General features: G+C 37.2%; 3 protein-coding genes across 9 annotated transcripts in view; 1 reads left to right on the top strand and 2 right to left on the bottom strand.

The window, feature by feature from the left end:
• Positions 1-17,142: 17,142 nt before the first annotated feature.
• Positions 17,143-29,271, bottom strand: TRANS11 (translocase 11). 6 transcript variants are annotated; one of them, XM_086640714.1, is made up of 9 exons: positions 28,888-29,222; positions 28,742-28,816; positions 24,085-24,296; positions 20,694-20,932; positions 20,482-20,600; positions 20,317-20,381; positions 19,139-19,332; positions 18,843-19,013; positions 17,143-17,527 (listed from the first exon to the last, which is right to left on the bottom strand). In XM_086640714.1, exons 1-9 carry the CDS (start codon positions 29,011-29,013, stop codon positions 17,520-17,522), a joined length of 1,209 nt encoding a protein of 402 aa, XP_086496840.1. In that variant the 5' UTR covers positions 29,014-29,222; the 3' UTR covers positions 17,143-17,519. The 6 variants fall into 6 exon arrangements, 5 of the variants coding, with proteins under 5 accessions (XP_086496840.1, XP_086496837.1, XP_086496836.1 ...); XM_086640711.1 differs by having other exon boundaries at positions 17,227-17,527; positions 18,805-19,013; XR_015225296.1 differs by having other exon boundaries at positions 17,227-17,804; positions 17,920-19,013; positions 20,482-20,932; positions 28,888-29,232.
• A 20,102-nt stretch (positions 29,272-49,373) lies between these two features.
• On the bottom strand, positions 49,374-52,564 carry LOC147537926 (uncharacterized). The gene is made up of 11 exons (XM_086642884.1): positions 52,140-52,564; positions 51,869-52,018; positions 51,526-51,774; positions 51,369-51,434; positions 51,230-51,295; positions 51,050-51,157; positions 50,676-50,956; positions 50,495-50,585; positions 50,293-50,388; positions 49,613-49,995; positions 49,374-49,515 (listed from the first exon to the last, which is right to left on the bottom strand). The coding sequence occupies exons 1-11, from the start codon at positions 52,560-52,562 to the stop codon at positions 49,374-49,376; spliced, it is 2,055 nt and encodes a 684-aa protein (XP_086499010.1). The 5' UTR covers positions 52,563-52,564.
• An 11,990-nt stretch (positions 52,565-64,554) lies between these two features.
• LOC147537925 (uncharacterized) overlaps positions 64,555-72,089 on the top strand; it is a 13,118-nt gene continuing 5,583 nt past the window's right edge. Inside the window, exons 1-2 of one of the 2 annotated variants that reach the window (XM_086639565.1) lie at positions 64,555-64,606; positions 71,255-72,089. The exon at positions 71,255-72,089 is cut by the window's right edge and continues 5,583 nt beyond it. The gene's annotated coding sequence lies outside the window, so the exon portion shown is untranslated. Of the gene's footprint in view, positions 64,607-70,253 lie in introns of those variants that run through there. The other variant, XR_015224979.1, reaches the window with a different exon arrangement.

Genomic DNA, 72,089 nt, shown 5'->3' with positions numbered 1-72,089 from the left:
GGGAAAACATCCGTTTTTCATAAAGGATATTGTTTGGAAGCTCTTCCAAAAATTTAAAATATAATCTTTCCTAGAAATAAAATAACGTATTTAAAGAAAAAAAAAATAATCGTGTCCTTAGAAATAAAATAATTAATTTAAGAAAAAAGAAACAAAAAAATTACATAGGTTAAAAAAAGAAACTGAAATATTTCTTTCTCAATAAAATAATTAATTTAAGAAAAAGGAAGCAAAAGAAAATAAACAATAACTAGAATATAAAAAAAATTAGGGTACTCAAAATATAACAATAATAAATATAGAAAGCCGGGTGACATGTTTAAAGAGAGCGCGTAGAACAATATTATTGGGATCCTATAGAAACGCCTACCTTCATCATCAAGGAATAACGGTGTGGTGGTAGTACCTCAAGTTCTGTCGAGTTGGTCTCACATTCAAATCTCTCATGCCTCAACTTTTCTTTTCTAATTTTCCAATGAGTAAATTCGAATATGCCCCTTAATTTGTAATTAGCTATGCTTTTAGCCCTATATTTCTTCACTTGGACCCCCTATTTACAGACCAGTTCATGTTTTAGTCTTTTTTTCATTGTAAATTTAAGAGTTATTTCCTGTTTGGCCGCCTACTTTGTGACCAACTGTCTTCTTGGCCCCCTATATTTCATAAATTCAAATTTGTCCCCCTATTTTCAAGTGAATGCCATAACTACCCTTCTCATAAAGATATTTTCAAAATAAACTTAAATGGAATATATCTCTCTCCACATCATTTCCACCTCAGCTCTCTCTCTCTACCTCACGTCTCTCTCTCCACCTCACCTTTCTCTCTCCACCTCACTCTCTCTTCTCCGACAAAGGTCGCCGGCCGGAAAATTTTTCGGCCGGCGACCTTCAAGAATTAAAAATAAAAAAGAAAAAAAAACATTTTCTCTCTCTTCCTCACATTTTCTCTCAAACAGTTTCAACAAAGCAGAGAGAGATTCTGACTTAAATCTATCTCTTCGTGGTGATGGGTTTGATGCCATTATTAGGGCAAAACTGCTTAAACTCAAGTACCCAAATCCAATCAAACAAATACCCATTTCTCATCAGTAATGGAGATGAAACCCCAAATCCAATCAAACAAATACCCATTTCTGAAATGTACCAGCTTGTATGCTATACAAAAATCGGAAGATGGGTAGTCTTTCTTTCGAGAGAGAAAGTGGAGAGAAGAATTAAACCCCATGCGTCAGTTAATTTAGGCAAAGTGATTGGGAATTTGATTTGCTGGATTGATACAGCAGATTTAGCAAACAGATTAGCTTATGACTTACAGTAAGTGTTGGAGTTTAAAATCGATTTTGTTGGGTAATTCTGAAGCTTGAAAAACTCATAGACCTGATTAGAAGAACAATAATAAGATGGAAAAAACATTCGAACCCTCTCTCGATTGATGAAGATGATTTCCAAAATCAAATATTTGATGAACAAACTAAAGTTAATGATCAAGGATGCTTTTTGATGAAAACTAATTAACAGTTCTAAATGAAAATGTAGTTGTAGAGAGAGAGAGGGGGGATGTGATTAGGGCTTTCACTTACAAGAGAGATGGGAAGCTTGTTTGGATCGTTTGAGAGGAAGAAGAAAAAGAGAGAGAGAGAGAGAGAGAGAGAGAGAGAGAGAGAGTATTGATTCGATTGAGAGTATCAATTTGGATGATTGAAAAATTAATAAGGATAGAGATATAGGAGTAGTAGTTGTTGGAAAAAAATTTTGCTAGCAAGTTGAAATAGAAAACCAGAAAGATATAATGTTGTACACGAAACTTCAAAGCTCGATTATATCAATTCTTTTAGACAGAAATTCGCCCCCTTCTGGTAAAACCACGAGTACACAACGGGTATGGAATTTTTGCCTTCAGGATACGATGAAGTCTTTACAACTATCTTGGTTCAAAGTATGTACGCTTTGACCAAGATCAAGAACACTCTGAGAATAAACTGATAATGCCAAAGTAATTGACCCGAAAACTTGTCAAATTACTTGATGAAAATTCCAATATACTTGCACTGTTTTTATAACATAAAATGAGATCAGGAGAAAGAGAGAATAATTTATTGTTTTGTAGTCTGTATATCTTGTGGGGGCGGTGAGCAACTTATTTATAAGGCATCAAGAGATGCCCTTTTAATGGATATATATCCATTCACATGAGATGTGTCTATTTGATGGAAGCTTTTATCCATCAAGTGGGTATTATACCCATTCACCAAGTCTGGCCGTGCATGCCAAAACAAAGTGATGCATCCCTTCATTCCCAACATCAACTTCCCTCCATTTCCAGTTTTAAAAAAAATACCCAACATTCCCCCACCATTTTTTAAATATTGGAAGTATACAGTAATATAGTGAAACCGAGAAAAATTAAAAAACAAATTAAAATAAAAAAAATAATTTTGGCATTATCGTAAAAACTTGTACATACATGATAGGTATCTTATGGATTTGAACCTTCACTTAGTGCAAACAACTCAAAGCTTTATCAGAATGCTATGGTGAACGTATCTTGAACCAAGAATCCTTTAGTGATGAAACCGGAGCCGTCGCACATACTTGTTTCCGTGAATCAGAGTGTTCATACTCCGCACGTTAATGGCCATGTGCAATATCCCTTTCATGAATCTTCTTCGAAAACGGTCTTATTTTCTTAGGAGACGGCCTGATCTCCACACTCACTTAGGTAAGTCCACTTGAGGTGTTTCCGCGAGGCACCACTTAAAGATTAGGACTTATTAAGGATTTATCATCCATCCTTTGTCTTGCAGAAAACCAATACTAGCTCAGAAATGGGAGAATATAAATTGCTAGTATTCCATAATCGCGAAAGCTTTAACTTGTTGGTACCCGTTGAACTTTGCCTATCTATTTCAAGACATAAGTTGGGTTTCCGTTAAAGGCGATCAACCTTCATTCACAGACCTGAGTCCCATTTCCTTATTCTTAACCGAGACCATTACTTTAGGAAGTCCTTTAGTTAATGGGTCCGCTAAGTTTTTCTTTGTTTCTACATAGTCGACTGTAATTACTCCTCTCTTGAGTAATTGTCTCACAAATTGATGTATGAGACTCACATGTCTCGACTTGCTCTTGTAGGTCTTATTTGCAACGTTATAAAGTGTTGCTTGGTTGTCACAATTTATCATGACTGACGGAGATGGCTTCTTCCATATGGGAATTTCTTCTAGCAGATTTCTAAGCCATTCCGCTTCCTTGCTTGCATCTGCTAATGCAATTAATTCTGACAACATAGTTGAATCAGAAATTATGGTCTACTTCTTGGATCCCCAAGACACAGCAGCACCACCTAAAGTGAAAATCCATCCAGTGGTAGATTTTGACTTTGTCTCAATACTATTCCAGCTGGCATCACTATATCCTTCTAATACAGCGGGGTCTCCTTTAAAATGTAAACCATAATCCATGGTTCCCTTCAGGTAACTTAGCACTCTAGAAATAGCTTTCCAATGCTCTGGTCTTGGATTACTAGTAAATCGACACAATACACTGACAGCGTAGGCTATGTCAGGTCTAGTGCAGTGCATCGCATACATTAGACTACCTATAACACTATCATACTCAACTTGAGCTTGAGCACGACCAGTATTCTTCAGTAATTTAATACTGGGGTCAATTGGAGCTGGAGCTGGTTTATGTTCAAAGTGATCATACCTTTTCAGAATTTTCTCGATGTAATGTGTTTGACTTAAAGCCAATACATTATCCTTTCTTAGAATTTTAATTCCTAAGATAACATCAGCCACCCCAAGATCCTTCATATCAAACTTTGATGATAAGAATTTTTTCGTTTCTTCAACAGAAGATAGATCAGTTCCAAAAATGAGCATATCGTCAACGTACAAACAAATAAGTACACAACTAGACTTATTTACTTTACAGTAAATACACTTATCTGCATCATTAACGACAAATTCATTTGATCGGACAATATGATCAAACTTTTCATGCCACTGCTTAGGCGCTTGCTTCAGACCATAAAGAGATTTTACCAACTTGCAAACTTTCTTTTCTTGGCCTGGAGAAATAAATCCTTCAGGTTGTTCCATATAAACTTCCTCCTCTAAGTCACCATTTAGAAACGCCGTTTTCACATCCATTTGATGAATAACTAAATGGTGAACTGAGGCAAGGGCAATCAACACACGAATTGAGGAGATACGTGCCACTGGTGCATAAGTATCGAAATAATCAATACCATGCCTCTGTTTAAAGCCTTTAGCAACTAATCTTGCTTTAAACTTATTTATGGAACCATCAGGATTTAACTTCTTCTTAAATATCCATCTACATCCTATAGGTTTAGCCCCAGGAGGTAAATCAGACAATACCCAAGTTTGGTTTGATAAGATAGAATTCATTTCATCATTTATAGCTTCTTTCCAGAAACTAGAATCTCTAGAGTTCATAGCTTCCGAAAAGCTAATCGGATCATTATCAATATTCAAAACAAACTTTGTAACATCTGTTACTTCACTTCTATCACCTTCTATGAGATAAGTGATGAAGTCAGGACCAAATGAACGTTCAGTTCTAGCCCTCTTACCTCTCCTTGGTTCTAATTCAGGAGGTTCACGAGATTTTCGATCTCCATTTATATTATTCTCAACAATGGTAGACTCAGAATTAGACAAATTTATGGGATCTACTAAATTATGATCATTAGCACTAGATCTCGTCAAGTTCTCGAAAAATTCTACGTCTACAGATTCTATAATTTCAAAAGTGTCTAGATTTAAGAATCGATATGTCACACTATTATGCGAATAACCTATAAAAGCACACTTGTAGGCTCTAACACCTAATTTTGGTCTCTTAGGGTCTGGTTTCCTAACATATGCAAGGCAGCCCCAAACTTTTAGTCTACTAAAATTAGGTTTTCTTTTAAACCAGAGTTCAAATGGAGTCATATTTTTATTCTTCAAGGGAATCCTATTCAAAATATAACATGCTGATAATAATGCTTCACCCCATAAAGATAATGGTAAGTCAGAACTAATTAACATTGCATTGACCATCTCAATCATAGTCCTATTTTTCCTCTCTGCAATACCATTTTGCTGAGGAGTATAAGGTGCAGTGACTTGGTGAATAATTCCATGTGTTTGGCAGAATTTAATAAATTCATTTGGATAGTATTCACCACCTCTGTCAGATCTTAAAATTTCAATCTTAAGACCAAGTTGATTTTCAACTTCCGCTTTAAATATCATGAATTTTTCAAAGACCTCATCTTTACTTTTTATTAGATATACGTAAGTATATCTAGAACAATCGTCAATGAAAGTTACATAATATTTGTTGCCACCCTTAGTTATGTGATTTTTTCAATCACCCACATCACTATGAATAATGTCAAGCAAATTAGAATTCCTAACAATAGATTTATGGGATTTTCGAAATATTTTAGCTTGAACACAAACATGGCATTTACTAGTAGAATTAAAATCACAATTAGAAATTAAACCTAATTTTTTCATATTTCTAAGAGAACCATAATTAACATGACCTAATCTACCATGCCATAAATTAACAGAATCAACAATGTAAACCGAAGAATTATTATTTATTAGATTCAACTTAATCATTCCGTTACAAGAGTACCCCTGACCAACAAACGTGCCCCTTTTGGACAATACAAATTTATCAGACTCATACACCATCTTAAACCCCTTCTTATTAAGACGGTCTCCCGATACAAGATTTTTAGTCACATCGGGCACATGATGAACATTTTGAAGAGTTAGAGTCTTTCCAGAAGTAAAGAAGAGTTCCACAGTTCCTAATCCCATGACTTTAGAACGGATATTATTGGCTCCTTTAATATCGGTTCCGTCACCGCCAACTTCGTAAGTCTTGAAAAGATTACGGTCATTACAGACATGGATAGTAGCTCCTGTGTCGTACCACCAACCACTGTCGGCATCTATTGTATTGGCTTCAGAAACTGTGGCTATAAATTTTTCTTCGACCATGTTTGCTTGCCCTTTAAGATTTTTCTTTCTTGAGCGACAATCACGAGCATAATGGCCGGGTTTGTTACAATAGTAACAAATTACCTTCTTCTTGTCCTTTGGAGTTTGTTTCTTAAACTTTTTATCCTTCCTAGGCTTTAGAGAATCTTTCTCAGATTTTCCTTCTTCAACCACATTAGCCTTAGGTTGATAATCAGTTTGGGTCTCTTTTAATTCTCGAATACGAGAATCTTCTTCAATACGAAGGTGACGTTGTAAAGAATCCAATGAATAATTTTCTTCGTCATGCTTGAGTTTTTTCTTATAGTCGCTCCAAGATGGGGGTAGTCTAGAAATGATAACCCCCACCAGAAAAGCATCCATAAGAGAAATCCCAGCATTTTTAAGATTGCTAACAATAAGTAAAAATTCATTAACTTGAAGCATAACAGACTTATTGTTAACCATCTTAAAATCCATAAAATTACCAATTAGAAATTTTTGATTACTTGCCTCTTCAATGCGGTATTTGCTGTCCAGTGCTTCCCATAATGCTTTGGCAGAATCAATTGAACGATGAGCATTGTAGATAGAAGTAGACAAAGCGTTCAGTATATGACCACGGCAAAGAAAATCGTCTTCCTTTCGCTTCCTTCGTTTTTCCCTTAATTCAGTCGAGTCTTCAGGAGTCTCATCAGGAATTTTGTCGAGTACCCCTTCTTTTATATAGAATAATTTAATAGAAGTCAGAAAGAACAACAACTTTTCTTGCCACCTTGTAAAATTTTCTCCATTAAAACTTTCAAGACGTGTGTAGTCTTGATTCATAACACGTAAAGATTGAGTCAATGCCGTTGATGCTTCCATTTCAAACTAAGTGAGAATTTTCTGTCTAAAAATTGTTGGAAAAAAATTTTGCTAGCAAGTTGAAATGGAAAACCAGAAAGATATAATGTTGTACACGAAACTTCAAAGCTCGATTATATCGATTCTTTTAGACAGAAATTCGCCCCCTTCTGGTAAAACCACGAGTACACAACGGGTATGGAATTTTTGCCTTCAGGATACGATGAAGTCTTTACAACTATCTTGGTTCAAAGTATGTACGTTTTGACCAAGATCAAGAACACTCTGAGAATAAACTGATAATGCCAAAGTAATTGACCCGAAAACTTGTCAATATACTTGATGAAAATTCCAATATACTTGCACTGTTTTTATAACATAAAATGAGATCAGGAGAAAGAGAGAATAATTGATTGTTTTGTAGTCTGTATATCTTGTGGGGGTGGTGAGCAACTTATTTATAAGGCATCAAGAGATGCCCTTTTAATGGATATATATCCATTCACATGGGATGTGTCTATTTGATGGAAGCTTGCATCCATCAAGTGGGTATTATACCCATTCACCAAGTTTGGCCGTGCATGCCAAAACAAAGTGATGCATCCCTTCATTCCCAACATCAACTTCCCTCCATTTCCAGTTTTTAAAAAAATACCCAACAGTAGTTATGATTAAATTAGGCTTTTTGAGATTGGTTTCAAGATCTATATTAATGGAGATGAGTATGAAGAAAGAGTTCAACAAAAAAAAATAGTATGAATAGAGAGGAGTTGTGCCTGTGCCCGTGTGTTGTTTAATTTGATATTTAATTCCGAATTCTATTTTATCTACAAAAGAGAGAGAGAGAAATTAGTTAGAGAGAAGAACGTGAGAGAGAAGAGAGAGGAAGAAGAGGAGAGAGAAAAAAAGTTTTTTCTTTTTTATGTTTGAAGGTCGTCGGCCGGAGAAGAGAAATGAGAGAGAGAGAGGTGAGTTGGAGAAAGGAAGAGTTGAGTTGAATAGGGAGGTGAGGTGGAGAGAGATGTGAGGTGGAATTTCATGTGTTATAATTAATTTTATTTTGAAAAGTATATATATGAAGGGTACTTATGACATTTACACAACACTGTTAGAGATATTTTTTCTATATCATTCTTATGCCTTTTTTTAATTTCATTTTCTTATACATATATATATATATATATATGTTATTTTCTGACTAATTTTCTAAAATGAGTTTGTCCACTCTATTTTCTTAACTTCTTTATATATAATCCGAAGGTGTATAAGAATACTTGTATTGATTTCAATCAAAATAACTCATGAGACAATAGTGGTTGAATTGGATTCGAATGTAACGATTTTTTTTTGTTGAAACGAATGTAACGATAATGTACATAAATTACTTGCTTTCGCATCACATTAAGAATTTTGGACGATTTTCATTATAACTAAAAGTGGCCTCATAAAAAAAATTCTGGGTCCGCCATTGAATTTCGTCTTGGGTTTGAATTTGTGATTAACTCACTATTTTGGTCTCCTAATTGTTCGACAGTTTGTTTCGTTCCGAGAACCAAATGAATTTTATTTTTTTCCCAAAAATATTCATAGGGATCAAAACAAAATTACGTTAAAAAGAAAAAATATCTTGAAATAAGAGTATGTAATGTTTTAACAAAAGAAGATAAGAGTAAATACTCCCAAATCCAACCAAACGAAAATTCAAATCATGGGAAACTACTAACACACCCTTGTTACTTATTGGGTTGGTGGATGATTTTTTTTTGGTGGAGGACAGACCCAAATATTAAAATTATATAATGAAGTTCAACTTAATAAAAAGTAGGTAATTTGTCTATGTTTTTAAATTTGTGATTTTTCCTCTTGCAAATATACAAATGCAGAACGAATGTTATTACTGTTTAGTAAAGATTTAGGAATTTGTGTTTGTTACGCAACATAAACTAAATTGCATGAAATTAAACCGTAAAAAGCATTAGTTTATTTTTGTTTTGTTTAATCTAGTAATATAATATTGTCATGAAAAAATGATTTGTATGTTGGATCCCAAAATACAATGTCATGCAAGAGGCGAAAATCTCAAAATTTGTAAAATTTTGGACTTTTTGTGGGTTGTGTTGATATTGGATTTTTTTTTTTTTGGAAATCAAACTTCATTTAAAGGCCAAAAGGCTAATGAGAATTACATCATGAAGTTTAAAATAACAAAGACACAACTAAATTCGGACAAACAAGACAAGTTATGCCCACTTGAGGTGCCTCAAGAGCTGCCTGATCTAGCTGGTGGGTTTCATCTGGTACTAGCACCACTAACCATCTAAGGGTAGTTTTATAACCAATGCTTCTTTCACCTTCTTCTCTCTCGCCGTCAACCGTGGCGTGCAGATCTCCGGTTAGCGCCTCTGATTCCGATACATCGGTAGAGAGAGTTGTAAGTTGATGAAGAAACTCCCAATCGTGGTCTATGATCAAAACACTCGACCCTAAAAAGACGAAAATAACAAAAGGTCCTAAAGACCAACAAAACAGGTCCTAAAGACCAACATAACATGCCCTAATGACCAACAAAGAAACACAACCTTTATTATACTAAGTAAATAGACAACTAGGAACTCTTTCTTCTCCGCATCACTCACTGGATCGATCTTTGCTTCCTTAATACCACCATATGAATGAACCAGTTATTACCCTGTAACTAAAAACAACTTTCACCAAAAACACCACCGACGCCACCAATAGAATCCGACGATCGCCCAAAAATCAACGCCACCCACTGGAGATGATCATCCGCAAGTGATGAATAGTAAGGGCTATTGGTGGGAGTATTAAGCATTAATAATGGTGAAGAACACATCTGTAATGGTGAAGCACACATCAACCATGTAAAGAAATCTCCACAACTTTTCCCCTTATGAAAATATAGGTATATTTAAATCAATTGACTTGATCTTATTCTGCCCAAATAATGGTGAAGAACACATCAACACATCTATAATTTAGAGAATGAAAACAAAAGAGAGAAAAGAGATGGGAGAGACCGGCGAAGGGGGAGCCCTTCGCCGGAAGGACAAACACAGATCTGGTTGAAGAGAGAGAGACGGTTATGGAGAGAGAAAGAGAATTTGGAGGAGAGAGAGTTGATATTGGATTTGTGAAGCTTGTTTGGGGCAACAATTTTTTCCTTACGAATGGATAATGTTCAAATGGCTTTGCTTCTGGTGCTAAGTATTAGAGGAGATTTTACACAAAATGCGAGTGGCTTAAATAGTAGATGAAAATACATAAGAAGAAAGTATAAGAAGCAAAATTCAGAAGATCAAAAATAAGGAAAAGAAGTAGGAGACATCTTGATGATTTCCTCGAGAAGTTTTGTATTTTCAAACCTCATTCTGTCTCCTTACTTTAAACAGATAATTAACATTACCCCTTAATACTTTTGTCAGATGTTTTACCTCCATTTTAACTAAAAATTAGTGAAATTTCCCTTTGTGTACTTAAAAGTACGAAAATAATTTTGACCTTTTTATATTTTCTTTCTCTTCATCTCATGTCCCTCCTATTCGATTGAATTCCTCCCTAATTTTTAAGTTCAATTAATAATTTTATTCAATTTTTTCGATCTTTCATTAAGCTCATGATTTGAATTTGCAGTTGTATTATTTAAACGTTCACGAGTTATAATTTATAAAAAGAATAACATAATACATAAATCAAAACCTCCTTCTGTTATATGTGTATTCCCATTGACCATTTGACTTGGTTGTCCTTGGTATTACTTTGGGTGCCTATAGAATAATCTATAGAGGATAAGTTTGCTTTGGGTTGAAGTAATAGGAGATTACTGGCAAAGTGAGGTGGTTGTCTATTTTCAATTCTTATCCTTCTTACCTCAACACCTCACCATCTCATTTCCTTTATATATACCCTTTTATCCCTATTAATTTGTAGAGACACCTTCTTGTATGGTGATCTCTTTAGTAATAAAGAAAAATTACCTTTACTTTGACAGTGACTTTGGTTGCTTACTAAGATCAAATCTTTAATCTATCCTCTCAATCTCTAGTATGATATTACAACAATCACATTACGTTATCAGCACAACAGTCTCTAGTTGTGCTATAGAGGAGATTTCATCCAACTTAAGGAGATAACTAAAATCTACATGTATTTTGTAATCTTTCAAGTTTAATATGTCGAATCTAACAATGAACCGCGAGGGAAATAATGAACCGCTTTACGATGCTCAGCGACCCTCATTGTAATCCGCCATCATTTATGTGAAGAACTCAAATCAGAATGTTTGTATCAGAAAGACCCACTTGTATTATGGAAATGTTTAGAGAACCGATACGGTCATTTAAAAAAGTTATTTAACCGAAAGCCCAGAATGATTGGATAAACCTGAGGCTGCAGGATTTCAAAACAGTTTCTAGATATAATTCTGTCTTAGTTAAAATAACTACAAAATTAGGTCATTGTGGTTATCCAGTTTCTGAGGAACAAATGCTAGAAAAAACGTTTTCCACGTTTCACATATCCAATATGAATCTGCAAGAGCAGTATAGAAATATGAATTTTAAATGTCATTCGGAGTTAATTTCATGTCTTCTTGTAGCAGAACAAAATAAGGAAGTAATCATGAAAAATTAAGAAACCCGTCCAACGGGATATACTAACTTTTCAGAAACTTATTCTACATCCGTCTCTACTGAAAGACGGGAACAGAACCATAAGGGTCGTGTTCGTGGCAACTACCACAATAAAAATTTGGAGGAACATGGTCGTGGTGACGATCAAAATAAAGATACCAGAAGTGGTGGTTACCGTTCTGGGGGGCGTGGTCGTGGCAACGGCCGAGGCCGATGGGTAAATAACCCGGGTAACAGATAAAAGCCGTATAATCGGCAAAATAAAGGGAAGAAGGTGGTAAATGAACCTTCTGAAATGAAGAATCAACCCTGTTTTAAATGTGGTATGACATGACACTGGCAAAGAACGTGTAGCACTGCTAAACATCTAGTAGATCTTTATCAAGCATCCTTGAAGAAACGTACTGCCAACGTAGAAACAAATCATATGGAAATCGATGATTCTTCATATAACACAAGATTGAATGTATCTGACTATTTAACTGACGATGTTGAAATATATATTACTGAAGTCAGGACCGAGTCAAAAGTCACAGATTTTGGGATTAATCTAAATAGCACCACATCGTTGTTTCAATATCCCATCAAAGAAAAGGATATCTATGATAGTGGATATGAAAATCTTACTAATAACGAGTTCGATCAATTTCTCGATGATGAGTTTGATGAAATGATTGATCGAATTCGTAACTCTCCTTAGTAATATTTTTATAATATTTTCAGTTGTTGTAAATTTTGTATTATATTAATGTTTTACTTTTTGACTATTGTATAGCAATGTAATATATAAAACTTGCATGTTTTCAATCGATATCTTTTTTTTTTATGTTCGTTAAGGTATGAATTCTAGAAGTACATTTTTGAGAGATGATGAAGATATTTGTCCGGCGGACAGTGGAACCACGAATTCCATCTTTCAAAGTAAAAAGTACTTCTTGACTCTGAAATTGTATAAGGCTAATGTGATTACTATCGCTAATTCATCTAGTCTCATTGACGGCTCTGGCAGAGCAATTATAATATTACCAAGTGGTACGAAGTTAACCATTGACGATGCATTGTATTCGAACAGATCTTTAAAGAATCTGTTAAGTTTTAAAGACATACGTAGAAATGGTTATCACCTTGAAACTAGAGATGAAAATAATGAAGAATATTTGTATATTACTTCAACTGCTTCGGGCCAGAAGCATGATCTCGAGAGATAGGCAACTCTCTCTTCAAGATTGTATATTACAAGGATAAAAACGGTTGAATCTTATTTTGTCATAAACCAGAAGTTTTATGATCCAAGTGTGACGACACTTTGGCATGACTGTTTGGGACACCCGGGAGCTACCCTGATGAATAGAATAATTCAAAATTCTCAGGGACACCCACTACAGAATCAAGAGATTCTAATGAGCAAGGATTTTGCTTATACACCTTGCTCATTGGGGAAATTAATTATAAGACCGTCTCACACAAAAGTCCATATCGGATCTCCTAAATGTCTGTAAAGAATCCAAGGAGATATATGTGGTCCTATTCACCCACCATGTGGACCGTTTCGATATTTCATGATATTGTAGATGCTTCTGCGAGATGGTCTCATGTTAATCTTCTGTCTACTCGTAATAATGCATTTGCAAGGTTGCTTGCCCAAATTATTCGATTACGAGCTCATTTTCCCGATTTTCCGTTTAAGTCCATACGCCTTGATGGAGCAGGCGAATTTACATCAAAGACTTTTGATGCGTACTGTATATCAGTTGGTATTGATGTTGAACATCCTGTAGCTTATGTTGATACACAGAACGGTCTAGCGGAATCATTTTTAAAACATATACAACTGATTGCACGTCCAATGTTGATGAAAACCAAGTTGCCGGTTTCTGCATGGGGATCTGCAGTATTACATGCTGCTGCTTTGATCCGCCTACGAGCTACTGCGAATGGTCAACATTCTCCTTTGCAACTTGTTTTGGGCCATCAACCAAATATAACGCATTTGCGTATTTTTGGATGTGCGGTGCACGTGCCAATTAGGCCTCCTAAACGGGTAAAATTCGGACCTCAGTGGCGTCTGGGGATATATGTTGGTTTTGATTCACCATCTATTATCAGGTATCTAGAACCTACGACAAGTGATACTTTCACTGCAATATTTGCAGATTGTCATTTTGACGAGACAATTTTCCCACTATTAGGGGGAGAAAATTTGTCTGCAGTGAATAACAAACAAATTGAATTGTGTTGGAATACACAAAGTTTATGTCATCTTGATCCTTATACAAATCAATCTGAGTTAGAAGTAGAAAGGATTGTACATTTGCAAGGGATTGCGAATAAACTACCAGATGCATTTAATGATGCAGCAAGGGTAACAAAATCATATATCCCTGCTGCTAATGCTCATGCACGAATTAATATTCCTGAAGGACCTGGATAAACTGCTATAGCGAATGAATCATCTAAAATACGTCAAAAACGTGGACGACCAATTGGTTCTAAAGATACTATCCCTAGAAAGAGGAAGAACCAATCACAAAATAATAGTTCTCTAGAAGAGACTATTAATGATACAACCACACTTTCGGAACAAATACCCCTTGAAGAGGGTGAAACCCTTGATGAGGTAGAGATACTGAACAATGAGGAAATCTCTATAAATTATGAATGTTCAAAAGAAGTGTGGGACCGAAATGAAACAATTGTGGATGAGGTATTCTCTTTTGCGGTGACAACCTCAATTCTGAAAGAGAATGATGATTATGAACCACGCTTTATTGAGGAATGTCGAGAAAGACATGATTGGTCAAAATGGAAAGATGCAATTCAGGCAGAATTAGATTCACTCAATAAGCGTAGTGTTTTTGGACTAGTGGTCCTCACACCTAAAGATGTAAACCCAGTTGGGTTCAAATGGGTTTTTGTAAGAAAATGCAATGAAAATAATGAGATCGTTCGCTATAAAGCACGACTTGTGGCACAGGGTTTTCTACAATAACCAGGAATAGATTATGAAGAAACATATTCTCCTGTCATGGATGCAATTACATTTAGATATTTAATCAGTCTGGCAGCTCAAGAAGAACTTGATATGCATCTATTAGATGTCGTTACTGCATATCTATATGGAAATTTAGATACCGATATTTATATGAAAGTTCCTGAAGGATTCAAATTACCAGAAGGAAAACCACGTATCATGTATTCACTAAAACTTAATAGAGCTTTATATGGTTTAAAGCAATCAAGGCGAATGTGGTACAATCGTCTCAGTGAATATTTGACCAAGGAAGGATATGTAAATGATCCTATTTGTCCATGCGTGTTCATTAAGAAATCATGTACTGGATTCGCTGTCATTACAATATATGTTGATGATATAAATCTAATTGGGACAGTTGAAGATAACTCAAAAGCTGCAGAGTATTTCAAAAAGGAATTTGAGATGAAAGACCTTGGAAAAACAAAATTCTACATTGGCTTACAAATTGAGAGAAGTGAACGTGGTATACTTGTCCATCAAAATTTGTATACAGAAAAAGTTATGAAAAGATTTCGCATGGATACTGCATACCCTCTTAGTACTCCCATGGTTGTCAGATCTTTAGATACTATAAAAGATCCTTATCGTCCTAAAGAAGGTAATGAAACACTACTTGGTCCTGAAGTACCACATTTAAGTGCAATCGATGATGCTTTATTATATTTGGCTCAATGTACTAGACCTGACATTTCTTTTGCAGTAAATTTATTAGTCAGATTCAATTCGACCCCCCAACAAAGCGACATTGGATGGGAGTAAAACATATTCTTCGATACCTTCGAGGAACTACTGACATGGGGTTATTCTATTCGAAGAATTCGTCCGATGGTTTACAAGTAACAGGATATACTGACGCAGGATATCTCTCTGATCCACATAAAGGAATTTAACAAACAGGTTATGTTTTTACTAGTGGCGGTACAGCTTTCTCTTGGAGATCAAGTAAGCAAAGTATACCCGCTACATCTTCCAACTACTAAGAGATTATTGCTCTTCATGAAGCTACTAGAGAATGTGTATGGCTCAGGTCTATTATCAGTCATATTAAAATTTCATGTGATCTTCCTGGAATTGGAATTACGAAGTCTCCTACCATTATTTATGAAGACAATGCGGCTTGCATTGCTCAAATCAAGGAAGGGTATATTAAAGGTGACAGAACTAAACACATTTCGCCTAAGTTATTTTTCTCGCATCATTTACAAAAGAATGGGGAATTGATGTTCAGAAGATACAATCATGTGAGAATTATGCGGACTTGTTTACCAAGTCTTTGCCTACTACAACAATCAAATTACGTTATCAGCACGAAGCTTGAATAATTAGATTGTGTAAATCTACACCGGTTCACGATATGATATTCATTAGGGGGAAAATATTATCATTTGGAGTTTTTCACATCACTAGTACTGGATATCTACGCTCTGTACTCTTTTTCCTTCGTCCAGTTTTTGTCCTAATAGGTTTTTCTGACAAGGTTTTAACGAGGTAGCTTTTTGCGTATCCAGTGACACTTGGAATCTCTCATTAGATTTTTCTGACAATATTTTTAAGCAATGGTCATCCAAGGGGGAGTGTTATATGTCTATGTCCATTGACCATTTGACTTGGTTGTCATTGGTATTACTTTGGGTGCCTATAGAATTATCTATAAAGGATAAGTTTGCTTTGGGTTGAAGTAATAGGAGATTACTGGCAAAGTGAAGCGGCTGTCTATTATCAATTCTTATCCTTCTTACCTCAACACCTCACAATCTCATTTCCTTTGTATATACCTTTTATTCCTATTAATTTGTAGAGACAACTTCTTGTATGGTGATCTCTTTAGTAATAAAGAAAAATTACCTTTACTTTGGCAGTGACTTTGGTTGCTTACTAAGATCAAATCTTTAATATATCCTCTCAATCTCTAGTATTATATTACAACAATCACATTACCTTTGAAATTGTCTATAATAGAAAATTTTCGACCTAAACCACATGAAACAATTGAAAAAAAAAGATTTGCATAGAACTTTACAATTTCTGCTTTTACCAAATTTAAATGCTAGATAAATGTTGACAAAGTAGAAAAAGAAATGGATATGAGAGGAGAAAAAGATAAACTTAAAAAAAATGAAGTTTTGTCAACAAAACATCGGCTATCATAGTCAGCGAAAAACAATGAAAGGCCGAATAAAGAAAGATAAAAAAAATATGAAAGACACAACTATTTCATGTTTTCAAGTGCAAAATAAGAGGTATCCTTAATTTTCCATTAAAAGATAGGGTACCCTTAATTGGACACTAGGGAAGAAAGGATAATGCTAAATTCACCATAATTCAATGATCCCTAAAAAGATATTGTAATTCTCAAGGTCGCGGTTTTGGAGCATCCAAAATATTCTCAGCAAAATAAAGTTTTTGTTTGATAAGTTAAATTTCTCCTAAGAGGCAACCGAAAATGGACTTGTTTGCTTTTGCCCCCTAATCTTCAGTCCCCACATCCGACCACCACCGTTTCTCTCTTCTTATCTTTCTCCTCTATCCATCTCTCTCTACTCTCTCTTCGCCTCTCATCCCTCTCACTATTTCTGTTCCGGCCTAATGACCAATCTGTGTTAGGAGAAAAGGTCTTCTTATAGAAAACAAAATATTAAACCTAACTACTTGTAATATTTCAACAAAAAAAAAAATACTCCTAATAATACCGGCAAAAACAGAATGGTATTAGTACCAGCATGAAATGAATTGCATGCAGTTCTGAGAAAATGAACATGAATGACAATAACTAATAAACAAATACTCCAAATGCGTATGTTATGCTGAAATGAGGCCAACATACCCAGCAAACATAGACAAGAGGGAAGATACCACATACGCACACCCTACAATGAGAGGTTCCTTGAATCCACACAACTCTAAGCGATAATGTAACGGCGCCATCCAAAATAACCGACCTCCTGCCCTTCTGTGTATCCATCTCCTCCTGTCCCTCCAGTTAGATATCTGTTCATATTAATAATCACCATTCCTCAGCTCTATGTTGGAAAACTCATAATATAATTTAAATACACCCCTTTCCTTCCATTCCTAATTCACCATAACTAGTTCTTCGTATATGAACATCACATTCAAAGACTATAAGAAACATAAATAAAATTTGAAGTGTGCTATATAGGATTTCTAACATGAAGAAACAAAGTCGCAATGACCAACTGCAATATCAGACAAGGTCTATGAGTACGCAGGAAAAGACAACGGGGTGTGTATGGTTATAGAGCACCTATATACTCTGTTTCTAACATGAAGAAACAAAGTCGCAATGACCAACTGCAATATCAGACAAGGTCTATGAGTATGCAGGAAAAGACAACGGGGTGTGTATGGTTATAGAGCACCTATATACTCTGTTCAGTAGTTAAAATCATTTTAATGCGTTCAAACTGTCAATAATATATGTATTTGAAATTCTGAATTAGTTGGGTTCAAAATCATCTGAAGAGACATATACCAGTTCAAGAGCCTCCTATGATAGTAGTCCAAGTCCAAGGGAAACTGAACAACATGGGAAGTTGGAAGCCCATCTTAGTCTGCTGGTCCAGCCCTTTCGGGCAGAACCAACATCTACCCATACCTTAGTATTCCTTCATATATCTTAGCCTAATGTAGATCAAATTAACTATTTAACATCGAGTGAGGACTGTGATCATGTTCTGTTGACGTTATTAAGTTTCAAATGTTTGCTCCATCCATTAAAGATGGAGCAGGTATTTCCAGAGCCTATGTAAACACGAAGACTCTCTTTTAGTATTTCTTGCACTATCAGTTGAAGTGACAGGAGTATTCAACAGGAGTACCTGAGTGTCCATACTATACGGCTACGGATTGAGTAAAAGAAATAATAATGAATATCAATTCTACTTAGTCAAAGACCACCAAATAAAAATGGTCCAGTGTGTTTCAAATTTCGCTATATCCATCCTCTATATTGAAGTCTAGGTCTGAAAATTATACTGAATAAACAATGGGAACAACAAACAAAAAGAATGTTTCAGTATACATCAAAGTCAATTTTCCCTGTAAGCTTTGTTTATATTCATATATTATTTGTTTTTTTCGTCCATCATAAAGTTCATTTTTTAGGCTTTTCCTAATTTCTGCAGATGTTTTCGTTATTTATATAGTTAAAGCATGAAAGTTGTCCTTGTATGGATATACAAAATCATGAAACACCAAGACCCTGAGGATGCAGGAAATGAGGAAAAATAATCAACACAGAATACCTGTACTATAACTGATAAGGCTTCAAGAAGAAAGACACCTGATGAAATGAACAAGGGACAGAACATTCCAGTACATGCCGCCATGGCAGCTAATGATCCACCCAGCGCCAGGGATCCAGTATCACCCATAAAAATGGATGCTCTGTATCGATTGTGCACAAGAAATCCAATGCATGAGCCTGCCATTGACGCTCCAAATACAGCAAGATCTGATACCACGTGTGCATGAAGTGCAACTAGATTAATACCACAAGAGAATGTATCCTCGCATGGTTGATCATATGAATTAACCTTGGCACTGCTATCACAAATTTCCGAGAAAGGGAATACTAACCAGAAGATATTGGAAGAACAGCAATTGACATCCCAATAAATGCCAATGCAGCTGTTCCTCCGGCAAGTCCATCAAGGCCATCAGTCAAGTTAATCCCGTTTCCCATAGAAACAAAACACAACGTAGTCAATACCGCGTAGAGTTTTCCCAGAGAAACAAGGCCCACTGGTGAAGGGAGAGGTATGAGCATTTTCCTACACGACATTAGAGTCCGTGATAAGAGTAGTAAATAACTGGGATTTAAGAAACTAACTTTAAGAACCATATCAGTTCCATTAGTTCAACACATCAACAATGAACACATTTTATGGCGCCGTATTCAATTACACAAGATTAATATTACCATATTATGTACTTTATGTTAACACAGAGAAACATTTAACCATTTCCATTGGTGTGATATCCCTACTACATATCAAAGAATTAAATTTCGAAATATTGAAATATTTCGGTCGAAATATTGAAATATTTCAGTCGAAATGACCAAAATATTTACTGTTCCATGCCTAGCGAAATATTGACCAACACGGAAATTTATTTAATTGTTCTTAAAATGGCCAATGCATGGAGTTAAATTTCAAAATATTTAGGCCAAAATGACTAAAATATTTCTATCTCCATGCCTATCGCAGTACTGACCTAAACCAAAATTTATCTTTCAAAACTATGAGGGAATAGTATGGAAACAATCCAGTGGCAAGTCTTGGCGCATCACCAAAACAGACATCTCATCTACATGGTGAAAAACTAAAACTTCAAATGGTAGATCACAAGGTTAAGATGTTCTAGAATGATTTGAATTCTATTGGGGAATACAATCTCCATGCGAGACCATAAAGTGTGCAGCATGGGAATCTCCTTGGCGATGTTCATCTGAATCAACTTCTAAGTTTAAGGGAGTCAAACTCAAAAGTTCAAGAACCAGATAATTCTGAAAGATATGGATCGTCTCATACAGCCCACTTAGAGCAGCATAAATCTATGGAAAAAGGAGTTGTGAAAAAAGATCCATTCTTTCAATATGGATGTATTTGCATAATGCGCTGCCAAACCTAGTGGTTCTATTACCTTCTCCAATATAATTCAAAAAGATAAGATTTTAACACAAATATTTTCCCAAAAGAATAGACATGTACCATCAAATAAATGTTGACCAGATTAGTTACGAGAAGGTATACATGCTGTAGGGAGATGATATATTTGTTGAGTCTAACCAAAAGAAAAAGGAAAGCCCCACTGCTACCTGTTTAGACACCAGTTCGACGAGTTAGAAACTTCCAATTCATTTAAAAGGAATTATATGAGAATAACAAGGACTAGTCAGACTAGAGGAAAGGTTTCACCTCGAGCAGAACTCTTATCCATGTAGGTAATCCATACTTTCGCTTCTTGATGAATCTAAAAAGATCATCAATTAAACCAATTGCCCCAAATGCTACAGTTGCCACTGCTACTCCAAAAACTTCAACAGAAGAGGATCCCACTATGGTTATTGCAGTGACAATACCAATTGGAATAAAAAACAACCCACCGAGTGTTGGTGTCCCCTTCTTACGTGAGTGTGTTTTTGGCCCTTCTCTACTAAAGATTTGATGGATTCTCAAACTATCAAGCACAGGAACACATAAATATCCTGCACATGAAGCTAAAACTGCAGAGATGAGAAAAGGCCGTGTCAGGAAAAATGGAGCCAATGGTAATCTGACAATTCTCCATGAACACCAGTCTACAAGTAATAGAAGCACCACTATGAAAGCAATCAATCCCGCATTAATTAAGACTCCAGGTAGAATCCTGTCATAAGAACATGTCAAGAGAAAAGGTCAAAATACAAGTTTTTAACAAATAAAAATGACAAGTCACCCACTTCCGGTTGTATTTCTTTTGAAATGAACATACATTTTTTCACAGAGTAAAATAATTTCTGTGCACTCTCCCTAATAGCATATATACCAACTAGGCAACAACTCTTACATTAGGCTGGTTTATTCAATTCAGATAATCCATATCTAAGAACCCAATAACACAACATAAGAACATGATGAGATTTTCTACTTCATCCACAAATTATTTTACTACAACTTTTCATCATATGTGTGTCTAACAAGCATTCCTGTCATCATGGCAAAAGTAAAAAACTTTGATCAACCAAACCATTCGGCCCAAACAGTTATGGGATACGGAAATTTGATATCAAGGACTAGACATGTTTGATTTTGGCCATGATGACAGTGATGCGTGTCTAACACTGTTGCGCCCTTCAGTGAGCCCTTATATATGATCACACTTCTTCTGAAGTGCTACTTGAGAAGATCCATTTTCTTTGAAGCTTTGAATGAACATCTTAATATTTTATTGATAAAGAAAACAATACATAAGGACAGCCTGAAAAAGAACTACGCAATTACATGATATGTTACGATATCCATACATCCCAATTGTATTTTAAATCATAGTACGGTATCGTACTAGTGCTTTGTATCCTAATTGTATACATGATATGTTACATATGATCTGCTGAAGTGCTACTTGAGCAGATCCATTGCTTCTCTTTTTCTTCTCTTGCTTTCTCATGTAGTTATCAACTGTATTTTTTAACTCAGAAAACATTGTAGGCATATGTGTGTGTGTGTGTGTATATATATATATATATATATATATATATATATATACATACATATGCTGGAGAAACTTGCTAGTAGCGAATTAATCATATACCTATATGGCCTTCCCCTGATTTACAGAAGTAACTCAACTGACTCACCATCGTGTCCTACCGCCTACGAAGTGAGAACGAAGCCTTAGCTTAACTACTAAGTTACAATTAGAGGTAGACTCGAGTCTAAAAGACTATGCTGAAGAAATTGGGTCATACTCAGACTTATTCACATGCACAATTAGCTAGACGTCACCCAGCCCACCCAATTTTGATGAATGAGCAAATCGTTTTGTAAACCATAAACCGACGACTAATTGACCGAGTTGCCCGACTAAAGAAACTTGCTAGTAGCGAATTAATCATATTTCTTACAAATAAGAATTTTTTCTTTAGAACTTGAGAACAAAACTTAAAAACCAGAGAACCATAGTAGAATCTTCTTGAACAGAATCCTGTCAGTTTTCCTCTTTGATTATTTTCTGCTCAACCAATTGAGTAAGTGTTTTTTTTGAAAGATTGAATATATTGATTAATGAAAAAAATATTTACAACAGAGCCATCCAGGATGGCCTTGGGCTGGTTCAAACAACCAGGTATACAAAAGGTGTTGCATATTGACTACGGCCTTCCAATTGAATACATAGTATATAAACTTCTTATTAGTAGCCCATTTTTGCATTCTGCTCCGGTGGTATAGTGTCCAATTATAGATCTTGTGGAGGCTTTGCGCTCTGTGCAGATGTGTGCAGTCCATATCTCCTAAAAAGTTGCGGCTGGGATCTAAATTATATCTCCTTACCTACTTTAGGCCGGCTTAGAGCTTCCCATTGGATAATGTAATCCACAATCTCCTTAAGTCTGCACCCACCAGGCCACTTCAAAGGAAATAGTGTAGAAACCCCAGATTGCTGAAACAAAGCTGCAGGTGTTCATGAGGTGTAGACTCAGACTCCTCTTCAGCCTTGCAGATCTAGCATCTGTTAATTCTTAATCATCCGTTGTTCCGCAGTTCATCTAAAGCCGGTAGTTTCCTTAGGCAAGGCTCCCATACCGTGAAGGTGATTCTAATTGGTAAAAATTCTTCACTGAACTGAAGTCCTCTTTTTTTTTTTTGAAACTTTGAATTAATCATTAAAAGAGAAAACTATACAATGGGGGGGAGAGGTTAGCGGATATGTTGACCAATCCACGCCTCCCAATTGAAAACAACATCATTAAAACTAGCAGAACCTATACAATTTAGATTTTTAGCCCAACCGTAGATAACTGACTTAATGTCCTCGACATCTAGGTTCGAGTTTACATTTCCTTCCTTGTCCCCCAGTTACTAGAATCTGGCATTCCAGGCCTCCTCTTGTTCTCCGTATGTGCTTATTTTATTACTGTCCTCCATAGGCTTGTCTCTCAAATCCAGACCTCCACAACCGTTTTATCATCAGAGCATTGTTCATACATTTATCCTATTTATTTTTTTCTTTTCTTTTCTTCCCCTTTTCTGATTATTCTATTTCTCTTCTGTTTTTACTTTGGTTATACACATAAAACAAAGGTTAAGAGAAGACAGAAGAGATGAAGTAGCTAACTGTTGAGTGTCAAGAATTGAACTATCTTAATCTAAGAACCCAAAAAAGTTCAACATCATGCAACCACCAATTACTGGATTTTCTCCAGAACCTAAAACGCAAGAATATGACAAATCTTATCAAGTAAGGGAAGCGAGCTTACTAAATGACAGAGATTTCTCTATTGGAGGATTGACCGAGAAATTTGGGCTTGACATGATAAAAGAATGTGTCATAACATCCCAAAGTTTAACCAATTTTTCTTATACAATCACCATAACAAAGTACCTTAGTTTTCAAGTTTAACCAATTTTTCCTTTGTTTTCTTTTTGTTTTCCTTTCTCTTGTTTATTCTCCTTTTTTCCTTTAATATTAATTCAAAGTTTTCAAAAAAAAGAGTAAAGAAACTCCAGAGAACAAAGTATGAAACAAGTTATTTTTGTATGTGAACTTCTCCTTCCTTCCTACCGGTTACGATGTTATAAAGAAATCTTAAACCAAGGCAATTCATGCTAAATGAAAACAAAGATTTATTTATTGAAAAAAGGTCATCAAAGACAGTTGGGACATAACAGAAGTAAGCGTCAGATCATTCTGAAGTTGAACCCTGTTTCTTAAGAGTAAATCAGGAGATTTGAGATAACTTTTCAAGTCAAGCATAAGAACAGACTGATACTAGAAAAATATACAGAACGCAAGGTTCAAAATGTACAAGGTTTTCTTGCCTGTGTATTTTGCGTCTCTTCCTGTCAATTACAAGATTGGGAGAAGTCATTGATATACCATCAGATGAGCCAAGATGGTCGGTGCTGGAGAAGTCAGCACTAATCAAAAGCTCCACATCGCTTTCCTCACCACTTGATGGTAGTATGTATGAACTTCCCTCTGACATTCCGTCACTGTCCCCCCAATCATCAAATGTAGCACCAATTGAATCCTATAGTAAATTAAGAGTTAATAAGCACAAGAAAAGTACAGAAACAACAAGTTTAAACTTGGATAATCACTGTCATTAATAAATGATGCAATAATAACGTTCTCAAATTGCAATTGGTTGTAACTTGATAATATGACATCCATGGCTAAAAAGATCTCTGTAACGGTTTAAAATATAGAGTACAGACTGGCAACAGCTACAGAGTAGAAGACCAAATAAATAAGAACTATAAAGGCATTAAAGCGTGGTTGGTTCATATGATTTCAGGATCACATTTAACGAGGTACTTATTTCAGATTGTCTGATTAAATATTTGGAAAGGAGAATTGAACCATTATTTATATAGTGTTTCTGTTTTTCCTTTTCGTTCGTAATCTCAAAACTCTATACTGATATGTCTACATGAACTAATTAACCAAACAAGTCAAAAGATGAAATATCTAACTGATTTGCTTCCTAACAAAAGTCAAAGTCTCCAAGAGAGCTATTTGAATGATGGAAGTTCATCGTTACTAATGATCTGATCCAACAAACAACCACTCCAATCATGAGGTTCACATACTTTGTAGTTTGTGCAACCAAACAATTCAATACTAATATCAGTTTAAAGCATGCCAATGATGACTCCAAATGCTGACGAGGGCATTGTTATCTAAGTCTTCAAAAGCCTGCTTAGGTGTCTAAGTGACCATAGCGATGAATGGGGAAGGATTCGCTTACCAAGCAGCGAGGTTTTCAGGTTACCACGATCCTCATAGCAAGTAACTAGGGGTCGCCCTAGAATCAGCTCGAGCTACCTCAAGTTATTGGGTGGATCAATTATTCCAATTCCATGGATCTACATAAATGTCATTGTGTCTAATGTAATTCATAATGAAATACCAGTCAAAGTTGACATCGAACGCTTTAAAATAATGATAGACCACAATTGTAGTTTTTGTAGCAGGATTGGAATTTGTAGCCCGTCTATTCTTACATTGCTCGAAACCTATACCTCTATTTCGGGCAATCGAGCTTCAAGTTGATTTCTCTCCTAAACCACAGATTGTATCCCAATTTCTCCGATAGCTAAAAATTCATGATGATGATTCACCATTCTTTCTACCATGCGAGTTTACTTCTACTTAAACATATGGAAGAGGGGAATAAAAATAGTTTTTAATTCATCCAGTTATAACTCCACCATTCTCCAACATCTCTTTCGGGACTTGCAGTACATAAACAGCCACCCTCCGTCTCCACCCACAATCGTTTCTTTTGGTTTAGATCACTCCACTCGTCTCGGCCTCAAATGGGTCCCCTCCAGAAAATCAAAAATCAGTGAGGATCGAAGCTTCTCTCCCCTTGGATCGACGTGTATAGCTATAGCAAGAGACAATGATGGCTCGATTCTTGATGGGGCTTCTAGAATATTACAGGAACAGTCTGCAGAAGCAACAAAGGCTCGATCCTACCTACTCGGAACTGATCTCTTCAGACATTGACAGGTACATGTCTGTACCATAGAAAGAAGTGCTCGCAACATCCTTTCGACAATTATTGGCCCTGAAGATGATGTACCTTACTAATTTGGACTTATAGAAGAATCATTCAGGATATACATCATAATTCTGTATGGTTCGAGTCTACTCTCTTCACTTACTGCTTTCATGAATATCGTTGCGTCTTTCGCTATTCTTTGCAATTTCCGGGTTTTGGGATCATAATCATATTCCTCATGATGTTGTAACTATCTTTATGATGATACTATGTATGAAGCAAAGCTTCTTTATTAATAAAAAAAGAAATATATAGTATAAGCATATAAATATATGTGGTTTAGTGTCATAGCCCAAATTTGGCTTAGTCTAACTCGAAGAATGAATTTTGCGAAGTTTCACCAAAAGTTTGCAAAATATTTCCTAAATTTATATTAGGTGCACGAAATCACACTTACAACTATTTCCTGCATAGTTTCCACCGATATGAAAAGGAAATTTTGACCAAAACTGTTGCAAATTTTGAAATATCAATTGACATGATAGAATCAGCAAAAAATGCAGGTAAACTAAAACTAAAAAGTAAAACATATATCTTTCTTCATCTTCATTTTCTTCTTCATTTCTCATAGATATCTCTTGATTTTATGTTATGTTTTTGACGTTTTTTAAATCTATTTGAATGACTTACCCCTGACTTAACTGCCTAAATAGATTTTATCTTAATAACACCCCAGATAGAACTATGTAAATAAGCATACCTTCTCAAACTAACAGAATTTGTTGACGATTAACTATTATCAATAACAATATTATCTTTTGGGTGTTTTTTTTGTTAAGAAGCTATTTAATTTATCCCCGGAGATAATTGTGTAATAGTTAATACCCCCTCAAACTAATAGATATGTTAAATCCGTTATATACATCAATCTTATGTTTCATTATGGTTTAATGATCTTGTTATACACAATCGCATCGTATATATGTCATTTCCATGGATTTGTAAAATTTCCTCACCAACCGAAATATTTCTAGGTCGAGACTGACCGAATTCCCACCGAAAACGAAATTTTATTCCTTGGTCTAACTAATCCTACCCTATACCCGTACCCCAACAAACTGGTGACACATATACATAATTATACCAATGTTACATAGCTCATAAGACAATCTTGGCAAAGGAATTGTGTGAATGGAATTCCTACATGTAAAAACAAGTGTGAACTATGAAGCCAATGCTCCTGATAACTAGTTATTATTTGCTTCATCCGTTAAAAAATTAAACATTTCCTTTGTATATCTTTATGCTTCAAGTTAATAAACTTCTTTTCCAACCTATTCTCTTCAAATTCAAGAACACATAATTTGATTCTTACATATCCCTAACCAGTCATATCTAAATCTGCCAATTTCTAAATTTGTAGTAACCAAAATTACAAGTTAATGAGTTATTAAAGCTTCATTGTGTTTAAAATCGAAATACTCATGATGTATCTAACACATCAGAAAAACTTCTTGCCCTTGCTTATCATTTCTTTTTAAGAAGAAGAATTTTAATCACCTCAAATGATTCTGTAAAATTGACTTTCATGGCAGCTTCATTGTGTTTAAAATCGAAATACTCATGATGTATCTAAGACATCAACTTTTCCTTGTTCTGACAGTAATGATTTTCCATCAAATCTCTCTCTCTCTCTCAAATGACAGTAATGATTTTCCCTCAAATGACAGTAATGATATACATACATGCAATCAATATCAATATATATATATATATGATTATCAGACATACTTATATATGTATAAATGCCCTCAGGACAAGTACCAATGATCCAATCTTTTTGTGGGTACTTAACCTTTATTCTCGTTATCTCTTTTACTTATTTTCTTAGTTTATTTGAGTGTTCACTGTTGTTATAACTCTTATGTCATTATGATCCTTAGTTTCATATTCTAATAGTTATAATGAGAAGTTTCTTATCGAATTTTGGAATTTACACATCCTGCTATTAGTAGGAAAATATGTGTCGGTCCCTTCGGAGTCTAAAAAGAATAACTAATTCAGTCCCAAGTTGTTGTTTTCGGTAATTTGTCAAACACAATAAAGTATAAAACTACAAAGTAAGTGTCGTTAATGATAATAACATGAATAAAGATGACATGGATGTGATATAGATTTTTGAACCAAGCTATGTATGATAATCGAAAAGAAAATCTTGTTAGTGGAGAACATGAACCGCAAAATATTTTAGATCCGGGAAAAATTAAGAGGTTTCTTGGTACAAACAAATTTCTGTTAGAATAATTAATTTTGAGCATCCTATAGATTCACGTGGTGGTCGTTTCTATATATGTAAGCGCCATTTGACTAATTCGCTTTGGGCCACCAAAAAGTCAGGGCTGACCCTATTCAACATGCAAATTAACAATTGATGATCTATTTCTTAGTTCTCAATTGCATGATTCAAGTTTTCTTTAGTCAGAATCCACCTTTGTCTATCACTTCCAAAATGGCAAATAGCATATTACCTAAGCCATTTGTACCACTCTCACTGGTCAAAAACACAAAGAATTAAGAACATCTAGTCATGACAAATGACTATGAATATGAACAAACTATTGTGATAATTTCTGCACTACAGATGGAGGAAGACGAATCTGAGTGAGAAAATCTATGGAGTGTGCATACTTGATTGTTCACAACTACACAATCAGATATTGAATGAAAATCTTGCCGTGAAACTTGAGACAACAGCAATGCCAATATCAAATTTCTGCATTTTGGTTATTAACCAATCAACCATCTTTAAGATTTTAATGAATTTATCTCCAACTACATAAACAAAATTCACAAGCAAATGATAGAAAAAAAAGGTAAAATTTGTAAAGAGTTCCCAAGTAATTAGCCCGAGAGATTACAGTTTATATACCAAGATTTCCTCTTTGAGATCCAGAAATTAAAATTACCTCGTCCATGCAACGAACTAGAACCATTTTAAGCGGTTGTAAGTTTCTACGCTGTTCTCTTTGGGATCCGCATAACTAAAAGCAGCAATTTTGAAATTAGTAGCAAAATCAAGTCGAAAATATAAAAGATAAATCTCAAAACTTACCTTTAGAGAAGAAGAGAAGTTGTGGTCGAGAATGAAATTTCTGATTTCTATAGGAGGTGATCGTCTTGTGGGTTTTAATAACCCTAGATTTGTATGATAGAGATTTATAGAAGAAGAAAATAACATGGTAACAAACAGACAGAGATGAAGAAATCGTGAAGGACAGAAGCCCCTTTGCAAGAGTATTTAGTGAGTTGGGTTTAGACTTCAGAGAATAAGAAAACTTTCCTGGTCTCCAGTCTCTTTCCCATCACCCGGCAGTTCACTCAAAACGTCCGTTCAGATCTTTAGCAGCCAAACAGTGCAGCGGCGAGACCGCAGTAGCGGGTCCCTCTAATTTTAGATGGGAATTTTAAAGGCAGACCCTTTTCTTGTTTGAGTCTCACTAAACACAATTGCGGTCGTCATGTTAATGGTTAGAGATAATTACTATAAAGGTCCAAAAAATATGGGAATTTTGGTCAAATGACCTTTGACTGGGTCAAATTTGTTAAAATGACCCTCATTTTGAAGTATTGGTCAAATGACCTTATTTTAGCCTTAAACTTCCGTATTTGCCCCTCACTATAAAAGATTGTCTAAATAATCTAGACTATCTAATTTCCCCAAAATCAGAGTTTACTCTCTCTCTAGTCGACCGGAAAAGTGAAGCAACGGGACTCTCTCATCTTTCTCATTCTCGGGCAATCTCTTTGAATCGAACTCTCTCTCTCTAGTAGAACGAAAATCCTCCCATAAACTTCTTCGTTTACTTCTCATTATCGCGCCGTTTCTTTGGATCGATCACTATCTCTCACACACACTAATTTTTTTTTTTTTTTTTTTTTGAAGTTCTCTTAAAATAAACCAGGTTACAATATTCAGACCCAATACAAACTTAACAAGTTCAATAAAGGATGAAATGTAACTAATTATCAACTGAGAGGGGTTAAAACATAACTTTTAACTAACGGAGGGTAAAACTGATGCCGCCAACATGTGCGCGTCCTTATTATTGATTCTGGGGCAATAGCTAATATCCAACCGTAGATTCTGAATACTTGATCGAATGCCGTTGATTTTGTCCGAGATTCTCCATGGGATTTCCGGATCTGCGGCCCCGATTAACTCCAATAAAACCCTACAATCCCCTTCGATTATATAAGAGGTAAGCTGCCGTTCACTTGCTAGGGTTAATCCCATTTCAAACCCTGCGATTTCACTGTGAATAGGTGATATTGGTTCGATCAAGCTCGCTCTGGAACTCAAGATAACTCCATCCGAGTTTCTTAGCAAGGCAGCACAGGAAGCATGCTCTTCTTTGAAAGATCCATCAAAGTTGATCTTCAGGACACCTACCGGAGGAGGCCTCCATCTATCATCTTGTTCCTGCTGGTTAGTAGAAGAAGGAGGAGTTTGTAGAAGAACATACCTTAATTCTTCTCGAATACTCCAGCAACATCTGTTCAGATCTGGTGATATACTTTGAAAATGAAAGTTATTTCTTAATTTCCACCAGAACCACATCATGTAAGTAACCTTGTACCAATTTTCCATTCTAGCATTTTTATCCTTAAGTATTACTTTAAGAGTATTTACAGGATCTTGTTTGATAAACTGTAGGTCCTCTATGGCTAATTTCTGGAGTAATCGATGATACAAAGGACACTCGCCAAAGAGGTGGTCTCTGGACTCTAAAGAACCCGAATCACAGAGCCTACAGTTCTGATTTATATGAGAGATCCGGACTCCTATATTGGTAAGTGTGGGAATACCATTATGAATTAATTTCCAGATAAAATTTTGGATCTTTGGTTGCATTAATTTCATTTTCCAAAATTGAGACCAAGGGAAATCCGATACTTGTTGAGGCATAATCGAATTTATTCTAATTTCCTCATAAAAAGATTTTGATGAGAACTTACCACTCTGAGATGGGCACCAAAGCAATTGATCCATCGAGCTATTATGATGAATAGGTATATTTTGAATAGTGTTAGCTTCTTGTTGATTAAACCATTGCTGTATTAACGATGTATTCCATACTCGATTTTCCTGCAAGATTAGTTCTGAAACATATACAATGTTATGAGGCAAGTTAGTAAAATCAAAAGGCTCATTGGGAGTTCTATTGGGTATCCATGGGTCTGAACGGATTTTAATAGAATTTCCATTCACGACCCTCCAAATACTATTGTCCCTTATTATCTCCTTAGTATCATTTATGGATTTCCAAAAAGGGGAAGACCCATTTTTTGCTTTATGAGACCAAAACTCCTCATTTTTGAGATACTTAGCCTGTAAAAGTTTTACCCAAATTTCAGTAGGATTGGTAATGAATCTCCAAGTCATTTTGGCTATTAGAGACAGATTAACATTAGCCACTGTTCTAACACCTAAACCCCCTTTGTGTTTCGGACTAGTGACAATGTCCCAATTAAGAAAGTGAAGTTTTTTCTCTGAGATTGAATGTCCCCACCAAAAGCATCTTTCAATTTTCTCTATTTGCCTAGATACAGTTTTAGGCATAAGAAGATAGCTGCAGGGGTAAGTGCAAAAAGAAGATAGAATTGATTTGATTAAAATAGTTCTACCTGCTTGAGAGATAAACTTCTGTTTCCATCCTGATAATGATTTTTGGAATTTTTCTATAAGCCAGTTATAACTCTCTATTCTGTTATCTTTTTTGAGTACAAGAGCCCCCAGATATTTTTCCCTGTCTGTCATCAATGGGGCATTGAGAGTATGAACAAAGAGGTTGATTATTTCGGCTGGAACTCCTTTGCTAAAATACAAAGAAGACTTCAAATAGTTTACTTGTTGGCCAGAGAATCTCCCATACTGTTCCATTATGTTCATAATTGTTGTAAGGTTTTCTTCTGTTGCTTTACCAAATATGATCAAATCATCAGCAAAAAGTAGGTGTGTAATGTTAGGAGCTGCTTGATTGATTTGATAGCCTGTAAATGTACCTTGTGACTCATAATGATTAAAAAGGAGCTCTCACACACACTAATATCTTTGATGCAGGTATGGCTATCTCTCTCTCTCTATGTTTTTTTTCGGTTCAACTATAGGGTTTAATGGAGCATAAGACACATCTCCTGTTTGATCATAGATCTCATTTCATGAAATCCATGATTTTATTAGTATTATATCAGTGGCATTATTTAAGTTTTATCTTCAAACTACTTCAATTAGGGTTTAATGGAGTCTAACTAGGGTTCTTACCCACATAATAAATATAGCACATCTACTGTTTGTCAAAATGCCATAGTGAAGATAAAACTGTCTCTCCACAAGTTTCCTCCCAGATTGTTGCAGCTGTTATTGTTTTGTTACTTGTCATGGTTTCTTATCAATCTAGCTTCCATGATAGTTGGTTTAATTGATGAAGAAATACTAGGTCTTTCATACCTAGTATTCTTTATCACCATCTCCTTCTGGTTCGATTAATCTTGATTTCATACCTTCACCAAAACATAATGGTTCTTTTGCATTTGTCAATGGCATTGAGGTCATCTCTATGCCCGACTTATTCGAACCTGCAGCTATGGTTGGATTTTCGGATCATTTGATCGATCCCCAAAATACCAATTTTCAGCCTATGTATAGATTGAATGTTGGTGGACAGTATATACCACCAACTAATGATTCTGGACTTACTCGTACTTGGTACGATGATTCTCCTTACTTATATGGAGCTGCATTTGGTGTTACTAGTGATGATTCTAATAAAGTAAACGTTCGGTTCCCAGTGGATATTGATGCGCCTAAAAGGTTACCCTAAAAGGTCTCCACCCGCAAGTATACGGGCGTCAAGTAATAACCCGGTAAGACCGGGATCGATCCACGAAGATAGGAAGGTAATACGAATACCGAAAGAGTCTAACCCACCGGTTTAAGTGTCAGTCACTAACTCAGACTAAAAACGAAAAGATAATAAGTTGGGTTTTTGGATTGATTTTAAATAAATAAACAAAGAAAAACTAACTAGACTAAAAGGTGAGAGAAACTCAGGATAAGAGTCGAGCAAGAATGCAGTGAGAGGGATACTTCGATTCACACGATCGATAATGACTAATACGAATAATCTATGAGCATGAAAAGTTAGTTAACTTCACCCACTTACTTGGATTGGTCAACGAACTCTTTATATTACTCGAATTCTATAACATGAACGCTCTAGAATCCGGAAAGTGTCATCATTAAAAGCAATAAAGACTCATTTATCACATCAAAACATGTTTCACGAATATCCGAATACAAAAGTTAGCTAGACATGGCGATACAAATAATAAACGGGAAGAAAATAAAGAAAGACAAGAGTTAAGGTGAGAATCTCCCTATTCCAATGAGGCGCGAGACTAAGATCGACGGGAAATATAAGTGTTCAAGTGCTGTCGATCTCCCTGTAACAGAATGCAGGGGTCCCCTTAACAGTGCATAATAGGTGTCCTGTCAGCAGAACTTGACCTCCCCTTATCAGTCAGTATCATCTTCTTCCTTTCAAGAACAGTCCACCATGAAAGCAACCTTCAAGCTTTCTCTCTCTAAGATTTCAACACTCAAAACCAAATCAAATATAAGGCAAAGCAAGGCAAAAACATTAGGAGTAAAACCCCTAAGGTTTCCGGCCAAAGAGATGGTCGGAGAACCCTAGAAGAACCGGCTAAGGAGATGATCAAATCCGGCTAACTCCATAAGAGTCTGGCTAAATCCGACTGTTCCGAGCCAAGTATACGCCTTCCCGTGAAGACACGTGCCGATGATGCTTGCTCGTTCCCGCCGGTTGAACTTGAAGAATCGAGCTGCTATGTGCAGCCCGTGCACTTGAGCTCGCTGGTTTCCGGCTGCCCTGTGCTGTCCCGTTCGTGCCTGTGTAAAGGAGAACCGAGTTGGTGACCCAGATAGAAGACTCGAGCTTTATCAATGGAGTCTTCGAGCTGCTGCTGCGATGGAGTCCCGAGCTTGAATTTTCAAGTACCCAAACTGCTGCTGGTTCTGTCCCGAGCTCTAGGTGCCGCGCCGTCCAAAGCTATGGCCGGCTAGTGTGATGGCCGGCCAAGCTTTTGGCCGGCTGCTTCTTCTCTTTCTCTCTCTAGCTTTTCTCTACTAAACCCTAATTTCTCATTGAAGAAGATGATAAACCCTTAATCAGCTTTTGTTTTTTTTTTTTCCTCATGGACCCCCAAATACAAATCCTTGACTTGGTTTAGGCCCATTGACTTGGTCTTGGGGTGCTCATAAAGCCTTCTTGACCTTCTTCTTTAGCTTTGGGCTTGGATTTGGGCCTAGATAAATAAACCAAAGGGGGCGCCCTCATCATTCTCTACACCCTCTAACTTTTGGTAAAGACCGAAATACCCTCCAACTTATTTCTTCCGTAATTTCTTCGTCCGAACTCCGATTCGACTTCCGTCTTCGCCGTTGGACTCGCCATCGACTCCACTTGCCACTTAACCTCTGATCTCTGCAAAAATTACCAAAATACTCCTGGTCTCTCTTTCCTTCCGGTCTCTTCCACATGAGATAAAATGTGATAAATGTTCCGTTTTATTCCGAATGAAGCGTTAAACTCCAAATAAGGTACCTACCAAGAAAAACTTATAAATAATTAGAAATAAAACACGAAAAGAACTAACTCATCGAAGTTAAGCGATCCAAATGTGGCATTATAACGCCACATCAAACATCCCCAAACTTAGAATTTGCTAGTCCTCGAGCAAACAAACTTAAAGGTAAAATCCTAACTCACTTTCGGAGGAATCCCGATTGCATTTAGCATATGCAACAAGCCGTTAAACCCCTAGGTTACCCCTAGTGGACGAGTGTCGTCTCGTGAGGGTTTCCAGAGAATATACCCACAAAATTCAAGATTTCAAAGACATAAAAGAGTTCAACATCGATGTAAATAAGATAATGACAATTAATGACACACTCAAGCATGCTAAAGAAGCGAATCAAAATCGATAAACACATATATATGCTAAAAGCCTCCTCACTAGTAGTCTCATCCTAAAATGTAAGTGTCCAATCATAATGAACATCATCTAAGTTCAAAGTCACAAAACTTCGATTTCTATCTTAGTACATTTCGCCTCGACTTTAGCCTCACGGTTATACACTCTTAAACATGAAATCACTCAAAAATAGATAATACGGTTCACTCTAATGTGTGAGCATGGAATAAAGAGAAACTCAACACATACAAAATAAATGAGGATAACAAGTTTTAGAACGAAATGATCTCTAAAGAATGGAAATAACCACTAAAATGGAATGGGGAAGTTCACTCACCCTTCTCACCCACTATACCCTCTAACAATGCTTCCTAAAGGTCAACGGATACAAGTAATGAAATGGAAGTGATGACAACCCGAGAATGTCGACGTCTTCAATAAAAAGAACGCTCAAACAACTACTAAATTTAGCTTTTGCTTTGAACACTTTATTATTCACAACACAAACAAAATAACAAGTAAACTCAATTTTTTTTTTCATTTTTTTTTCCTTTTTTTTTCATTTTTTTTTCTTCATATTTTTCATTTTTTTACTTTTTTCATAACAAAACAAGAACACTAACACTTGTATTCTCAACAAACAACTTTTTCTTCATTCTCACTTTGTTTCACATTCTTCTTTCTATACTTTCCAAGTCTTCATTCTCGGGAGTAGTATGTGAATGGGTGGTGGAGTATCCGTTTCCCTAAAGTTGACACTATTGTCGGGTTTCGTGGACTACAAGAGTAAGGTCGCTATCCTGATGTCACTCCTAGTGGCTAAGAAAGTTGAGCTCATGAGATCGTCTAAGCTCTTTTAAAAGTTGCGAGGTCGAGTAGCTCTTCATTCTACTCAGAGTTAGCGCAGAAGAGTACACTCGAAAACAATATAAAGGCTCAGATATCTCACATGGGTTTGAGTCTCCACTAATGACTCTTCTAGGTCCCTCAAAAATGTTTCTTCTTCCTTAGGATGCTACTCATATGATCAGAAAACAAACACTAAAGGACTTGACATTCATGAAAAAGACTAAGAACATGCATAACATTCACCAAAACTGAAACACATGCATCAACATACTTAAGCATATCACTAAAGTCATATCAAATCTACCAAAAATTTTCAAATTTGGTGAATATTGAACTCTCTTGTCTTTTGAAACCCCATGGTCATGGCTAAAAGTCATACCCCATCCCCAAACTTAAAATTAACATTGTCCTCAATGTTTCAACCATATACTCACCAAAAGATAAGACATATTAATTTAAAGAGAAGAATGGAAAGATATTACCATAGCCGGAGGAGATAAAAGATACTACTACCGAGACTCGTGTATGAACAGGTTCCAAGTTGATGTCAAGCTCGTCGCCATCCCCAAACTTGGAACAAACCATGCCTCAGAAGCAAAACAAGTAAGAAATGCTCCTATGATCAACAAGAGATATGAGAATGAAGCACATAAGATCATGACCATAAAAATGACCACTAACGCGGGTACACACGATTGCATTGAGCTATGCAATTAGCCGTTGATTCTCTTGCTTTCGCAAGAGCAAGAGTTCTGTCTCGTGGAGGGTTTTCAGAGATGATACCCACAAACATCAAGAACCATCTCAATCAGTCAAAGATCATACAATAAGAGACGGAAATTTTGGGGGTCAACCCAAAGGAAGCTATATGCCGGTGCTAATCGTCTCACAAAAAGATCAGAAATGTAAAGTGCACATGAGACGATAAAAGAAAACAAGCCATCCCCAAACTTAGTGGGTGCACAGTCCACTAAGTAGGCATAAATAGAAGGAACGACAACCAAGAAATCATCAAAAGGATCGACATACATGTGAAGAGTCAAAATATCAGTCGAAGGCAAAAGATCATCTGGAAGCTTAGTGGACAGAATATCCACTATGTCCATAGACGTCTTTGGAAAGACGTCTGAAATGTCCCAAAAGGGATCAACAACCGAGTTTGAGATCATGTGGAAAGTCGAACTAGACTCTAAGGGTAAGGCAATAAGCTCGGGGACCAAGTCAAGGTCCATGGTTTCCTTAGGTAAATAGTCTGACAAACTATCCAACATGTCTCTAACTACTAAGTCATCAAGATACTCAAAGGCATCTGGAGCCTCGCAGTCAGTTATAATAGCAGGCCTTCCTAGAATTGCATCTAACACTGACTCCTTACAAGTGTAAAAAATCGGATAGTTCATAATCATGTCATCCTCAAACTTGCTCGTAGAGCCATCACCCTGAACATCAATGTCTAATGTAGTCCTATCATGGTGAGACGACACTGGTGGAGGAAACAAGACAACAAGGTCATCAGACCGTTCAGGCTCTAAGGTACTATCAGTAAATTCATCGACATTTAACTTAGTACTAGGGTTAGACGTATTACCCTCGTCATCGTACCTAGTACCCTCTTGAGTTTGGGGTGGTGAAACCCCTTCCTCGTCGACGAATAACTGTGACTTAAGCATCTTTACCTGTTGAGTCAATGACTCAATCTCCTGCGTCGTTTGAGTCGCAAATTGTGACATCATCTCTCTAAGACGACTCGTGGACTCTTCAAGAGTCTCCTCATAATAAGGCTCACTAGTGTAATTCAATGACGACTCTTGATCATAACTCTCATCGTACATATTAGGATCATACCTGTCTCTAAAATCATTGGTCTCAAAATAGTGTGGATTATAAGGTCTCTCATACATATTTGGTGTCAGACCATATCCATCACTAATTTGACCATCTTTATACATTTGTCGGTATTCTCCTAATGTCATACGAGATCGATCAGGTTCTGGTCTACTCCACTCACTAATCGGACCGTTTCTAGACATTCGTTGATAATCCCCAAATGTCATACCAGGTCGGTCAGGCTCGTTTCTACTCATCTGCTGGTATTCCCCGAAGGTCATACCAGGTCGGTCAGACTCGTTTCTACTCATCTGCTGGTATTCCCCAAAGGTCATACCAGGTCGGGTAGTGATGGAACTCCTCAGATCAAGGTCATCATCAACATGGAATGGCCAACCGTTAGAATAACGTGCCATGATCTCACAATGCTCAAGGAACTAACAAACAAGCTATCAATGCAAATCAAAACTTATCCAACCAATCACACACAAGTAAGAAAGAAAGAGATAGAATACGATACTAGCGGATGCTCCTCTCGTTTCGTTTTTCCTTCGATTTGTTTCTTTTCCTTCGCTCCTATTTCTCTTTTTGGCTTTTTTTTCTTAAAGTGGTATCTGAAAAAAGAAAAGATAAGAAACTACGAAAATAAAGAAAGAAAAACGTCTAAGTTAACAAATAACACTAAACTAATGAACAAAACAAGCAAACAATATCCGAACTACTAAACCTATCCCCGGCAGCGGCGCCAAAAACTTGATGGGCCTAAAAGGTTACCCTAAAAGGTCTCCACCCGCAAGTATACGGGCGTCAAGTAATAACCCGGTAAGACCGGGATCGATCCACGAAGATAGGAAGGTAATACGAATATCGAAAGAGTCTAACCCACCGGTTTAAGTGTCAGTCACTAACTCAGACTAAAAACGAAAAGATAATAAGTTGGGTTTTTGGATTGATTTTAAATAAATAAACAAAGAAAAACTAACTAGACTAAAAGGTGAGAGAAACTCAGGATAAGAGTCGAGCAAGAATGCAGTGAGAGGGATACTTCGATTCACACGATCGATAATGACTAATACGAATAATCTATGAGCATGAAAAGTTAGTTAACTTCACCCACTTACTTGGATTGGTCAACGAACTCTTTATATTACTCGAATTCTATAACATGAACGCTCTAGAATCCGGAAAGTGTCATCATTAAAAGCAATAAAGACTCATTTATCACATCAAAACATGTTTCACGAATATCCGAATACAAAAGTTAGCTAGACATGGCGATACAAATAATAAACGGGAAGAAAATAAAGAAAGACAAGAGTTAAGGTGAGAATCTCCCTATTCCAATGAGGCGCGAGACTAAGATCGACGGGAAATATAAGTGTTCAAGTGCTGTCGATCTCCCTGTAACAGAATGCAGGGGTCCCCTTAACAGTGCATAATAGGTGTCCTGTCAGCAGAACTTGACCTCCCCTTATCAGTCAGTATCATCTTCTTCCTTTCAAGAACAGTCCACCATGAAAGCAACCTTCAAGCTTTCTCTCTCTAAGATTTCAACACTCAAAACCAAATCAAATATAAGGCAAAGCAAGGCAAAAACATTAGGAGTAAAACCCCTAAGGTTTCCGGCCAAAGAGATGGTCGGAGAACCCTAGAAGAACCGGCTAAGGAGATGATCAAATCCGGCTAACTCCATAAGAGTCTGGCTAAATCCGACTGTTCCGAGCCAAGTATACGCCTTCCCGTGAAGACACGTGCCGATGATGCTTGCTCGTTCCCGCCGGTTGAACTTGAAGAATCGAGCTGCTATGTGCAGCCCGTGCACTTGAGCTCGCTGGTTTCCGGCTGCCCTGTGCTGTCCCGTTCGTGCCTGTGTAAAGGAGAACCGAGTTGGTGACCCAGATAGAAGACTCGAGCTTTATCAATGGAGTCTTCGAGCTGCTGCTGCGATGGAGTCCCGAGCTTGAATTTTCAAGTACCCAAACTGCTGCTGGTTCTGTCCCGAGCTCTAGGTGCCGCGCCGTCCAAAGCTATGGCCGGCTAGTGTGATGGCCGGCCAAGCTTTTGGCCGGCTGCTTCTTCTCTTTCTCTCTCTAGCTTTTCTCTACTAAACCCTAATTTCTCATTGAAGAAGATGATAAACCCTTAATCAGCTTTTGTTTTTTTTTTTTCCTCATGGACCCCCAAATACAAATCCTTGACTTGGTTTAGGCCCATTGACTTGGTCTTGGGGTGCTCATAAAGCCTTCTTGACCTTCTTCTTTAGCTTTGGGCTTGGATTTGGGCCTAGATAAATAAACCAAAGGGGGCGCCCTCATCATTCTCTACACCCTCTAACTTTTGGTAAAGACCGAAATACCCTCCAACTTATTTCTTCCGTAATTTCTTCGTCCGAACTCCGATTCGACTTCCGTCTTCGCCGTTGGACTCGCCATCGACTCCACTTGCCACTTAACCTCTGATCTCTGCAAAAATTACCAAAATACTCCTGGTCTCTCTTTCCTTCCGGTCTCTTCCACATGAGATAAAATGTGATAAATGTTCCGTTTTATTCCGAATGAAGCGTTAAACTCCAAATAAGGTACCTACCAAGAAAAACTTATAAATAATTAGAAATAAAACACGAAAAGAACTAACTCATCGAAGTTAAGCGATCCAAATGTGGCATTATAACGCCACATCAGATATGCCTAAGTATGTAGCTCCTTATGATGTTTATAGTACGGCGAGATCTATGGGTCCAGATTCTAAACTCAACCAGAACTTCAACCTAACTTGGGTTTTCCATGAAGAAATACTAGGTCTTTCTTTTGTATACTAGTAATTAGATCCTGAGTTCCTAATTAAGATGATTGTGTATATTTATGTTGTGATAAAATTATTACTTGGGAATGAATATTTATGTGTTTATAGAGGTGTATATTAATGTACATATTAGAAATTTAAGCATGTTTAATATTGATTTGGGATTTATTGGCTAGTTTTGTGACTTAATCATTTGAGAAGCTAGAAAAGTCATCAAGGAAGGGAATTCAGTTCAGTTAGATAGTGAAAAGGAAGAAGAGTTAGAGAAGAAGAAGGATAGTTAAGTTGAAATGCTAACCCAAGGTAGAGTAGAATGAATGAATGAGAAACATGAGTGCCTAAAGTGTTAGTCCAGTGAAGAGAAAAAGTTTGTATTTATTATGTTAATCTAATTAAGAAGATAAACTGAAAAATGTATAATATTACTTATGATATTATATGAAGTATGGGTTAAAAAGAAAAAGTGCAATCATATCGAATTCATCTTATGTGTTTTCAATTTACATGTTAAATTCATGTCATGTTTGTATGTATTTTAGAAGTTGGTATTAATTTTAGTACGTATACATAATGAACTTATCTTTGTTTTGTAGGGTAATTCGTAATGGAATCCGTGAGCATTTGATTATTTCATGGTGGTAAATTAGAAAATGTGAATAACGAAATAAAGTATATTGGTGGTAAACAAGCCGGAATAGTTGTATCAGGCGGGACTACACTTAGAGAATTTCGTGAAGTTGTTAAAGAAATAGTATGTGAAGATAGCATGACAAGTTTGCCAAAATTGAGTTTTATGGTTCCGGGGACGATTCAGAGTCCTTCACCTATGGAAATTCAGGTTGAGCGTGACTTCACATTTTTCTGGACACTTGTCAAAGGTAATTTCCCTAAGTGTATTCCATTGTATGTTACTATGGAAGGTGGTTCACACTCTAAAAACGTAGAAAAGGAATACCTAATACCAGAGGAAGTTCCTCAAAGAGAACAAGTGTGCTCGATAGATTTGAACATTCCATTCACTAACTATCCGACCACCTCACCAAACAGAATAGTTACAGAAGAACCTATGATCAGAAAAAGTGTTGAGGTAGGTGGAGAAGAAGAACCCGGAGATTTTAGACATGACCATTATTCTCTCGATGAAGAAGATTGTGTGGTAGATTTGAGTTCTTCGGGTGCAAAGGAAGAACTCGCAGAAGAGTTAAAACCAGACATTTGTTCTAGAGAACAAGAAGACTATTTGTTTGATTTGAGTTGTTCTGAGATTTGGGAATATTCTGATGAAGATAATTTTGATGTAGGGGGTGGATCATCTGATGATGTTGAAGTACTTAGTGAAAATCCATTTGGTAGAAGTGGTTGCGAGCAGGAAAAAGTTAAAGGTAAGGAGCCTATAGAAGACTTAGGTACGGAAGATGTTGATGTGCCTATAATTGTTCCTCATTTACATGATCTACCACCACTTCCGAGTAGTTTTGAATCTATGTGTAACATCTATGAAGATGAAGACGAAGGGTCAGGTTCAGGAAAGAAAGACTTGGGTGTGAAAGTGTATGAGGTATTTAAATGCAAGAGTGCATTAAAAGATAAGATGATCAGTTTATGGGCTGTCAGTGAAAAATTCGAGTTTCGAGTAAAGAAATCATTAAAGAGTTTATGGTCAATAGCTTGTGCAGTTGAAGGTTGCAGGTGGAGTTTACGAGCAATTAAAATCGGCGAATCTAATTTCTTTAGGGTGTCTAAGTTTGACGACACTCATACTTGCAGCAAGATTGGCAACCTCCACCGTGTGCATAGACAAGCTACTTCTAGAGTTATTGGAGAGTTAATAAGGCAGAAGTTTGTAGGAGTGAAACGAAAACACAAACCGCATGACATAATCCAGGACATACAAAACGATATTGGCATCACTATTAGTTACGATGTTGCTTGGCGGTCAAAAGAACGTGCGATTGATTTGGTGAGGGGGTCTCCTGATGAAGCGTATGCTGTATTGAGTAACTACTCAAACGAGTTGTGTCGGAGTAATCCAGGTACCATATGCCACATTGAAAAAGGTAATTCAAATCACTTCAAATTTTATTTTATGGCACTTGGTTGTTGCATACGTGGGTTTAAGGAATGCATTCGACCAGTTATTGTGATTGATGGGACCTTTTTGAAAGCTAAGTATCTTGGTACTCTATTTGTTGCTGCTGGTCTTGATGGAAACAATAACATATACCCAATTGCATTCGGCATTGGTGATTTGGAAAATGATGAGTCTTGGCCTTGGTTTCTATCTCATATACGTCGAGTTATTGGCGATGTTAACGACTTAGTCATTGTTTCAGATTGACATAGGAGTATTTTGAAAGGAGTTCGAACTGTATTTCCTAATGCAATGCACGGTACATGCATTTACCACCTTAGTAATAATTTGAAGGCAAAGTTTAAAAAAGATGATTTCCTTTCGTTATTTTTTAGAGCAAGCAAGAGTTACAAACTTTCAGAGTTTGAACGGATATTCCTTGAGTTGGATCTTGCTTTTCCAAACGTTGGTCGTTATTTGCGTGATGTTAGAGTTGAGAGATGGGCTCGTGCTTATGGGAGTAAGAGGCGGTATGATATCATGACATCAAACATAGCTGAAAGTTTTAATGGTTTGATGCGTGAAGCAAGGGAACTTCCTATCACACATGTCATTGAATACATTAGAGCAACCATACAACAATGGTTTTTTGAACGTCGGCAACAATCTAGTACGAGGGAAACAATTCTAACCCAATGGGCAGCAGACAAGGTAACTTCACGGATGGAACAGGCAACCCCATATTTCGTTATACCAATCAGTTCAACCGAGTTCCAGGTAAACTATGATCGTACAAGTGAAACAGTTGACATACTTAATAAAACTTGCAGTTGTAGGGTGTTTGATCTAGAGCAACTACCATGTATACATGCTATCGCGGTTATTAAACGCGAGGACTTACACATTTACGACTATTGCAACAAATATTACTATCTTGAAACAGTGCGCAAAGCTTATGCCGAATCTGTGTTCCCCGTCACATCTCAATCGGGTTGGTCATGTCCAGACCTTCGTGATAATTCATTTATTAGACCTCCAACTACCAGACGTCGAGGAGGTAGACCAAAGATAGCAAGAAGAGAATCGCGCGGGGAGTCTTTACCAAGACAAAGGAAGACATGCAGTCGATGTCATCAATTGGGACATAATCGGAAGACTTGCCGTTCGAATGAAGCAGTTCCATCTTTTTGTCAGACCCTTCCTCTTTGATGCAATTGTAAAAACAAAATATCTTTGCTTATTAAGTTTTTTACTACCTTAGTTGTGTATTTGTAGGTGTATAACACGAGTTATTTGAACAAAAATATGCAGGTTCAACACTTATTATATACTTTGGTTAAATATTTTGGAGTGATTGTAGTACAATTTTGATGTATGCCACGATGAATGAATTTGTATTTTTGATTTGCAATTATTATATACTTTGACTAGTTAAAATTTGTATACGAAAAGACTCCACGAGAAAACGTGAATCACAGTCTGAGTCTAGACTCCTGCAGTCTGCAGTCTAGACTCCTGCAGTCTGAGTCTAGACTCCTGCAATCGTCTTGTCATCATTGTTATCGTCTAAGTTACTTACAACCATGGAAAAACATTAATTTACGCCTTGAAATACCCACATACATATCAGTATTCAAAAGTGCAACAAGTAAAAACCACATATACACAACGAGAATTCAAAGATTATTTTTCTTCATCGACACAACAATTTTTGTCACAGTAGTTGTGATCTCTAAATCTTTTTTCTCAGCAATTTGAGCTAAATTTTCAAACATATTCTCGAGCTGGGCAATTTCCTGGTCCTTCAGTTTCCCGTTAATTGAGATATTTTCATTAGTCTCAATTGTTCGTGATGTCTCGCCCTCATCCCACTTAAAATATTTGCAACGTGACGAGCAATTGAAAAAATACCTACCATGATTTTCATTGTTTTTGTTGACCCTTAACCATTGCATTACACCCTCTCCACACCTCGGACACATTTTTCTTATAGGGCATTCAACCAATTTATGCCCAGCATCTCGACAACTGAAGCAAATGCCGTCGTTAAATCCTCCCATGACTAAGTAGAAGAAGATGATAAAGAAGTAGAATAAGAAGATTGATAGACTAGTAGTAATAACAACTTTGTAATAGATGCTATCACCCATTATTATAGTCAATAGGAAAATGAGATTTATGGATTCTCCAAGTTGCCATGTGAGTAAATAGTTGTTTGATTGACGTGTAAAAAGTTGATTGATTGAAAGGCTTGAGTTGTCTTATTACTTTAAGATTTAGTGTATGTATCAGTCTAGACTCGTTCAGATGCAGTCTAGACTGAGTCATATAAAAGTTTTTTTTTCAAAATCTCCATCATTTTTATTCCTCACAATTGAATATCTGATTCTTAGATTTAGCTAGTCAATATTCTTTTTTATAAACTTACCAAAAAGTTGATTGATTGAAAGGCTTGAGTTGTCTTATTACTTTAAGATTTAGTGTATGAATCAGTCTAGACTCGTTCAGATGCAGTCTAGACTGAGTCATATAAAAGTTTTTTTTTTCAAAATCTCCATCATTTTTATTCCTCACAATTGAATATCTGATTCTTAGATTTAGCTAGTCAATATTCTTTTTATAAACTTACCAAAAAGTTAATTGATTGAAAGGCTTGAGTTGTCTTATTACTTTAAGATTAAGTGTATGAATCAATCTAGACTCGTTCAGATGCAGTCTAGACTGAGTCATATAAAAGTTTTTTTTTCAAAATCTCCATCATTTTTATTCCTCACAATTTAATATCTGATTCTTAGATTTAGCTACTCAATATTCTTTTTATAAAGGTCATTTGACCAAAATTCCCTTTTATAAACTTACCAAAAATTTGATTGATTGAAAGGCTTGAGTTGTCTTATTACTTTAAGATTAAGTGTATGAATCAGTCTAGACTCGTTCAGATGCAGTCTAGACTGAGTCATATAAATTTTTTTTTCAAAATCTCCATCATTTTTATTCCTGAGATTCATTTTAGAGTTCTATATATGTTGTAATTTCATTACCCAATTCCACACTTCATCTACTTAAGTACACACTAAAACAATTTAAGGAACCTAACAATTCAAATCCATAATGGATACAGGTAATAACAACTTAAACGATTCTACCGTGTTGAATAGACGAAGATTCCAATTACGACAAATGGCTCGAAGATTGCAAGAAGAAGAAGAATTTTTCCGGAATGGTAACGGGCGAAGAAATAGATTGACGGTGTTAGATTTAGAGATTCGAACCAGGATTGAGCTACATGAGCAATGCATTAATTTAGGAGTTAGGATACCAATTTTCCGTGAAGCTGTCCATCTTCGAGACAACGCTAGAGACTATAACCGGGCTTTACGATATGTAAGAGAAGACAATGATCGAATGAGACTAAGGCTACTTCGTCATAGTCATTTGCGTGATGGTTTAGATGTCGAGCATTTGTGTTCTCCGTACTCGATGCGCAACGAGACAGACTATTATTCGGATTATGTTCGAACTATGTTGGGAACCAATATGGATATTTATACCGTTGGTTCCGACAATGAAGACGATCCTAATCTCATTGAAAATTCGTCTGATAGTGATGCTTTCTAAACCCCTATGTACTAGTTAAATAATTGTTTCTCTATGTGGAAATGTGTTTGGTTCATTAGTACGATTAGTAGTAATAGCGATAGGCATATGTGCCAATATGTATCTTTGCTTATGTGATCAAATGAACTTTTATTTTCAATCTACCCCAGACAAAACGTTGTGAATAAATTGTACATATATAAAATGTAACATCAAAACGGAATAAATTCCTACAAGAACACTAAGCAACATCCTTGCCCTTGCATATCTCATCGCACGTGCATTCCCATGAAGCTAATCCCGACGGACAACTGTGTAGATTATGGCCGAACTCATAACATAAACAACATATTTCATCCTACATATCATAACATGTGAAAAATTAGTATTCTTGTAAGAATATAAATTCATTAATGAAATTAAACCAACTTACTGTTGTTTCTTTCAGCGTCGCATCACATAACCATTCAAAAGTCTTACACTCATTATTTCCGCATAATAGAAAGTAACCCTTTCCTCTAACGTCAGGAGTAAACATTAATAACATGAATCCGTTGCAACCGTATTGACATACAGAATAGTTCCATCGACAATTGGTCAATAAATGTCCTTCCATTTTACAAGCAGGACATATATCTACACTTGAATTAGCCATGAAATAATTGTTGAGTAGTTGTGTTATTAGTTCATACTATTAAAGAAATAAGTTCCATTCACACCACACATATTTATATAGGTATATTCTTTAACTTTTTAAATAACAAATCTGATTTTGTTTTTATGTACTGCCACAATATATTTTATTGTTTTCTATAAAAAGTTTTTTCATTATAAAAGGGGTACAGGAGTACTTTAATTTTACAAACCTTTTATATTTCTATCAAGCTTTACTTTGTCTCAAATTGTACAAAGTATGAGTAGTTCAAGTTCGATGGAGGTTTGCCAACTATGCGAAGAAACCACACACACAGCAACAAAATGCCCATGGATGTATTCAAGGTGTTCTGTTAGTACATGTATCGGCATTCAAAAGTTACATGTATTCGAAGGGCATCCGTGTCCTGGAAGAAGATATTTAGCATGTCAATTTAGTTGGTGTGAAACATTCAAGTGGCTTGATCATGCCACACGAGTCAAAAACAACGAGTGTTAAACAAATTATTCCAAAGACTTGTTACTACTGCGACGAGGATAACCACGACATAAAAGATTGTCCATGGGATGGTTATCCTTGCACAAAGCCTAACTGCGGAGGTTGGATGCGTGTTCACTCATCAGAGGATCGTGGTACTCGTGGTCGGAAATTCGTTAGGTGTTTCAAATGCAACCAGTTCGAATGGACCGAAGATGCATTGGCAAAACATGATGCTGTCATGAAGAAACGCGGAATTCTCAAAGACACAAAAAAATAGGTTTGAGTACAACTTTTAGGTTTCATAAGAGTTATATTTTCTTTAAAAAAAATATTCTAATTGTACACAAAAAAAATTAAATGATTTAGATTGTGACAAGAGAATATATTCTCTTCTATATATACCACCACAACTCCCTCTTTGTTGACACAAGATAGTTACCACAAAATCTTAGACTAGTTACCATGTCCATTACTACTCATTGTCAAATATGTAAGAGTTTAGACCATTCCGTTAACGAATGTGGTTGGAACTTTTGCTATTGTGAAATGGGTTGTTTCAGTTATATGTCGTTGATGTATGCTACTGATGCTAATAATAATGGGATAGGTTATTTCCTTCTCTGTAAGAACAAGAATTGCAATAGGTTTGAGTGGGTTTCTGACGCTAGAGAACGTTACAGAGAAGTAAGTATATGTCTGTGTTTTGTTACCAGTTACTAGTTTAGTTTACAACATTCTAAAATGTGCATTTCGATTATCTTTTGTATCACACAGGAAGCTCAACATAAACCATGTCCTGCTTGGGACGCTGACTCACACGACAGTACAATATGTCCAGCTGTATTGAGTGCAGACCCAACCTCACATGTTCGACAACTATTTTAGTGCATTATGAAGTTTGCAATTAGTATTGCAATAATACTATTCAAGCGCTTTAAGAGTTCTGTTAGTAAGTAATGTAATAGTTATGAAGTATAATAAATGTAATTTGGTTTGTTTTAACGTAATAGGCAACATCGGTACAAAGTGGACATGTCTAAACGTAGTCTCCATTAGTCTAGACTGAGTCTAGACAGAGTCTAGACAGAGTCCAGACTTACTTAAACGATTCATGAAATATTTGAATGCAGGAAGAAAAACTAATTAGAATATATGATTCATAACATATAAAAGACAAGAACCGAAATACAGACTTGTCCACAACAAAGAACTTGTCCACAAAATGCACAACAAACGAAATTCAAACAAAAAGGCCAACTGTCTAGTAATAGACTTTTTTAGTCATCGATAGCATATTTGCCAAAATCAAAGAAAAATATCAACAATATGTGATGAAGCTGACAAGGAGACAAAAGACCTCTCTATTCATGAGAGAAGGGAATATTCTAGCGAAAACCCCCATCGAACGAAAATGGCAGAAAACATATGCCAAAGGGTAGGCGAAGTCCGATCAGTTGTAGTTACTCTTTGGTGTAGCAGAATTACACTTGCCTGACCTGGATATTGTGAGTAGACTGGAACCAACAAATTGGTTGCTTCCCTCTCTGCACTAGAGCAACCTCTTCCCCTTTCTTTACCATCCCATGCTCCTGAACAAAAAACACCACATGATTCAGACACACAAAATAATGAAATACTTCAACCTAAGAGATTTCATATTATATATGCAGAGAGAGAGATGCTACAAACTCTAATACTTCAAATTAAACTTCAACGATTTAAACATAAAAAGCAACTTCGCCTTTGTTGGGATCGACTCAAGCCACTCCAAAATGTAGCTCATCCACGTATCATTCAGGTGGATCGGCCAATCCCAACTCTTAGGACTTTGAGCTATAAGTATAATAGGGAGCAAGGGAATTTATAGAGACAAAGTTATCGAGTTTCTCTTCTGTTTATCGCACAGGAGATTTATTAGTTCAATACTAGGAGTCGTAGTCCACTACACAACTCGGTCAACAGGGGAACTTGCTTAGATCTCAAGAAGGTCATGTAGAAGATTAGTGCACCAAATTAGGGCTCAAACTCCTTCACTCCTGAAACTACACATATAAGCAGCACAAACTATACAACATTCATGAAGGAGCTCGGGATTCGACAAAAAAATTTAACCAACATCGAGCAGTGAGTTACTACAAAAAGAGATGCATGATTATCATGGTTATGTACCTAGTTTTAGTAATTCATTTTTTTCATGATAATGTACCTAGTTTCAGTAATATATGAAGTAATATGCTAAGACACTAAGATTCCAACTCGTACCTCATCTGAGACTGTTGTAATTAAACAACTTTAAGCATAGGTTGCGTCGATATTCGGTTATATCATTCAATGACCAATCAGCTAATGGTTCTCCAGATGTTAGACAATCGAGTATCTTGAGTAAATAGAGTCCGCAGTCATCCCTGTGGTACAAATATGACATTCCTAATTAGTAATAATACAGTTGTTAAGTGGCCTAATATCATTTATAATAATATCAATTTGTGAGATAAACATTACGAGTTTTTTTGTTGCGGGACAAAATCAGCGTGTTCGACTGCCCATGGATTCTTCTTCACGGTTTTCTTTTCATCTTCGTTGTCCTCCAACATTTTCATTAAAAATGACATCATAGACTTTAAAAAACTCATACCCCTGGTCTGCCGTCGTCCCTCTCCACGATTTGAGTCGTACATTACGATCTTTCTTTCTTTAAGGTGAACAACACCTAGGACCCAATGAACACCTTTACAATTAACCGGGAAATATATTTGGTTCAGCATCTTCCATGATTTGCTTGCTAGTGGAAGTTCTCCATTCAAATATTTCAAACATCTGTCTTCTTCGCCCGACAATGGATCTTTCCGAAAACGGGGTTTCTCGTGACGAGTTTGTAGTAGTTGCTTCGACAAAAAGAGGAGAAAACACAATATTAGTCATGAATATTAGATCATATTTATAACCAAACTACTAAGAGTAGCAATGAAGATAACCAAAACACGAAAGGGGCACACAAAGAACTATAAAGTTACCAGCAATACTGCTAAACTAAATAAAAAAGTTCTAAGCATTAACACTTAGTCCCTAACGAGACTGAAATCTAGGATACAAGAGATTGACAAAAGGAATGAAACAAAGGGTTATAAAAGATGACACACAAGATACAAACACTTCGTAATACATAATAATCACAAACTTACAGAAAAGAAGCAGTCGGTCGTTGTCCAATCCAACCCGAATCTTGAAGGGTCACAGTTTCTTCTTGTACGGTAGTAATGCAACCCAACATCGATTTGCTGCAACATATGAATGATAGTGATAATCAAGTCTTTCACTCTCTCATTAAATTAGACTACAAATTGTATAAATATAAACAAAAACATAACTCCAATAGTCCTATACCTCGCATGTCAACCAATGGTTCTGCATCCATAGCTCTTTAAACCATTTACCTTCTACGGTTGCAATGCCAACATTTATAAGTAGGTTTGTTCTGTCAAAGGTACTCATGAGTCAGATATATAGCTATTATAATTATGAAGAGAAAATACATATTATAGTAAATTCTAAAATAGGTACTTACTGGTGCTTCTTCCATGCATTTACCCACGACATAAATCTAATAGTATCGTTGACGTCAAATGTTTCACGAACGTTACATTTTTTCCTTTTCATCCCTACGTAAGGTGATTTATTAGTTTGAATGCATTCTCTGGGAGGTCTTAGGGCTACAGACGGATACTTTTTTAATAAATCGTCTACTTCCTTCACTCGAGCATCGTTAACACCATTTGCATCTTCATCTACCTTAAACACCTCACTAAACACGCTATATATCGTGTCTAATGACCCTTCGGTCGCATCCTAAAATATAAATAAATTAGGTAGAGGAATCAAAAAGAACCAATTATAATAGTCTCAAAACATAAACTTTTAGCGTTGCATAAATTTTATTACCTCCATCAAATCTTTTTGCAATTGGGGGCCGGATTGACCTTCTCTCATCTCAGACAAAGGAAATTTCTTCACTCCATCAACATCATCTCCCACCACATCTGTCGCACCCTACAAATTTTGTTCAATAAATACCTTCTTTGTTCAAATGATTACAAATACTAATACACGCATATATATTACCTTTGTAGAACATTCATTTTCCATTTGATCAAGACGATCATCTACATCATTATCGCCTAGAGTCTCCTGCAATAAACCGATATGCAAACTCCTCAATATAATGAAATAGTTATGCAACTACACTACCAAATAACGTTACCTCCAGAGACAAACGGTCATGGAACTCTGAGAGGTTCTCCTCTGCATTGGTGTCTTCTACATCATCCTACGGTAAGCAATTTTATTGTATAAATACCTTGTATGATGTAATCTAAATATAGTTCAAACAAAAAAGGAAACTACTACTAATTAAGTACCTTTCTATCCATTTCGGACATAAGCTTCTGTGATTTCTCTTCTATATCTTCTTCAGATCTCTGTAATCCACCACAAACACATATTTTTTTTGATTCCCAATTTTTTATTATCTCGTCACGTCGACGAAGATCTTCTCTAAGGTCAAAAATCTCTTTCTTAAGTAGCTCGGTTTCGCTTCGTGGCCTCTCTAACTCTGAAGTCTCTTCTCTATCTTCTGCACCTTCTCTACTATAAGGTGTCACTTCCACCTAAAATCATTGGAAGATGAACATGTTAGTATAAGTAATTATAGGGTTACAAAGAATACGTGAATTATAAGAGGATTTGAGACAAACATCTTACATTTGGATCTACAAATTTTTTCCTTAATGATTCAAAAGTGGCAGGTTTGCATTTGGATTTCCACTTAACGATAGGAGGATCGCCATTCCCTCCAGCTTTTCGGTTTGCGCATTCTTCTGCAACTGTGGGTAGGCATTCGTATGCCCAAACCTGCAATCAATTAGAACAAAGACAATTTCACAAAGCTATTCTTTAATTTTAAAAACTTATTTGATTTGAACTCATTATGTAAAACTAATAAAAGTTAGAAAATAAAATCAAATAACATTACCAGAAATCCAAATGGGCAGCCACTCAAATAATAAGTTATTCCATTTTCCTTCTTCTCTTTCTTTGATTCCATTGCACGAGGCAATGCCTTCTTCAGGCAAGATAAAGTGCGTTGGAAAACCTTAGGACCCCATGGAAATTTATTGAATTTCTCTATATTATCCACCAACTCTATATGTTCTGTATCCACACTCGTCCTACGGGCATCTTTACCTAACAAAAAATAGTCTAGACACAACAATAAACAAAGCTTAACCTTATCTACATCAACTTCACAGTCTTCAATACATCTCTTTAAGACTTCCTTGTTGATGCTTGACTCTTCTGAAAAGTATTTCTCTCTCAATGATACCTCGTCAAGATCTTCCTCCATGTCTTCTACAAGCGTGTCTTCTTCATCTACTTTCTCATATTTCAACCCCATAATCTCAGAGAAGTCAACAACTGAAAACTTCAATTCCTTCTAACCCACGAAAAACTTCATCGAACCATCATCCATATCCGATGATTTAGTTTCACGCAGCAACATGTTATACACAAGTACATAACAAAACTTAAGGTCATTTACATCTAAAATATGTCCAAAACAACTTTCTTTGAACATTTGCTTTTGTCTATCAGTTTTCAAGTTATCTTTAACATAAATCATATCCTCGATCCTTGAAATGCATGTCACTTTCGCACGAGGTGCTTCTTTAGTCTTTAATGGTAGGTTACGTGTCATCCTGTATAACAAATAAGAAATCATATTGTCAACCTCCAATTTTAGTACTAAATATAACTTACCCAAACAAAATTTAAACAAACACCATTTTACAATCAGATATTGATGTGCATTCAAACACAATAGATTCCTATGAAGAAACATGTCTAAGTGAACAATATAATAAACATGTGAAGAAGCATATATAACACAATTTCATAATTCAGCAATCTCAATGGGAGTTATCCACACTTTTCTTAAGAACAACTATGAACATTATACACACTTTGCTTAAGATCAGACCATATAGCTTTATGTATTTATATGAGTTACTTAAGATAATACAATAACAACAATATATAATGAATGTTTGTATCCAGCTATCCAGATAAAGACGAGTCTGATTTGAAGAATGCAAGACAAACATACAACACCCAAGTCTCTTTCAGAATACCTCCCTTTTCTAAACCGAGTAAACCCCATAGCTGACAAGTGATTTTCAGTCTATTTCAGATCTATATGGAGATAAATTAATCCTTAGCCTATGATATTATGCACTTGCCCGAAATAGGTCTGATGATTTATTTCTTAAACTGTGCAATGTTTGGGTTGATATAGTTTGCCTGTTTTCTTAGTTGGGGTGCTTGATTGACTCTGAGTTGCGCATTCGTAGTTCATTGACTCAGAGATACAGAACAGTAGGATTTTCCCTTCATGGTTAGAAATCAAAGTTTTCGTTCTTTCGATTCAAAGTTTCAAAAAGAAGTCCGTCTTTAACAAAGAAAATAATTTATATTAATGAACTACGAATGTGCAACTCAGAGTCAATCGAGCACTCCAAATAAGAAAACAGGCAAACTATATCAACCCAAACATAGCACAATTTAAGAAATAAATCATCAGACCTATTTAGACAGTGACAGGACGGACAGTATTTAGTGTAGAAACATACAAGAAATACAAGATAAACCTTGCATTTCAGCCGTCTCTAACTCTCTTTTTCTTTTTCATAATTCTGTTAATTAAAGTCAATGACAATGCAGAGTTTAGGCTAGTATCTACACTCTCTGTATGAAGTTAAAACTCTTACGAAGGATGAGAGTACAGAGCACACTGAAGCTTAAGGATTTGACATCCTCGTAATTCACTTCCATTTCTAATCAAGTTGTCTTTCTTTCTAGTATTGACATTGAGGGAAAAATCATATTCTCAAACTCTCTTTTTCTTTTTCATCCTTGTTATGTTCAGAAATGTTACACACCCAAAAGTGTTTTTCCCGGTTCGACAGTCATCCTTTCACATTCCTACTTTGTACTCAGTTCTTTTCTCTCAAGGGTTCTTAAGATGTCCTACTAAATTTATAAATCATGTAAAATGATATTTATCTTGCGATCTAACCTTGCAAAGCCGAAATCCCCTATTTTCAGTACGTAGTGATTGTCGTTTCACGAAAGGAGGAGATTCTGTGCAGAAAATGTTAAATATCAGAATCATATTTTGTCACCATGTCAAATAGCAGTGTTTACAAACTACAAAGAGAGTCCCTTGAGAGAAATGAGAACAAACCTGTGGCTTTAGATCCCGATGTATAAGATTGTTTTGTCGGAGGATTTGTAGTCCAGTAGTTGTTGAAAAAAGAGACCATATACAATCTCAATACATAGAAATCATTTAAGATTTAAGACAAACCTATAAGATAAGAAATAAGTCAATGACAACAAAAAGAAGAAACCAAATAGGCATCTCCTGATGCATTGGCACATCGTTAACATACCTAGTTGTTGCATAAATTGCTTGGCAGTTGCTTCTGGAACTCTTTCGTGACGTTGAATATACTTAGAAAGATCTCCACCTTTACAATACTCCAATACTATATTTAATCTTCCTGGAACCTATATGACAACAATAACACACTTAACAAACACCTAATAAAACCAAACTCATCAATCAAATATAAAGCACATAATCGGACTCTTATAATAGAGGTTTAACACCAAAAGAGCAAGCAAAATCGAGGAAGTTTAGTTAGAGAACCTAATTTAGTTCTTGGGTAAATGTGTGAAATAGCGATACATACAAACACCATAGTCGGACTCATAACCCAAACTAAAGAATCCCATCACAGTGATTTGTATATCCTCTAAGTCTAAACTATACTGATTCATGTGTTTATGGTTTTACCCTAGAAACGGTATAAAAGTAGTGATACATACAAACAATTCAAATTTTGCCCTAGAAGCCTCCATTAACACCCACAAACAACTTCTTCTATAGTAGACAGCATAGTTGAGAGAATCCCATAAAATCAAACAATAAAATCAAACAGCCCACAAACAATAAAAATCAATCATTCAACAATTCAGTTCCATCATTATATTCAGAGAAATTTGGTAGTTGGATTGAAGAAGAAGTGGAAAGCATAGTTGGAACTGAACGAGAGGTTGATACTAACTTGACGAGTTACTTAAACACAAACTCGTTCTTAACTCCGTATTGTGACTCGCTTGACTCGTATGGTATGAGGTACAATAATTTGTCAAATTCGGTGTCAGGGATGTTTGCGTACAATATGTGAGAGATGAAGATCAAATTTTGCCCTAGAAGCCTCCATTAACACCCTATTAGAGCTTGCTCCAAAAAAATCTAGGGTTTTAGGATTTAAATTTGGGGGTTAGGGTTCCCAATTTTTAAGAGAGATAGAGGAATACCTGAATCAAAGAGAGTGATCGATTGAGAGTGTTGCGTGAGAGAGAGAGTTCGATTCAAAGAGATTGCCCGAGAATGAGAAAGATGAGAGAGTCCCGTTGCTTCACTTTTCCGGTCGACTAGAGAGAGAGAGAGAGAGTAAACTCTGATTTTGGGGAAATTAGATAGTCTAGATTATTTAGACAATCTTTTATAGTGAGGGGCAAATACGGAAGTTTAAGGCTATAATAAGGTCATTTGACCAATACTTCAAAATGAGGGTCATTTTAACAAATTTGACCCAGTTAAAGGTCATTTGACCAAAATTCCCAAAAAATATGGGAAATAGTTGGAAAGACAGAAAGATTTGGAAATTATTAAAGAGGTCAAAAAGATCCCGTGAGTGTCCCGAAAAAGTGGATTTTCTTCATTACCCTTAACAAATTAAAAATAACGCGCGTATCCTAACGTATATAATGAATTTTAAGTGATAAAAAAATCAAAATTCTCCTTTCCCTCGCGAGTGAACAGACCGAGTTCTTTCGACTCTTCGTTCATCTTCTTCTTCTTCTTCTTCTTCGAGTTTTAGGGTTTCTACCTCTCAATTCTCAGAAATCTACTAAACAAACATCAAGTAAGTATATCTTAACTGAATATTTAAGTTTCTTTAGATTTTTTTTCAAACTTTCTATCTCTAGCGAAAATAGGGTTTGTAAAGCCTATTTTTTTGTTTTTGGGTTTATGAATGGCGTTACAAACAAGTTTTACAGCATCAGATTTACCAAATATGTCTTTAAAACCTACTATTTTTGTTAATCTTTGGCTTTGCAAACCCTAATTTGTAGATCTGCAAATAATTTGTCTTTAAAACCTACTATATTTGTTCGTGGTTTTCGAATGGCAGATCTACAACTGCAACTAGGGTTTACAAAACCTTTTTTGTTAATGATTTTGGGAATATATTAGGTTTTACACTTGCTTCATATAAGACCAAATAAGGTTTTACAAGTTGTTCATGCAGGGTATGCAAGCCTTATTTGCAGTATAAGATCTGCAAATGAGGATTCCTGCAAACACTATTTGCTGTAATAGAACTGCAAACACTATTTAGAAAACATTGTTTGTTAGTGCTATTTTGAATGGATTTTCCAAACACTATTTGCAGTAATAAAAACCGCAAATGGTTTTGAAAACAATTTTGTTGTTTAGTGCTTCTGCAAATAGGTTTTTCAAATGTATTAGCAAAAGTTAAACAAACTGTTTGCTAACAAATTCACTTGATTATTTATGCAGAAAATGGTGAAAGCAAAAAGAGGTGAAAAACAAGTATTACCCTCAGATAGTACTGAGGGTGCTAAATCCGAAAAGCACTGACATGGTGATTTCTGAAAGTACAAAGGAGATAAAAAATGATAATAAAAAAGTAAAGAAGGATCGAAGTCTTGTTTAGGCACTAGTCTAGATTATTTTATTTTCTAGTTCAACATCGTCTCTGTAGTAAGTATTATGGAGAATCAATGAACAAGTTTAGTTTCTATATTAAGATGTCATGAAAGTTCTAAATTAACAATTTATACTAGTAGATTCTAAACTTGATTATTACTCTGAAAGTGACACATCAACGAATCGAATGATCTCACATCATAAGATACATGTGACTCATAAAACAGAAACATCCTCAAAAGAGACGAGGACAAAGTGCCCAAATTAATCAAGAACGCTTTACGAAAGAATATCGTTTCTTTCAAACAAAGCAAGGAATTGACTGACAAGAAAGAAGAGTCTTGAGTCAAACACAGAGGTTGATCATTTCTTGTAACCTATCCACATTGGAGTGCCCAAAAGGATAAAGTTGAAGTCTATGGATCAAAACCTATTCTCCGAAAATACTATGTCTACACACATCTTCCCTCAGGGAACCAAATCCGTTTAAAAGCTAAGCCTATGTAAAACATTTACAAGGGTACAAAATTAGCTAATCTGACGCAATTTCTTGAGAAGAAATTCAGGCAATTCCATAACCGATCAGAGAACAAAGTGTTTGTTGCTCGTAACGGTATTCTTTTAATAATTAGTGCTTTGCTAGATTATCATAAGAATAAGTAGGAGAGAAACTACGAATCGAATTATTTCGACCATGTGAAGAGTCATGAAGAGTCATGAGAAAGTCATGGAAAAGTACTGGTCAAATAAGTTCAACCAAGAGCAACAAATTGTTAAAAACAGTTAAATCGCAGTTCCCAAAAGAAAATAAATAGTAACGATAGATTAAACTCTAAAAACCTATGGCACAAAATGAATACGATTCGCAGGAGTATTCTGAATTGTTGTTCATAAGCCCTTAAGGTCAAAATAGTTTATCTAACAAGTTCAGAAGATTGAGATCTTACTGATAGAAGATAAAAGCCATAGACCTGTGCAGAGATGGAAACCAACTCTAGACAACATGGAATCTATATCTCATCAAGTTTTGGAACTTGATAATTTGGTCAATGGAGTAAAACCCATTCGACAGAAAATTGTTTTCTAGAGAACAAAACTAAGAAGGATGGAAACGTTGGAGTTTCCCAAAACTAGACAAGATGATCACACGTTCATACCATGAGACTATGAACGAAATCTTTTTCGGTCTAAGCTTTGCCCGTACTAACAAAGAAAGTCAGAACCGCCTTCCCTAATGAATTAAGGAAGTTAAAAGGTTATCAACTTTAGAAGTTAGTAAGGTACGCATGCTTCGGAAATCCGTTGGTGGATTGAAGCAAGCAAGAGTTGGAATCTTCGATTCAACAAGGCAATCAAAATGTTTGGTTCCTAAGAAATGAAGAAAATCTCGAATCTCGAGAATTCAAGAAGGTAAGTGGGAGTAACAGGTTTCCAAGCTCCGGTATGCAGGGAACGTACCAGAATTAAGAACAACATAAAGATGTTGAAAACAATCAAGAACTGACTCAGTAGAAGGACCACACACGAAAGGATAAAATGCTTTTAGGCATCAAAGATCTACATGAATAGATCGAGAGGATGATAGGATTAAATATAGAAATTTGGCACGCCAAGATTCTTAACATCGAGCTCGAAAACTCTACAAGAGAAATTCGACCGAAATCTCATAGAGCTAAGCAAGACTCAAAGTCTGATAGGCGATGATGAGCAAGCGCGCATGAGAAAGAAATTCATGCATTGAACATGAAGGGCATGATTAGCATTTAGACATCTCGAATACTGAGAGTATAAACAGACGTCAACATCCGAATTCAGGTTAGATAATCTGAAACACTACTAAAAACATCCTAGAAAGGTCCTAGGATGAAGTAGTCCAAAAGTTGAACATGTCGCACATTGCCAACTTTCAACCATGGAAGGAAAGTAGGCCGAAAGTGGTGTCGAGCCAAGAACTGTTGCAAACTCTACAAACGAAAGGATATAATTGAAACTTGAGAAATTTCAAATCTAGTAAAGAAACTAGAAATTATCAAAGAAAATTGAAGTCAAGTTCAATTAATTGATGATTAGCAAAGTTTAACCGGATCACATCTGTTGACAAATAAACTGTCACCTAAGATGAAGTATGAAAGAGTTCATACAAGGGTCTAAGGCATAAGGTATATTCTGGAAATAACCTTGACTGGTAAATTGAGTGAGTAAAGGAGTTTACAAGAGAGACTCAAAATTACAAACTCTCGCTATCCAAAATAAATAAAGCTATTTATTTCATAGTCGTCTAAGTTTCGCTTAGTATTTAAACGACAATCCATGGATAAAGAAATATTCCAAATAGGTTTGGTCAGATACGTGATCTGATGAATGAAAAGCTATTAAGTGAACTTGAAGTTCTTTCGTTATCATCTCCCTAGTCCAGGTCATTACATGGACAATAATGACTTACGAAGACTAGCACGTGAGATCGACAAAATAACGTTGTTTCATAGGATATGTGAATAGGGTATTCAGGTCGACTACGTGGATGTATCATTAGGAATATACACTGGATGACCCACGAATGAGAAGCGCATCAATGATGATGAACGTCAAAACTTCTCATTGAGAATATTGGAGAGATTCCTCAAAACATGAGTACTCCACTCATCTTATATAAGGAATGTCCGACTTTGGTTCCGCCAAACACCGCACCGTAAAAGAAGGTTATAAAAGCAGATACTGGGGAATACAGGATAGACATGAAGTTGAGTGGGAGTACAAGAATGGAATGTGTTCCTAATTAAGTTAGGAAAACGTATCTCGAGGCCACTTGATAAGTAGCAACTGAAAATGCGTGGCTGCGCTCGAATGAATTAAAAGGTTAATTATTCGTTTTGACCGCTGTACTCGGGATTAATAAAGTCTGAAAGATGTGACGTATCAGATGGGATACAAATTGACACAGGAATCGAGCATTACACTTATTCTAAGTACAAATGGAAGATTGAAGGAGATGCCCTTCGACCAAAGATGCAATGCGAGCAATTTGTCGGATATGACAATTGATGAAGAAGACCATCAAGTCAGGATGATTTAGGTGGCGTAGTGTTAGAAACCAACTACGATCTTCGAATCACGTAGCGATTCGCGGCTAACTTCGTCCGGATCTTACATCGGGTCACACAAAGAGTGTCAACTTGATCGAAAGATATGACTAGAGGGATGAGACATATATGGTTGGATGAGACCCATAGATATGTCCCAAAGGCCTAAAAGAAGTTTAGGCAAAGATAATGCCAAAGGCCCGAAAGAAGAGATTTTGGGTCGGACACCAAAAGAGGTAATTTGGGGCCCAAAAGGGACGACAATGCTTGGCCGTGTGCCCCTGTAGGAGCCTGCAAGATCTGCCCAAGATGGGCTTGATATGGTTGGCCAAGCGATAGGAAACTAGTTGCTATTTCCAAGGGTTTTTGACTACCTAAATCTTATTCAAAAGGGTTTTTTTTGGGAAACCTAATTAGGGTTTTACTTTAACTTAGGGTTCTATATAATGTCTCTTAAGACTTGAATAAGGTGTGAAAAATTCTCAATAAGCTTTCAATCTCTATAACATCAAGTAGAAAAAGAAAGAGAGAAAATTTCCAATTACCTATCTAGTCAAAGAAGAAAGTGTTCTTCAATTTAACCACCATTGGAGTTCTAGCTAACAACAAGGTATGAGATCAAGGTGATTGCTCGGTGCCCGAAGTAGAGGATCTACAATTGGAGCTCTTGGTCTTCTCAAAAGCGATTGGAAATGTTCGAGGGAAAACTAGCGATTAAGGTATTTATTCGAACTAGTTAACTTAGTTATGATTATTAGCTGACGCATGAGATCCTAGGGATACAAGTGTTAGACATGTTAGATGTCTGAGGTTCCGCTACCAACACTAGGAGACCACATAACCCAACACTTTCAACGTTCCATTTTGTATTAGTCAACATACTTATTTGGCATATTTTGTCATGCAGGCGTAAAAAACAGATACTAGACCAACCTGCTCAATTGCCCCCCTCGAGATGTGGTTCTTACCGGTAAGGGAAACCCCCTACTATGTTTGAACGTGCCCGACGTCAGGAATTACGCTCCAAACAAAACGCTGAGAGAAGTACGAGGCAACAACCTAATTTGTTGGACGACGAGTCAAACGAGTGAGGTGATGAAATCGTTAACGAAAAGCAGGGCAAAGAATCACGAGACGAGTTGAGGGAAGAATGAGGTGAGGAGTTGGGAGAAGAATGAGGCGAAGAAGCGAGAGAAGAGGCGGAACAAGTCATTGGAGAATCCACTCTGGTTCACAAGGACGGATTCCCTGTGGACCAATCGTTACTTAAGTTCTACAGGTGGCACATTGCCAGCCATATATGGCATGGGAAGGTAAGTGTTTATATATGAATCGTCAATTATTTTAATATTTTCTCTTATGTGTTTTGCTTCATTCTTTCTAATTACACATTGGTTTCTAGTTCCTGGATCGAGTTTTGACCGTGAAGCCCACGATTGGGTGGATTGATAAATGGGAACTCAACGAAGAGTGCATCTTGGTACAACAAACGATTCAAAATTCGAGATTTCAATCAATTATTGATCATGTGTATTGAAGGCCCGACGAGACACGTATTAGTGCTTTCTTGGAGAGGTTTTATCCAGAGACCAACACCTTTCATTTATCATTTGCGGAGATGATGATCACACTTAACGATGTGAAACACATCGTCAATCTCCCTGTTGATGGAAATGCGGTAAATGGTGTAACAAGTGGTACAATGAACATGGAAGATATGTTAGCCTTGATGAATAGAACTCTGGGACTTGCCCATAATGAGGCGAGGGTAGCACTAAAGAATAGGAATTTGAAAACAGTGAAGCTAGAGTTTCTAAGGGGAAAATTTGGAAAGTCGAAGAATAATCATGCGAGGCAGAAGAAGGAGCATTCCGCAAGGGTGTATCTACTTTACGTTGTCGGATCTTGTATTTGCCACGACAAGAGCGGGAACATGGTGAATGTTCAATACCTTTAGCATTTTGAAGAGTTGGACAAGGTCCATAACTACTCTGGGGGTTCTTCCTGCCTTGTTAACCTGCCGCATCAAATGTCGACTGCGACTAGGTTTGAATGGAAACAAATGGATGGATGCTTTACCCTTCTTATGGTACGTGCGAATTTCGTACTCAATAATTTTAATTGAAAATAACTTTTATAATTAGTTTACTGAAACTCTTACGCATTTTGAGGTTTGGATTTACGAGCATTTTCTTAGTCTTAATGAATGGAATGTTAAATCGGAATTTCAAGAAGGGTTGCCATTTGCTGGGAAATGACTACCTCAGCCTGCTAAAAATCCCAAAACTAGAAAGAAAACACTTATAGCTTTTAGGGAGAAACTGGACAACCTGACGACTACAGAAGTAAGTCATATACAACATATAATTTTCACACGTAAATTACTTTCAGTTAATTCAAAATGAAAATTTTAAATTTAAGTTGTTTGGGGTAGGTTTCTTGGGGTCGTTACGTGAAGTATGAAGATCACTATGGGGCTGACGAGTTGTTATACTATCATGGGAGATTGTCTGTTTCGATATCACAGGCTTATTATATCCTCAACGAACCCTTCGTCAGCTCGGATATGTTCATTCAATTTCGAAACCTCCTCGCTCTTATTACCTAGTGAAGCCTGTATTGACGACCAAGAGGTAAGTGGTTTATTACGGTCCATCAACTGTTTGGAAATGGGAAAACGGAGAAAACCATTCCATATCTTCTTCATCTCGTCGCCCTATGGCTACCCTCGGACAAACTGTAGAGGGTTACCTGTCATGGTATGCAACGGTTTCTCACCTGAAAGTATGTAAACAACTTATTAAAGAGTAGAAGGAGTTCATCCTCCAGCCTCAAAAGACTATGAAAGCATGTTTCTTAAAATGTTGAGTAATATAACTTATTGGGTTAAATTTCATTTGGAAAAGTCTGCTAATATGTTGAGGACATGTGGGGGTGGTCAAAGCGAGCCCATTTCTCTAAAGATGAGAGAGAGTAGAGTTAATAATCGAAGAAGCTGAAGATGTTGCATCCAGCAAAGAAAGTTGAAAACTTTCTTGCTTATGAAACATTTTATTTTTTTGAATACATGTCATATTTTGAAAAGGGGTTTCGGATGTAAGATGTTTTTTATTTCAATCGGAAAATTTATTTCTTGTCTCAGTATCTCTCTTTTGTAGTTCATATACTTTATAGAAAAACCCCCAAAATAGCTTATGGGTTCAAATAACTTTGGTGGCCAAAAAAAAGTATAAGTGCCGTTTCGTGGATTCTCAAGGCACGAATCATTCCGTGGTGTCACAAGCACGAAAAAATCCCATAATCTGAGTTGTGTACTGACCCACGAAATTACTTTTGTGCTCAAAAAAAGTTCCAAGTCCCGTTCCGTGGGTTCTCAAGCCACAAATAATTTCGTGGTGTCACAAGCATGAAAAAAATCTCCTAACCGGAGCTGTGCACCGACCCATGAAATCACTTTTGTGTCCAAAAAAATTTTAAGTTCCATTTCGTGGGTTCTCAAGCCACAAATCATTTTGTGGTGTCACAAGCACGAAAACCTCCTATAACCGGAGCTATGCACCTTTGATATGACACGAAAATGTCACATTTAGAGCGCCTAACTTAGCATAATTAGTCCTTTTTGAGTGTTATCAATAATATTTATGTGTTTTTCTTGTTAGGTATCATTTTTGGAGTTACACATGTAATTTGGAATAAAAAGAACGAATTATCACTATCATTTCATGTGCCGAAAATGAGATAAAAAGACTTTAAGCAAATCAAATGACAAGTATAGTCAATGACGAGTCCGACGGTGAAAACGGTATTCAATTCGGAGTTCAGACGGGGAAGATATGAAAGAAAGAAGCCAAGGTCTTTATTTGAAGGCACTCTCCTTTGTTTCTAATTTGAAATCAAAGTCAAGTCCAAAGACAAGCCAAAAGCCCACAAAGAAAAAGAAGAAGAAATAAAGGAGTAGAGATTTTATGGGCACCCTATCTATATGGATCCAAGTCATGTCTGAGTCAAAGTCAAAGTCTTGACTAAGGGTTTTAGTAGTAAAGGGTTACTATTCATCATCTTCTTCTTCATCAATTCATCAACCAAGGAAGAGAGAGAGAAAGGAGGCAAAAAGGGTTAGGGTTCTTCATCACTAAAGAGAGCTTGAAAGAGCTAGAGAGAAAGAGAGGAGTCCGACCAAGCTAGGTCGGCCTAAGCTTGGCCGGAACAGCAGCAACTCGGGGCTGCTACAATAGAGCACGAGAAGCAGCAGCAGCTGGCCGGCACGGGAAGGCGCCAATGGGAGCTGCTGCAAAAGCTCTGGACGCGCACAACATGCACGGTCCGGCGCGAGCAGCAGCATCAAGGACGCGTCCATGAAAGCTTCGCTCTAGCTTGGGACCTAGGATGGCAACACGGGATGGCCCACGGACGCGCGCACACGGCTCGGGAAAGCTTCCCTTTGGCCCAGATCTAAGCTTTTTGGCCGGAACTTCATCTTTTTGGCCGGATCTTGAAGTTTCTTTGGCCGGAATTATCTAGGGTTTCCGGCTAGTTTCTTGGCCGGAAACCTTCGGGCTTTTGCTCCCCATCATCTTGGCTAGCTACCCATGTGGTTTGATTTGATTTTGGACAAGAAATATCTAGAGGGAGAAAACTAGGGTTAGCTTTAATGGAGGTTGTGTTCTAAATGTAGAAGACGATGGTGGTCGCTATGGGGAACCCAGAAAATTGCTAAGGGGAGATCGACTGCAACTAAAAACTCATATTTTTCGACGATCTTAGCCTCGAAGCACATCGAAAAAGAGGGATTCTCTCATCATTTTCTTTCCATTTCTTATTCATTCACCAAGTTTAGCTAACTTTAGTGTGTCGATTATATGAGATGAAATGTGATGATTTTGTGATTACGTTTGATTCGATTTGATGTTTTGATTTTAAATTGATGTTCATTTATTTCGATTATCGTTTCGATCGTATTTTCATGTGTCTTGTCAAACACTTCACATAGTTAATAGGCGAAATGAAGTATTCGATTTTGATCGTAGTCTAAGTCATATTTTCATGTGTCTTGTCATGCACTTCATGATGATGCACAACATGTCCAGACTTTAACTAACGTCTAAAGAGTCAAGATCAGACCCGAAGTCTCTTGGATCGACTCGACTTGAGGCAACAGGACAGCTAAATACCTAATGGTACACTATATTGTCCTCTAACTGGGAGCTCGACCGGAAGAAACCAGCTCTGCACAAAATGCCATTGACATGGATAGATCAGTCCTGGGGTCTCAAAAGGAAAAAGGGGTCTCCACAGGTTCGACCCATATCTTACGCCCAGAACTGGGGAGATATCAGCACTCCGCAACCTAAAGACTTATTCGCAAACTTTCTAGAAAGATCTCAGTCGGCCGCATATCTGAAAGTGTTTAAGCCCGATTGAACTCCACGTATCTAAAGGAGGAAACTTCTCGTTTAGAGTCTATCCCTCCGGAAAGATATATACAAAGTATCCTTGAACTTAGGAACTTTCGCTTATCAAAGATCCGGTATAGACTCAAAGAGAAACCCTAGATACGCTAAAGAGGAAACTTCCCTTACGGTTTGACGGCAACCGCCTCACCACCGCCAAACTTCGCCTATAAAAGGCCCCCCACATCGTCCTTCACAGGACACGATTTCTTCACCCCGAAAAGATCACCCAATACTCAGAGTTCCCATAGCTCGCCTCCCAAAAGGATCGATCAATATTTATTTTATCTTGTAGAAGGAAATAGTAAGATTAGGGCATGATAGATTAAGTATAAAGTTCTTTAGTTTTGCAGAATCGAGCATCCGGACCATGCGTAGTAAGTTCAGGAATGCATTAGTAAGACTAGGATTTTAACAAGTAACTATTCCATATTAAGTATGTGCAGATAAAAAAAAAAACAAAAAAGGGGTAGCAAGAAAGATACATCAGCAACCATCTACATAAGAAAAGCAAACAGGAGAACAACTCAACACTCAGAAAAAGAAAAGACACGACAGTTCAGAGAAATGGCAGTATTCATAAGAAAGGTCTATTACAGGAGAAATTGCAATTAAGATACATCAAAAGGAGTACAATCATTCGAGTCTATTACAGAAGAAATTGCTAAAAACTTAAAGGAGTTGAAGGTAAGGAAGTGCTCAGGGGATCAAGGTCGCCCCTATCTTGTAGATCCTCCATTAATAGGAATGTCATGAATGGCATCCGGCCAAACCACCATTTTTGGGGCCGGACCCAAATTGGTATCCCAAATAACTATCTCCATTATCGAAAAAGTTACCCTTATCTATCTCCATTATCGGAAAACACCCTTCAAGCGGGAAGCCAATATAAAGTCAGATGGAGGCCGCATCTCGAGTTTCCAACGAAAAACAGAAGATAAGGAACGGGAGGTTGAAATATACTTACAATGGAAGGCTCTTCTTTTCTCTAAACTTTGATGATGAGGAGTTGAAGAACAAAGGCAGGCTATTTATACTGGAAGAAGGATAACCAAGGGACTCCTTGAAAACAAACAAGGGTCATTAAAGACAAACACCAAATGCACCTTGGAAACACTCAAAGGAGTAATTACCGAGATACAAGACAACCCGAGGGCAGCGGACTCGAGAGAATAGTAGCGGGTTTCAAGGTAACGCATCTTATCCCCCAATAGCAAGACTCCACGCGTCGTCGCGTGAAGGAATGAACTGCCATGTGCAGTAACCCAAAAGATCAACGCTGAAAGCGCATGATCAGAGGATCAAATCTATGACGTCACAAAATCACGCATGGAAAGATTAATTACTCAGGCAGAAGGGGAAACGTGTCTCAAGAAGAGGAACCACGCGTCCAGCAGCATAAGGCAGATAAAACTCAAGTCAGCTTTGGCAAAAAGTGTATATAGAAGAAGAAAGCTTACTACCGGCAGCCCCTACCAGCTCAACACCAGCCAGCCCGGGGAGGCGCAGCTCTGGAATATCAACAAAGAAACCTAGCACTACGAAACAACCCAGGTCCAGGTAAAACCCAAAGTGTTTCACGAAACAGCTCTAGGACAGGTATTACTTTCGACTTTAGGTCTTTAAATAAAAACACACGAGTTAGTTCTACTCCTTAGTCTCTTTACTTTCAACTAAGGAGTGGCGAGACTCATGATGATGCACAAAATGTCAAGACGTTGACTAACGTCTGAAGAGTCAAGATCAGACCTGAAGTCTCTTGGATTGACTCGCCTTAAGGCAGCAGGACAGCTAAATACCTAATGGTCCACCACATTTTTCCCTAACTGGGAGGTCGGCCGGAAGAAACCAGCTCTGCACAACATGCCCTTGACATGGATAGCTCAACCCTGGGGTCTCAAAAGGAAAAAAGGGGTCTCCACAGGTTTGGCCCATATCTTACGCCCAGAACTGGGGAGATATCAGCGCTGCGCGACCTAAAGACTTAATTAATCCTGAACTTTCTAGAAAGATCTCAGTCGGTCGCATATCTTGAAGTGTTAAGCCCGATTGAACTCCACGTACCTAAAAGAGGAAACTTCTCCTTTAGAGTCTATCACTCCGGCAAGATATATACAAAGTATCCTTGAACTTAGGAACTTTCGCTTATTAAAGATCCGGGATAGACTCAAAGAGAAACCCTTGATACGCTAAAGAGGAAACTTCCCTTACGGTTTGACAGCAACTGCCTCACCGCCGCCACTAATTACAGTCGGCCTAACTTTGCCTATAAAAGGCCCCCCACATCGTCCTTCAAATGACATGATCTCTTCAGCCCGAAAAGATCACCCAATACTCAGAGTTCCCATAACTCGTCTCCCAAAAGGATCGATTAATATTCATTCTTTTACTGCAAAGAGCACCCTGACTGTCTTGAGCGTCGGAGCGGTTTTCGAACCCTTTGCAGGTTTCTCCCCCCCCTCGGGAACAAGCGAACAGGAGCAAGGAGCGAGGAACTGGAGTGAGGAGCTGGAACAGAGAAGTAGAGGAGAGAACCAGGGCTGAATAGAGGAATCTCTCTTCTCGTAACAGAATATACCATCATAACAGAGGCTGTCATGCATCAACTCCCTTTTTATGCTGATTTAACGGGAGGCCAATGTTCGACATCAGCATTTGGCGCTTGAAGGAGGGGATCTCTCCAGCAAATCATCAGATTCGGTAACCCGAACTCATTCGATACCCTTTTTTAGAACTAACCACTTCATACGATCTATCAGGAAAGAACGATGTCAGAACTCGAAGCGGTCGCCAACCCAGCGGTAGAGTCGCCTCTTCTGAAAAAACAGGCACCCAGAGCCAAAGTAGTGGCAGAAGAAAGAATCAAGGAGGAAGAAGAAAGAACAGCGGACCTGACGGTGCCCGTGAAGATCCGGAAAAAGGCCAACGAGATAACATACGTTAGGAGTACCCTGAACGAAAGCGATAGGGCGGAACTGGCCACCTTTCTAAGGGCACATCGCCACATCTTTGCCTTCGGAACCGATGAGGTACCCAGGATAGATCCCGGGATCATCGCTCACAAGTTAAACTTCAGAAAAGGCAGCAAACCCGTGAAGTAAAAGAAAAGGAACTTTTCAGTAGACAAGCAGGCCGAGATAGCCAAGCAAGTCGAGAAACTCCTGGCATCAGAGGTGATAAGGGAGGCTAGATACCCGGAATGGTTGGCCAACGTGGTGCTGGTCAAAAAGAAGAACGATACATGGAGAAACTCGAGGGCTACACTGCTATCAACAGATGCCCTTCGGTCTCAAAAACGCCGGAGCCACATACCAGCGTTTAGTCAGCGGAATATTTGGAGATCAGCTCGGGAAGACGGTCGAATGCTACGTAGACGATATGATCGTGAAAAGCAGAGCTCGCAAAGACCTAATACCCAACCTCAAGGTCACCTTCGATAGACTTCAGACCTACAACATTAAACTAAACCCCCAAAAATGCGCGTTTGGAGTGACGTCGGGAAAATTCCTAGGGTTCATGGTAAGCCACAGAGGAATAGAAGCCAATCCCGCCAAGATCACGACCCTAAAGGACATGCCCAACCCACATAGTCGGAAGGTCGTTTAGCGACTGATAGGAAGGTTGACATCACTCTCCAGATTTTTCAATAAGATGGGGGATAGGGCCCTGCCTTTCTTCAGAACTCTTCGAAAAATACCCGACTTCATTTGGACGGATGAGGCTGAGGATGTGTTTCAAGAGCTAAAGACACATCTTATGAAGTTACCGTTGTTGGTCAGCCCAAGCCCGGGAGACGAACTCATTGTTTATCTTGCAACCTCCGGAGAGGCGGTCTCGGCAGTAGTGATCAAAACGATAGAAGGAGTGATGCACCCTGTGTACTTCGTGAACAAAGTGCTAAATGGGGGAGAGCTGAATTACCCAACCATAGAAAAGTTGGCTTACGCACTTATTCTGAGCTAGAAAGTTGCGTCCCTATTTCCAGGCTCATACCATGGTTGTACAAACAGATCAACCACTCAGAAACGTATTGCAGAAAATAGACCTCTCAGGGCGATTAACAAAATGGGCAGTAGAGCTGAGTGAATTCGACATCAGGTACAAACCCTGAACCGCAATAAAAGGCCAAGCATTGGCGGACTTTGTAACGGAATGTTCCATCGTGGCAACCGGTATTGGACCAGAACAGATCTGGACTTTTTTCGTAGACGGAGTTTCGAGCGAGGCCACGAAAGGAGCAGGAGCAGATCAACCCTGAGGAGGAAAAGACCTTTCAGACTACCTTATTTAGGTTCGCGGTAACGAATAACGAGGCCGAGTGCGAAGCTTTACTGGCGGGGCTCAAGCTAGCTCTAAAAGCAAGGGCAGTCGACATTCGAGTGTACAACGATTCCCAGCTGGTAGTCAACCACGTCAACGACGACTATGAAGCAAAAGGAACCGACATGATTAAGTATTTAAAAACGGTAAGAGAGCTGATCCGGCACTTTGGGAAGTTAACTATCACCAGGATACCCCGAGAAGAGAATTCCCTGGCCGACGCACTATCAAAAATGGTCAACGGTCAAACCACGATCCCGGGGTAATATTTCACACACTGGAGGAGAGAAGCATTGACGGATCACGGGAAGTTATAGCAATCAGAGTAACCCAAGGGGATACATGGATGAAGCCATACGTCGAATATCTACTGACTCAGAAACTACTTAAAAACGCCAGCGAAGCAAGAAAAATACGCAGGAACGCCGTGATGTGACATGAAAATGTCACATTTGGAGAGCCTAACTTAGACTAATTAGTCATTTTCGAGTGTTATCAATAACATTTTATGTGTTTTTCTTGTTTAGGTACCATATTTGGAATAAAGAACCTAATTCGGAATAAAGGGAGCGAATTATCACTATCATTTCATGTGCCCAAAATGAGAGAAAAGGACTTCAAGCAAATCATATGAGAAGAGGAGTCAAAGACGAGTCCAACGGTGAAAACGGAAGTCAATTCCGAGTTCGGACGGGGAAGTTGTGAAAGAAAGAAGTCGAGGTTCGGTCTTAAAACAAAGATTCTATGAAGGCACCCCCTTGATTTCCAAGTGAAGATTAAAGCCCAAGTCTTAAACCCAAGCCCAAAGAAGATGAAAGAAGGAAGAGATTTTGGAGGCACCCTCTTGATGGACTCAAGTTTGAGTCAAAGTCAAGTCTTGACTTGACTAGGGTTTGAGTAAAAAGAGAGGGTCAAGACACTATTCATGTTCTTCATCATCAATCATTCAACAACTTGGAGGAGAGAGAGGAGGCTAGGGGTTTTCTAGGGTTCCTTCATCAAGTTCTTCAAAGTTCCTAGGGTTTGAGTTTGGTTGGTGAAGAGAGCAAGAGAGAGAGGAGGTGCCGGCCAAGCTTTGGCCGACCAAAGCTTGGCCGGCACGGCCACAAAGAGGCACGGGAGCAAGCACGGGAGCACCAAATCGGAACAGCAAGCTCGGTAGGAGGAGAAAGCACGGGATAGCCAACACAGGTCGCGGCAGCAGCTGCCGCAAATCGCGAGCAGCTGCTGCTGCAAATCGCGAGCAGCTGCTGCTCGGCTCATGCTCAGACTGCTTCATCAAGGTTGCGGCTGCGGCTCGGACGCACGGGACAGCTACTCAAGTGCTCGGAATACCTTGTTTTCGCCGGATCTAGGGTTTTGGCCGAGAGTCCACCATCTTTGACCGGAAGTTTCAAGGGTTTCCGGCAACTTTCTTGGTTCGAAACCTTGGGGCTTTTATTACCCATGTCTTGATCTATCTTCCCATGTAGTTTGATTTGATTTTGGGTGAAAAATCTTTAGAGAAAGAGAGCTTGGTGAAGCTTTAATGGTGGATGTTCTTGAGATGGAGAAGATGATGATGGGTGCTATGGGGAAATCTGATTTTTACTCGGGGACACCCAAAGTTCACTATTAAAGGGAAATCCAGAAAATTGCTACGGGGAGATCGACTATACTTAGAGACTCATTTTTCTCGACGAACCTAGCCTCGAGCCACATCGAAAAAGGGGGATTTCTTATCATCTTCTTTTCATTTATTACTTATTCACCATGTTAGCTAAATCAAGTGTGTCGATTATATGAGATGAAATGTGATGAATTTGTGATTATGTTTAATATGATTTGATGTTTTGATTATGAATTGATATTCATTTGATTCGATTATCGTTTTGATCGTATTTTCATGTGTCTTGTCAAGCACTTCGCATAGTTAATAGACGAAACGAGGTATTCGATATCGATAGTAGTCTAAGTCATAATTTCATGTGTCTTGTCATGCACTTCACATAGTTAGGCGACTAGACAACACTTTCGATGACTCGGGATTAATCGATTTAGACGTTTGTTTGACTAAGTATGATCTACGGATATACGTAGTACTTAGAGACATCTACTTTAGGAGTCGAATATTGATTGTACATCGACACATTAAATCGGACTACACATAGTCGTAGGTTTATCATTATAGATTCCTAGACTTCGACACCTCTCTCACTTATTGGTTGCCCGAATCGAGTCTTACCGTCTCCCGACTCTTGTTCCTCCGACTCTTCTCTCGAATCTCTCTC

This window comes from Eschscholzia californica, unplaced genomic scaffold (assembly GCF_041429995.1).
Source record: "Eschscholzia californica isolate CP2 unplaced genomic scaffold, dmEscCali1.0.p SCAF_5, whole genome shotgun sequence".
NCBI lineage: Eukaryota > Viridiplantae > Streptophyta > Magnoliopsida > Ranunculales > Papaveraceae > Eschscholzia > Eschscholzia californica.
This window is presented reverse-complemented; position numbering and strand designations above follow the sequence as displayed.

Coding starts and splice junctions, on each gene's coding strand:
- LOC147537926 (XM_086642884.1), bottom strand. CDS start 52,562: ATGGGGTTGAAATATGAGAAAGTAGATGAAGAAGACACGCTTGTAGAA. Junction 52,019..52,139: donor GCTGCCCATTTGGATTTCTG/GTAATGTTATTT, acceptor AATTGATTGCAG/GTTTGGGCATACGAATGCCT. Junction 50,389..50,494: donor ACCATTGGTTGACATGCGAG/GTATAGGACTAT, acceptor CATATGTTGCAG/CAAATCGATGTTGGGTTGCA.
- TRANS11 (XM_086640710.1), bottom strand. CDS start 29,013: ATGTTATTTTCTTCTTCTATAAATCTCTATCATACAAATCTAGGGTTA. Junction 28,817..28,887: donor ACTTCTCTTCTTCTCTAAAG/GTAAGTTTTGAG, acceptor TGCTGCTTTTAG/TTATGCGGATCCCAAAGAGA. Junction 19,333..20,316: donor ATATCATCTCCCTACAGCAT/GTATACCTTCTC, acceptor AATGTCGTGTAG/GAAAATGCTCATACCTCTCC.